Below are 72089 nucleotides of genomic sequence, written 5' to 3' on the forward strand. Positions count from 1 at the left end.
GATTCCAAAGACCGAACGTGAGGATAGGGGCTGGTGTAATTGTTTAATACAAACCATACATAAATGCACGGAAGTACGTTTTTTAAGACAAACCTACATTTTTTTAAATGGAACCACGTTAGTTTTGTTAGCACATCTGAACATATAAACAAATACGTAATCAGTGCCGTTCGTTGCATTATAAAATGTTAATTACATTCGGAGATATTGTAACCTAAAGTTTACGCTTGAAACCTCCGATGTTCAGTTGCGTGTTGTAACAAACAGCTGCAACATACATCGCGTTTATACAAAACGATCTGCCAACGTTGCTCGAAAATGTCCCACTCGAAACGCGTCGACGTATGTGGTATCAGCATGATGGCGCACCTGCACATTCCGCAATTAACTCTAGGCTGACCCTTGACAGGATGTTCAACGGGCGTTACATAGGACGTGGAAGACGCATAAATTGGTCAGCCCGTTCTCCTGATCTTACACCTCTGGACTTCTTTCTGTGGGGTACGTTAAAGTAGAATGTGTACCGTGATGTGCCTACAACACCAGAGGATATGAAACAACGTATTGTGGCAGCCTGCGGCGACATTACATCAGATGTACTGCGGCGCGTACGAGATTCATTACGCCAGAGATTGCAATTGTGTGCAGCAAATGATGGCCACAACATTGAACATCTATTGGCCTGACACGTCGGGACACACTCTATTCCACTCCGTAATTGAAAACGGAAACCACGTGTGTACGTTTACCTCACCCCTCATGGTAGTGTACATGTGCGTCAGTGAAAAAGACCAATTAAAAGGTGTTAGCATGTGGACGTAATGTGCTGTTCCAGTCTCTTCTGTGCCTAAGGTCCATCACCATTCCCTTTGGATCCCTACGTAATTCGGTGCTCTCCGATACACACGATCGAACAGCGGAGGAGTGGTACTCAAGCGTCAACTTTAGGTTACAGTATCTCCGGATGTAATTAACATTTTACAATGCAACAAACGGCACTGATTACGTATTTGTTTATATGTTCAGATGTGCTAACAAAACTAACAGGGTTCTATTTAAAAAAACGTAGGTTTGTATTAAAAAACATACTTCGGTGCATTTTTTTGGCTTTGTATTAACCAATTACACTAGCCCCTCTCCTCACGTTCGGTCTGTGGAATCGATTCGTCAGTATTTGATGATTTGATATATCCAGCGGTAATGTTAGGTGACTCACCCTGTATATGCATGAGTCCTACAATATGAACGTCAGCAACATAAAATACATGAAAAAACGACATCTTATGAGGAAATAGAAAAATGCATAGCAGTGGTGTTTGACATGCGAAATTACACACTATCAGCACTACCTCCATGAACAGAACAGTCAATTCCACACACAAACACACACACACACACACACAAAACGATCGAGTGACTGTGTATACATTGATTACAGTACATGGCAAACCCCTGTCACTAACTTGGAACCACTGCAGTTATGAAACTGACGACTCGATTTATGCACAGAGCACTTTGTCAATCGATCCATCCTGTGGTTGTCGTGGTTGAGTGTTGGACACCGCAAAGATCCTGGAAACACATTCGTAACTCAACAGGACCCTCGCGCCCTGCCTCACTACTTCAGGGAGGCTCAGTGGCGGCCTATGCATTAATGCATAAATGTCCATTTGTAACCTCTCCCTTTCTAATCGGCAAACTTCAATAAATATTACTGGCAGTGGTCGCATATGTCTAATGAAATTTTACAGTGTGTAAGGCTATCGTCTTCGAAGGAAAATAACGCTGGTTAGTTGTAGGAAAGTGTACAACAGACCCTTCTGAAGGAAGAATATATTCTAAACCTAATAAAGACACTGAAGATAGTTTTGAAATAGGTGGAATATACTAAAACTGCTGCGGGGAAAAGTGTACCATGTGGTATTTACTACAAAAACTGCTGATAATACAAAGAAAACACTGATTAGCTGAAAATGTGTTAATTCAATGGTCGACAGCCCGCTCAGGCAATGAATCTCCATAATCTTAAGGAAGGTAATTGCAAATAAATTTGAGAAAATAATCACTGGCGTGGCAACAGATGGTTGTCGTTCTTTTCCACAACAGAATAATTCGCGAGAAAATAAATGAATCAGAAATCATTGAGTTAGTAGTTAATTATTCTGAAATACTAAGTTTCGAAAGTAAAGATAAGTTAAATTACTGGTTAAATAAATGTAACAAAGACGTGATTATGTAAAAAAATTACTTTCAATGACACCAATGTATTGTTGTTTTTGTGGTCTTCAGTCCTGAAACTGGTTTGATGCAGCTCTCTATGCTACCCTATCCAGTGCAAGTTTCTTCATCTCCCAGTACTTACTGCAACCTACATCCTCCTGAATCTGCTGAGTGTATTCATCTCTTGGTCTCCCTCTACGATTTTTACCCTCCACGCTGCCCTCCAATGCTGAATTTGTGATCCCTTGATCCCTCAGAACATGTCCTACTAACTGGTCCCTTCTTCTTGTAAAGTTGTGCCACAAACTCCTCTTCTCCCCAATTCTGTTCAATACCTCCTCATTAGTTATGTGATCTACTCATCTAATCTTCAGCATTCTTCTGTAGCACCACATTTCGAAAGCTTCTATTCTCTTCTTGTCGAAACTATTTATCGTCCATGTTTCATTTCCATACATGGCTACACTCCACACAAATACTTTCAGAAACGACTTCCTGACACTTAAATCTACACTCGACCTTAAAAAATTTCTCTTCTTCAGGAACGCTTTCCTTGCCATTGCCAGTCTACATTTTATATCTTCTCTACTTCGACCATCATCAGTTATTTTGCTCCCCAAATAGCAAAACTCCTTTACTACTTTAAGTGTCTCATTTTCTAATCTAATTCCCGCAGCACCACCCGACTTAATTCGACTACATTCTATTACCCTCGTATTGCTTTTGTTGATGTTCATCTTATATCCTCCTTTCAAGACATTGTCCATTCCATTCAACTGCTCTTCCAAGTCCTTTGCTGTCTCTGAGAGAATTACAATGTCATCGGCGAACCTCAAAGTTTTTATTTCTTCTCCATGGATTTTAATACCTACTCCGAATTTTTCTTTTGATTCCTTTACTACTTGCTCAATATACAGATTGAATAACATCGGGGAGAGGCTACAACCGTGAATCACTCCCTTCGCAACCACTGCTTCCCTTCCAGTTAACATTGTCAAAAACTTTCTCTAAGTCTACAAATGCCAGAAACGTAGGTTTGCCTTTCCTTATTCGTTCTTCTAAGATGAGTCGTAAAGTCAGTATTGCCTCACGTGTTGCAGTATTACTACGGAATCCAAACTGATCTTCCCCGAGGTCGGTTTCTACCAGTTCTTCCATTCGTCTGTAAAGAATTCGCGTTAGTATTTTGCAGCTGCGACTTATTAAACTGATACTTCAGTAATTTTCACATCTGTCAACACCTGCTTTCTTTGGGATTGGAATTATTATATTATTCTTGAAGTCTGAGGGTATTTCGCCTCTCTCATACATCTTGCTCACCAGATGGTAGAGTTTTGTCAGGACTGGCTCTCCCAAGGCCGTCAGTAGTTCTAATGGAATGTTGTCTACTCCCGGGGCCTTGTTTGACTCAGGTCTTTCGGTCCTCTGTCAAACTCTTCACGCAGTATCATACCTCCCACTTCATCTTCATCTACATCCTCTTCCATTTCCATAATATTGTCCTCAAGTACATCGCCCTTGTATAGACCCTCTATTTACTCCTTCCACCTTTCTGCTTTCCCTTCTTTGCTCAGAACTGGGTTTCCATCTGAGCTCTTGATATTCATACAAGTGGTTCTCTTTTCTCCAAAGGTCTCTTTAATTTTCCTGTAGGCAGTATCTATCTTACCCCTAGTGAGATAAGCCTCAACATCCTTACATTTGTCCTCTATCCATCCCTGCTTAGCCATTTTGCACTTCCTGTTTATCTCATTTTTGAGACGTTTGTATTCTTTTTTGCCTGCTTCGTTTACTGCATTTTTATATTTTTCCTTTCATCAATTAAATTCAATATTTCTTCTGTTACCCAAGTATTTCTACTAGCCCTCGTCTTTTTACCTACTTGATCCTCTGCTGCCTTCACTACTTCATCCCTCAAAGCTACCCATTCTTCTTCTACTGTATTTCTTTCCCCCATTCTTGTCAATTGTTCCCTTATGCTCTCCCTGAAAGTCTGTACAACCTCTGGTTTGTTCAATTTATCCAGGTCCCATCTCCTTAAATTCCCACCTTTTAGCAGTTTCTTCAGTTTTTATCTACAGTTCATAACCAACTGATTGTGGTCGGAGTAAACATCTGCCTCTGGAAATGTCTTACAATTTAAAACCTGGTTCCTAAATCTCTGTCTTACCATTATATAATCTATCTGATACCTTTTAGTATCTCGGGGATTCTTCCATGTATACAACCATCTTTTATGATTCTTGAACCAAGTGTTAGCTATGATTTAGTTATGCTCTGCGCAAAATTCTACCAGGCGATTTCCTCTTTCATTTCTTATCCACAATCCATATTCACCTACAATGTTTCCTTCTCTCCCTTTTCCTACTCTTGAATTCCAGTCACCCATGACTATTAAATTTTCGTCTCCCTTCACTACCTGAATAATTTCTTTTATCTCATCATACATTTCTTCACTCTCTTCGTCATCTGCAGAGCTAGTTGGCATATAGACTTGTACTACTGTAGTAGGCGTGGGCTTCGTGTCTATCTTGGCCACAATAATGCGTTCACTATACTGTTTGTAGTAGCTTTCCCGCATTCCTTTTTTTTTATTCATTATTAAACCTACTCCTGCATTACCCCTATTTGATTTTGTATTTATAACCCTGTATTCACTTGACCAAAAGCCTTGTTCCTCCTGCCACCGAAGTTCACTAATTTCCACTATATCTAAATTCAATCTATCCATTTCCCTTTTTAAATTTTCTAACCTACCTGCCCGATTAAGGGATCTACTGTTCCATGCTCCGATCCATAAAACGCCAGTTTTCTTTCTCCTGATATCGACGCCCTCTTGAGTAGTCCCTGCCCGGAGATCCGAATGGGGGACTATTTTACCTCTGGAATATTTTACCCAGGAGGACGCCATCATCATTTAACCATACAGTAAAGCTGCATGCCCTCGGGAAAAATTACAGCTGTAGTTTCCCATTGCTTTCAGCCGTTTGCAGTAGCAGCCCAGCAAGGCCGTTTTGGTTATTGTTACAAGGCCAGATCAGTCAATCATCCAGACTGTTGCCCCTTCAGGAACCACACGTTTGTCTAGCCTCTCAACAGATACTCTTCTGTTGTGGTTGCACCTACGGTACGGCCATCTGTATCGCTGAGGCACGCAAGCCTCCCCACCAACGGCAAGATCCATGGTTCATAGGGGAAGGAACACCAATGTAACATAATTCAAAATTTAGAAAAAGGCTAGCAATTTACTTTCGATTATTTAAAGAAGGAATTAAATTTACTTTAAGCAAATGAGCAATTGATTTTACTTTTAAAATAACAACAATAAAATACATACAAAGCCAGCAGAAGTCATTAACTAAGCTAAATACAGTATAAAGGAAATTTCCCACTCTTGATTTGTGCTGTATCTTTAGTTATTAGCTTTCTCTGTGAAATTTTACCTTAATTTAGTGAATGATGTTACTAATCGAATTTGCAAATTCGTTAAGCTTTTTTTAAATACAAGAATGTATAGTTATTTAGGCAGTAAACTTAGACTGAAATTTGTCATTAGCAAACATACAAAACTGGCAATAAACAGTTAATCAATTTTCATATATTTATGACACTCAGTGACTGCATGGAAAGGAAAAGGGCCCTGATAGGTTATAATGTCTGTTGGCAATGACAACACAGGGGCTTACAAGCCTAACTATAGTAAGTTATTATTCAAGTTAGTCATACTTTGTGAAAAAAATGCAGCTGGGTAAAGCCTCTACAGTACCATATCTATCAGTTAAAAGTCTTACAAATATGTAGCTGTGGAGACGTCGAAGAATGTAGCCACCGAGAATGGTGAGCTGCCACTCTTACTATTGCTGCTGTTTGAGAACCCCGACCACATGGCCACAGATAATTACAGGACAGGCAATATTTAGAAGTGCAGCATCCTCTGCCTGTCTACTCAAAAATGTTCACATGTGTGTGAAATATTGTGGGACTTAACTGCTAAGGTTATCAGTCCTTAAGCTTACACACTACTTAACCCAAATTATCCTAAGGGCAAACACACACATCCATGCTCAAGGGAGAGCTCGAACCTCCACCAGGACCAGCCACATGGTCCATGACTGCAGCGCCCTAGACCGCTCAGCTAATCCCGTGTGGCGCCTGTCTACTCCTACAAGGCTCTCAATATTCAAGGGTTAATGAATGAGGTGTGTCTACACTGGCGTGAGCATAGCTGCAAACCACGACTGTGGAGCGCCCAATAAACGTTTCCACACTCTTTCATTAATCAAGCTGCTATGCTTCCTCTCTGCTCACAATACGACAGAGACTGTTCATATGCAAAGATAAACAATGGCACAGTTAATGCCATTTTGTCATGGCTATCGATACATTTAAATAGATTTCCATTGACTACTACCAAGCAATTTACAATATTATCATTAAAATTACTATCAATTATATTACCAAGCTATTTACAATATTTTCAATATAATTACTATCAATTATATACAGTAATAAATAAATACACTATCATGATGAATACATATTAAATATAGTTTCTGTAATAAAGCTTACAGATTCAGAATCAGATTTACAGTAAGAGCTATGAACTTACATTAAGTGGCGAAAATTTTGAATGGCACATAAAATATTTTATTTGCATTTTTGGTGTTACACATTCATTTCACTCATGCCCAAGACTGCTGGCTGCATTATGCAACACAACACCACAAGTCATGACTGAAGAGGCCATTCAGTTTTTCATATCTGTATCAACTCCTCATTCTCTCAATCGCCATATTTAATGTAAGTAAGGACGACTGTGCATCACTCCAAACTGATCATCATACAACTCCTCTCACACCACACTTCAAACAATTGTTCAGATCTCATACTATTATTACAATTTCAAAATCACGAAAGATGTCCGATGCTGCAATATCTGTCATGATCTCAATGGCCAAGTCTAGCTGTAAGTCCAAACAAAAACCTAATAAACTGCATTACGTTTCTTATTGGCCAACTGGCTGTATGACACACCAGTTCTCTTAATAATTATGTCCCATCAGTCTAGGAGGAAGTGTCTCACAGACTCAATGACAACAGTACCATCTTTAACGCCATAAACAGTTCCATGTTGTTTCATAAGCAGTTCGATACATTGATTCTTTTGTTTTTTGTTTTTTCTCTTTTTCTTTTTGCTGTGAGACATCCAAGCAGTGTATAAATACATCTTTTTACACCGCCACTGAAGTCCATGTCAGGTGCTAAACCGACATTAAAACTTTTCGTTCCATTGGCTCACACAGGAAGCTGGGGCATGGCATGGTCTAGGATTTGCTGCTCCTAAAACACATACAGGATGGTGGAAATAAAAGACAGAGGTGGTATTTCTTAGTGAGGAAAATGCGGAAGACACCGCAACATAAGGAAACTGGAAGAGTTTGAAGCATTGTGGAGTGTTTACAAACAGCTGTCCAAACGTGATGACCTCTACATTTCATCTCATTTTCCACAGTGATGTCACTGTGTTCCATTTTCGAAGAGACCAGATGAATTGAATCCTACATGATCACATTTCGATGTGCTAAGTTTTGGTCATCATGACCTGCAATTCTTTGCAGACTGTGTATGTCGAACAGGGTGTATTCCCCATAGATCGTGGATAGTATGCACCATCAACTGTCAATTGTACTGGTGGAGGAATGGAATCATTTTCATATATTCAGATTGGCATGTGAGTACCATCATCTTTGTCATATTATCCTCTCTTTTACATATTATCAATCAATTTGCGCTATTTTAAGGGGTTTTCCATAGTTTCAACGCATTTTAGCAAAATTTATAATGCCTAACTGCATGACTAAGAAGGGGGTAGTTTCGGACATAAACTCATGAGCACAGAGAGTATGCACCAGCAGCTGTCAGTCATACCAGTGAAGGAATGGAATGATTTTCATACATCCAGTTGGACATGTGAGCACCCTCATTCTAAGTATTATCCTCATCTTTACGTATTTTCCGTCAATTGTCGCTTTTTTTCAGGTTTCCCATAATTTCAACACACCTTTCCCAATCGCTCGAGTTCCAAATCCCTGATCTTGACTACTTGTCATATCAACAAAAAACATTTAAGTTTATCAGTCCTGTGATAGTTTCAGCCTCTGTTATTGTAGCATGGTTCTCAATTACTGTCTCACTGCTAAACCACCCCCCCCCCCATTTTTAATGTATGTGTGTATGACATTAACTGAAATAAAATCAGCACTATCCCTCCCGCAGGCTGATAAACATCATTATGTTGTGCATGTGTGTGGATCCCAAAAATGTGTGTGTATGGGACAATCAGACCTCACCCCAAACGTTCTTGTGCTTGCAAACCTCTAGTAACAACTTCATTGGCTTTCTTTGCAGAATCTGGCACTTAAATCTCACTCAGGATGACCAGAAATGCTAGTATCACTCATTATCGTAACCTCCAATCTTTGGTCACAGTCAACATTAGTACAACATACGACGTTTTTCAGGGTGCATTCATTTCTATAGCTTATAATGCAGAACCACATGTGGAGAGGCTCTTGGTATGACACTAATCATGGTCTAATGTTGGGCAGTATTGCTCATGCATTGGGTAATATTGCAGTTTCATCTCTATAATGCACCATCCTTTCAGTTTATCATCATCCAGGCTCCCTCTGGAACATGCAGTTGTATTGTTTCCAGCCAGCACTTCAACATGTGCCTGGTATCCATTAACATTTACTGTAAACGCTAATAGACCTCCACTTCCCCCACCATAACCAGATTTCCCCCATAAACGACATTTAAAGCCAAATGTAAACCCTGCTTCCACACCTGTACAGGCCTCTTCTTTTTCCAGTTACATTTGTCTTTGCCATATACAACAGTTATTGTTTCATGACTTCTATGTCATCTAGCTGCAGTTTTCTTTTCCATACACATAGCACATTAGCTATTCTTAGAGGAGTGGTTTCATCAATAGGGAATAGTTTATGCTTGTTTGATACATTGACTCCTCTCCATAATACTTGTGGGAAATCATTGTTTACGAGAACCAGCTCAAATTTGGTGATATTTATATTCAATGGCGGAAAAAATTATCCTGGATTGAGGAAAATACGTTTCACCTGCTTTAACATAGATCTTCTTTGTAATACTTATATCGTCTTTGGTGGCATCACTGTTACCAATCCCCGCATAGTTTACAGGTGGATACTTAAATCTAAATGCAGACAGGGCTAATTTATAAGATTTTCTCGGTCTTGAGGGTCTGAGAGGTTGACATTCCATCGAAACACTGACAGGCCACATCAAAATGTCTATCAAAATACATCCAATCTGCAATAAACTGTTTCCAAAACTACATCCATCATCACAACTCTCGACGTCTCTACCTCTACAAGAACCCCCCGTACCGACTTGGATACTGAACTGTAGAGGAGACCAAATTTAACATAAGTCATTGACACAGCTATAGAAGCAATTTGATCATAGACCCATACATGCTGCACAATTGGAAAGATCTCAAGCAGTTGTTCTGTGAACAGATGCATTTCCACTTCACTGTAAGCATAAATAAAGATATCCAGCAAAAACTTGATGTAACAGAATTTTACTGATTTGAGGTTTTCCCTTACTTTCGATATTTATTCATAAGCATATACACTTATTGCTTATGGAATATGGCTTCCTTTTTCTGTTTATACCATCCAATTCCAATACATAGATTCTAACCCAGTCATGATATACCAGAAACACACAAGCATCTAAATTACTGTGATGAGGTAGGGTGTTGACGTTTTCCTGATGTAAAAACACACACACACACACACACACACACACACACACACACATACATACATACATATATATATATATATATATATATATATATATATATATATATATATTGTAGGGCAATGGCTGCGATGGATCCATCTGTACTAAATATCTAGTGGATAACGTTTAGTATGGATTCAACTCACACATGATCTGAGGTATTGTCTGAAAAGTAGATCTTTACTTTAGATTCGATGTTGCAAGCAGTACTGCCACCAACGACAGCGATGATGATGATGACGCCTCAGGTGTCAGTGGAGTGAGGGATGGATGAGAGTGGGAGGTCTCAGCTATAAAAGCTACATAATACATGTATCACAAAGATTCTATGTTTTTGGTGTAGAAGGCAGCAGTTTTATCATTTTAAACTGTCTCACCATTGTGAGTGGGAGACAAAACTTGTTGGGTGAATATATGTCAGATGATGGAAGCACATTTCCTGCATTTGAATTCCACATGACTGGTATACTGGCAAACCACAAGGCTTTGACATTATAGCATGTTCAAGTGCAGAACTGTGCATCGTTAGGACTATGTTTCCATGTTCTAAAGTTATTTCTAACTTTCCACAAAACATTCTTGGTATGGGCTCCAAACACTACAACAATACTCTTTACTTGATAGCACAACTGATTTAGATAAAATGTTTCAAACTCCTTCCATCTGGACCTCCATTATGCACAAAACCAAACAATTCTACTTCTTCTTAATCTCATCTTATACCACCACAAACTGTCAAATATTTAACACTAATATCTATGATACAGCACTATGGGGTACTAACCTCCTCAGCACGCATGCATCTAGAGAGATCATATGTACTTGCATGAGTACCATGAGTAACACTGGTACAGAACAGATTTTGCAGAATGGTAGTTACATTATTGGAATGACAATACCAATCAATATCACTAGCTATATCACTGTCTGTCGTAGACTGACCTACCATTTCAGAAAAACACAAAAAGCTCCAGCATAGGCATCACTGAAAAGCATTCTCCTGAAACTCCGCCATTATCGCCTCCTTCCATTCCTTAGGTAGGAGGCTATTGATGCAGTCCTCAGCTGTATACTTTCGGGTAATACACACACTGAACTCCTCTTTGTCCAACTCTAACATCTCATCTATTGAACACATTCCACACAAGAATAAAGACAGTACCTTCCTCTCGAGACTTTCCCACACCAGTTCACAAGTCGGAGGAGCCCTCCATCTCTTAAAATGATTAGTTAAGGAATACACATCATGAATACTCATATTAAAATAAACATAACACCATACACTGATCAACCAGAACAGTATAATCACAGACCTACTATCGATATAAGCCCATCCAGGCGATAGCAGCTTCATCTGATGAGGAACGACCGTTAGTCAGAACATAGGTTTATACTGACATCAAAACAAAGAGGTTTCTTGCATGTTTCTCAGAAGTATCATCATCATCATCATCATCATACTAGCATGTCAACTTAACGAAAGAGTGTGTATTCTTTTATATCGACGATAACAAAATTTTCATCTCTCTTTAAAAAATTGAGCAATTTACAGGAGAAGTGGGCGATTATTGTTTGGAAACCATACGTGCATGCTCCAGATGTTTCTTGATAATTTTACATAAAAATTTTATCTTCAAACTTCTCATGGATTTACCCATTTTCGCAACTTTTAGAAACGTTACACTCCTCACACAACACACAACAGTTCTGTTGTCAGATGTCAGCCAACAGAACTAGTCCCACGAGAATTCTAACTCTGAATAAATCTAATGTTATAGAATTATGGCTGCCACTCCCTCACGTTTCTGCAAAGGATATAATAAGTAAAGTCGTACTAGCAATCCAACGAATTCAGACACTCTGAAAGCGTGAGAATTAATTGTGTAAGCTGATCGACCAGAACATCGTGAGCACCGATCTACTATCGTTATAAACCCATCCAGGCGATAGCAACATCATCTGGCAAGAAATGACTCTTAGTGAGACACCTGCATGGATCCTGTAGTATCAGTAAGCATGCTGTCCATGTGTAGAATGGGGAACAACCGTGGTCTATCTCAGTTTGAATGAGAGCTGATTGTAATGGCCCAGAGGTCTGGCATGAGCATTTTAGAAACTGCACAACTTGTTGGGTGTTCAAGGAGTGCTGTGGTGAGTCTTCAGCTTGTACCAAAATCTGAGCGAGATCACGTCAAGACGTTGTGGGGCTGATCAGCCACCATCCATTACATACACTTAAGGTTGTGTCAAACCCACCGTCTCTGGATAACATATATTGGTTAGTAATCAAACTGTTTTGGTCCCAGGTTTAAAGCCTCTCAGAGATTTAACTCTGAATACTTGTTGGCATTGGCAGCAGACTCCTTCCAGCATAAGAAGACACCCTCCATCTGTGATCAGCCTTGTCAAAGAATGGCTGAGCATTAGAAAAAGATTCAGGCACACTCTTGCCCTTAGGGTGGAAACTTGCCCCTATTGGCAGAAGGATCAGCAATGATCAACGCCATGACTATGAAGAAGGCAAAGAAAAAACTGTATTGATGTCATATAATGTGTATCGACAGGAGATGTGGCCTACAATTGAAAAAGTGTCATGATGATCTTCCCATTGCGAAGAGATTCCAGATTAATCCCCCATTCGAATCTCCTGGAGAGGTCTGCCAACAGAGTGGTGACTATGAGAAGAAGAAGAAATAATCAACGATAGGACAACGTTCTATCAGTTGGAGAATGGAATGTAATAAACTTGAACGTGGCAGACAAGCAAGGAAATAGGGAAAGGGAAATCCAAAGGTTAAATTTAGATACAGTGGGGGTCAGTAAAGTGAAATGGAAAGAAGCAGGAATTTGTGGATGGAGGAGTATAGGGTAAAATCAACAGCAGCCAGAAATGGTATACCAGGAGTAGGATTCTTTGTGCATAGGAAAGTAGGGCAGAAAATGTGTTATGTGAACAGTTCTGTGATGGGGTTGTTCCCATCGTAACTGACAGCAAACCACAACCTACAGCCATGCTTCTGGTACACATGCAACATAGCAAGCTGAAGATGAAGAGACAGTGAAAGTGTATCAGGATATATAATGTAATGCAGTACTTCAGGGGGGATGAAAATTTAATAGTCTTGGGGGCTTGAATGAGATTATAGGGCAAGGAGTAGAAGAAAAGGTTATGAGAGAATAGCGCGCTTGGTACTAGGAACGAGAGAGGAGAAAATCTAATTGAGTTCCATAATAAATTTCTGCTAATAATTGTGAATACCATGTTCAGGAATCACAAGAGGAGGATGAAAACTTGGAAATGGCCTGGACATAAGGAAACACTTCAGTTGGATTACATCACAGTCAGACACAGATTCCAAAATCAGATACTGGATGTCAAGGCACACAGGAGCAGATGTACACTCAGATCACAATGCAGTAATGATGAAGAGTAGGCTGAAGTTAAAGAGATTAGAATGAAACAGTACACACATAAGTGGGATGTGGAAGAACTAAGGAACAAAGATTTACACTTGAAGTTCTCTAAGCTATAGACACTACAATAAGGAATAGATAAATAGTTAACACAGTTGAAAAGGAATGGACATATCTAGAACGGGCAATCACAGAAGCTGGGAGAAAAACTTTAGTACAAAGAAGGTAATTGTGAAGACACCATAGGTAACAGAAGAAATACTCAAACTGATCGATGAAAGTAGTGTATGTTTGAGAGTTCCAGTGTAAAGAACGTATTTTTCAAAAATTAACTGATACAAACCAGAATTTAAGTTTTGCTGTACCCCCATTCAAAAACATATATAGACACACAAAAGATAATTCCACTCCATATTAAAAAAATTTAATAACTTTTGCTTTATAAATAAATTTTTCAAGATCATATTTATCTATATATCCAAACGAAAGTCTCAGTTTATTTAAAAATACTAAAAATCGAATAAAAATGTTTTTTTTAAGTAAGTTTTGCTAAATCTTATCTATCCAAAAGAATGACTGAAATTTCGTTTAAAACCTGAAAGGTACATTTCTATTTTGAAAAATGAGATATTTAACACAATTTTTCCAAACTTAATACAGAAAATTAATCGATCTGATTCCAAACAATGTTGACAATAATAATAATAATGATAATGAACTGAGTGAAATTCTATACAAGAACTTTGATCAATTTTTAAAATGAGAAATTCAGGAAAGTGTTCTAAACTAAATTAACAACAATTTATTGATGTGAATTCTGAGGGTAATATTGACAACTACAATTATTTTCAAAAGTTTTAGTACATAAATATCACGAAATTAATCAAAACCCCTATCAGACAAATTCTTCTGGTCACGATATTCTAGATGATGACGAATTTTTGAAAACTCCGAAGTGGATAAAGACAAAAAGTTGCAACTCTTAAATCTAGTATAATAACTTATGAAACTATTAATGTTAGTAATATTCTTGAAACACAAAAATATTTTAATCAAATTACAGAAGATATAATGACTACATCTAAGAATATTTCAGTACAAAGAAGAGCAAATGAAGCTAATTTGAAATTTTATTGTAATTTTAAGACACCATAAAGTCCAGGAACTTAATTTTAAAGCAAGTAATGACATTTTATTAAGAGCTACTGATTTAGAAGGTAACAGTCAAAAATCAACAAACAAAATATTAACTGAAGAAGAAGATAATTTTTATAAATAATTAATTAAGTGTTTATAGACAAAAACCAATTTCTAGTTCTTCTTATATCGATTCACCAAAAGATATTAATGACGAAAATCTGAATCCAATGTTAAAAATGAAGATCAAAAACGTTTTGTTTATTCAATAAAAGCAGCATTATATCCCCCTTACCTTGATGTGGGGAAAGAGTTAGTAAATACAAAAATATTGCTTTAGAATGACACACAATATTTGAGAAACATAAAATCAGTTTTTCTATTTAGTTAACTTACATCTCAAAATTTGAAAACAAATCAAATATTTTCATTACTATTTAGCTTTATGATGAAAAATTTATTGTATGTCGTCTTTACCATACAGAAAATAACAAGGAATACATGTTAATCTTCTATAAATTCGAAAAGAATATAATGCTCATTATAGTTAAATAAAAAAAATTATCTAGTTTAATTAGTTCACAAAAAAGTGAACACAATGGAAAATTTATCTGTAAAGATGTTTAAGATACTTTCATTCACAAGGAAAATCAGATAATAGTAAAAAAGTTTGGAAAAAACATGAAGAAATAAAATTAGATAGGCCTGTAGGGATGGAAAAAATTACATTACAAAATTATAAGGATTCAATAAGGGGTCCTTTTGTAGTTTATACAGATCTTTGAAAGATATTAATGCTTGTTAACCAATATAAGAATATACAGCCTACAGTTGCAGGTTAACTTTATCATCTACCTAGGTCTCAACATTAGTAATAACGTCTTCTTCAGAACCTGCAACAATTTAATATTATAATGCGCTAGTAAATTATATTAGATACAGTCATCCTAAAGGATGCAACGTGTAGTACTTACATAAAATATTGTTTAAATGTTTGCCTAAAACAGGCCATGTCCTAAGTCAACTTTATAAAATTTGATGCATAACCATAAGGTTTTGTCACTTCTATTAAACAAGCTGTAGCAAATTCACTTTAAGCCCATTGTATGGGTCTCATCGTGTGACTAGAGACTGCAGACCGCGAGGGCTTCGAGGTCTGCCTTACAGAGGGCGGTGCGCATGTGCGAGACGTATAGAATCAAACTCTAACAACGCACGCATCAGATAACCTTTTTGCTATGAATTAATTTTATATTTTCTATTGTAAGTTAAGTACAGTATCCAGCATGACTACGTTTTACATTCTGCTACAGAGCCTTATAAACTGACCAACAAATCTTCATTCTAAGAAGTAATATTAGCTAATCAATTTCTCTTAAATACAAACACTCCCCATAACTAGGCTACATGACTGTGAATATAATTCCTTATTGAATGAAAAATAATTGTATTTAAGAGTCGTTCTAAGAAGTAACATTAACTCATCAATTTCTGTTAAACACAATTATTTTTCATTCAATAAAAAATTATATTCACAGCCATGTGGCATAGCTATGGGGAGTCCATTTGCATGTATCATGTCTGAAATTTTTATAAATTCTCTGGAACTGTTTTTTTTTCAGAATTACCCAGAATTAGTGTATAACATCATCTTTTATGTGAGATACGTGGATGACATTCTTAATAATTCTACAGAAGGAATAGAGCAAATTTTCACAGCGTTTAACAGTCTACACGAAAATATAAAATTCACACAAGAATTGGAATCAGTTCATAGATCACTAAATTATTCTGATATAACATTGACTATTAAAATTGCTAAAATAGAGTTCAACATATTCTGGAAGGCAACATATTCAGACAACATAATCCCGTCCTATTCAACCCACCCCCAAGCGCATAAAATGGCGTTTTTGTATTCTAACATCCATCAGGCGATTTCTATTCTGTTGTCAGATGTCAACCTCGAAAAACAATGACAAATTCTACAGAGCATTGCACATAATAATGGCTATGATCCAAAGACAGTGAGGCAGTTATATCATAAGAAAACGCGAAAAAGGACAACAACTTTAGTAAACACAAATACTCAAACCCAAGATCAGACCAAGAAATCGTTGTCGGTTACTTATATAGGTAAAGTCTCCTACAAGATAGGGGGCCTGTTGAAAAATTCAGGTTTTAAAATTTCCTACTCAATGAGTAATAGTTTAAAGCAAAATTTGGTTCATTCCCTTGGAAAAGACGGTGACAAGTCAACGAAATTAGGCGTTTATAAAATTAGTGTGATGATTGCCATGTTATTACATAGGTCAAACAGGTAGAGCTATAGCAGTAAGATTTAAAGAACATCTTCCACAAAGGACGTAAGAACACGGGGGTCAGCCTTTGCAGAGAATCTGGTGCAAATGGCTCATACACCTAAACCTTTATGTGGCATAGAGTTACTACATCATGAAGTTAAGGGATATAGACTCGAGACCCTTGAGGAACTACAAATTTATGCACACGCAATTACAGATAGAGGCAATTTACTGAATGATCAACTCTATCTAAAAAATCGGGCAAGCTTCAAAGGCTTCCAGTCTATATTAGGTTTACTATAATTCATAATGCATGTGACCAATACAGTTTCTGTATTAATAGAACCTTTCCTACAGATGTTCATACGAGATTTGTTGGTCAGTTTGTAAGGGTCTGTAGCAGAATGTAAAACGTCGTCATGCTGGATATTGTACTTGGCTTACAATAGTAAAATAAAAAATTAATTCATAGCAAAAAGGTTATCTGACGTGTTGATAATAAGAATTTGATTCTATACATCTTGCACATGTGTGCTGCCCTCTGTGAGGCAGACCGCAAAGCCCTTGTGGTCCGCAGTCTCTAGTGACATGACGAGGCACAAACAATGGGCTTAAAGTGAATTTGCTACAGCTTGTTTAATAGAAGTGACAGAACCTTATGGTTATGCATCAAATTTTATAAAGTTGACTTAGGACATGGCCTGTTTTAGGTAAACATTCAAATAATATTTTATGTAAGTACTACACATTGCATCCTGTAGGATGACCATATCTAATATAATTTACTAGTGCATTATAATATTAACTTCTTGCAGGTTCTGTAGAAGACGTTATTACTAACGTTGAAACCTAGGTAAACGATAAAGTTAACCTGCAACTGTAGGCTGCATATTCTAATATAAACAATATCAGTTGCTGTCGCTGCATAAAAATGTTAAAAAAAACCTTGTCAACCAAATGCAGAGAAAGCTAATGTTAACAAATATCAAAAATAAATACTGTTTTAATTTAGACATTAAGTCATATATTCAAATGCTGATTATAAAAAAATTGTAATTGATAATGGCAAACAGGAAGCCAAAAATTCGTTAAAAAGTTAGAAGAAGAATCTAGAGAAATTGGTGAAATGCACGACGAAAAGTTCCAATAATAACGACAAAAAGAAATAAAATGAACTTGAAAAATTTAAATCTTGATTTATTTGTGAGACATAATTCTCTAAAGAAAGAAAAAAGAGAGAGATAATTGTTATTTTCAACAATATTGAGGAGCTGCACATGAAAATTGTAATCTTACCTACCAAAATGCCAAGATCATTCCAGTTTATATAAATAATTTAACAAAGTACAATGTTCATTTGTTTCTCAAATAATTGGCAATAGATAATCAAGATATTATTATCATTCAAAATAATGAACAAAAAATTGTTTCATTCAGTAAAAATGTTGAATATGGACTAACATTAAAATCTTTGGATACATTTAAACTGAAGGCCTTAATTAATGATAAATTGTCTTCTAATCTAGCCATAGAACAATTTAGACAAACAGCAAAATATTTAAAAATGAACAATTAGATTTAATGTTAGAAAGGCATTTATCCCTGCTATTGTATGGATCCTGAGAAAAATTACAAGAAACACAATTACTGAAAAGAATGTTTTAATTGAGCCTTAATAAATCCAGTATTTATGATAAAGATTATAACTGTGGAAAACTAGTTTGAAAGAAATTTCATATTAAACATTTAAATGAATGTACAAGATAATATAAAAAATCTGACAAATTTGAAGTTTTAATATTAGCAAATAATTTGGAAAATTTTATAAACTAGATTCAGATTGATACTTTACTAAACCAGGACTATCATGGGAATCTACATCATAAATGACAAAAATTAGATTTATTAGACAATTATGATGTGATTTTATTTCTTAAAAAGGAATTTGATATGGAATTTCCCAGAGAATAAACAGGCAGGCTAAATCAAATATTAAATATATGAAAAATTTTTGAGCTCGAAAAACAGTAACAATATGTTTCATATTTAGATGCAAATAGTTTATACAGTTAGCAATGTCTCAATACTTCTGAAAAATTTCATATACTTAGATCGTAAATATTTTCAGAATGAGAATTTCACTCTGCAATGTAGTGTGCGATGATATGAAACTTCGTGGCAGATTAAAACTGTGTGCCTGAACTGAGACTCGATCTAGGGACTGTTTCCTTTCATGTGCAAGTGTTCTACCATCAGAGTTATCGAATGTGTTTTTGTAGCTCTGGCCAGCACACAGTTTTTATCTTCCACGAAGCTCGAAAATATTTTTTAATTCTGAAAAATAGTTAAAACACCAGATGATAAAAAAGGTTGTTGTTTAGAATTCGATTTAGCATATCCAAAAAAATTACATGATTTACAGAAATATTTACCATTTGCCCTAGAAGGAGGTAAAAAATTATTAACAAGATGTTATAGAAATCTAACATAATATTTACATCTTGGATACAAAATAACATAAATTCATACAATCTTCTCATTTGAACAAACACATTGGTTGAAGACATATTTTGATTTTAAAATAGAATGAGAAATTTAATGCGGAATTCTGGATTTAATATAGAAATCAGAAAAAATACAGCTAACGAATTTGAAATAAATGTTTATAAATCAATTGATAACTGCGGTTTTGCTAAAATGAAAGAAAATAACTGAAACAGTGTGAATATTAAAATAATAAGAAATGCAGATCAGTATGTGACATTCAATTTACAAATAAAACTTATAAAAACTAATTTTTATTAGCCCTGAAATTAGATTAATTGTTATGTGATTCTTGAGTTTCTCCTGGCGTATTTGATAATCAAAATATCCACGGGTGTACTGCCGGTCTACAGTGTCCAACGGCCACAATATTTCGGCGATCATACATATCGCCATCATCAGGTGAACTGACGGACTGAGCTCCTGTGAACGTGCGGGCACGAAGATCCGTACACTATGGCTGCTCAGGGGGAACTGTGTTCGGTAGCTGCGGCGGCCGATTTAAATACCCTCCGCCCGTGACGCGCTCCCTCCGCTGCCCACGCCCCGCGCCACGGTCGCGCGGTGGAACAGATTGCGACGCCGTCTGAGATGACGTCGGTGTGATAGCTCTGTCCACCGTGGTCGTCACAACTATATGTCTGCTCGATTTACTCTTGATTAACCCAATCGCTGGTTCCCAAGACTTGCTAAGATTATAGACACAGTCACGTTTTATGAGGTCGTCACTGGTGCGAATCCTAACCATTGAAAATAGATTCTATTACCTTTCTTTTTCAAAGCTTTTTCAACAACGTCAACATTTGCAAATTAGTTTTCAGTAACTTTTGTTTATAAAATTATGCTTTTATTTCTTCACTATTGAAATCTTTTAATTGATATGTGATTGGATTACAATGAACAACATCTTCGATTTCAAAAATTTCTTTTGTCCAGTTTGCTGTTTCTCCTTTTCTGAAAATGTTTCGTAGTTTATTTATTCTTAGTTTATCTCGTATTTTATATTTAGCATTAGTAGCTAACAAATTTTGTCATAAACAGGTTTAAGGAATAAATATTTTCAATTTCTTTCCTTACATAATATGGTTGCCTTTTTATTGCTGAATTTTTGTATTATATATATTTATTGTAACAATATTTTATAAGAATATTTTATTATAACAATGTTTTTAACTACATCATCCTATTATAATATCTAGGACGTCAAATTTCTTTCATGACTTTTCTTTCACTGTACAATTAAATCAAGTGCTATTAATGCTGGAAATGATGAATAATGATTCATGTATCTCTTCATCACGTTTTGAAATTTGTGATAAAATTGTTTAACATAATCTGTTTGTAAATTTCTTGATGTACACAATGCAATTATTTTTCTAGAAGCATCAGTTACATTCTTACCTGTTTCATCTTTAACTGGAATAAACCATGCAAGCTTTGAGAAAACGTCAACAAAACAAGTATTGTAAGTAGGCTGTTTAGGTTTTTTATGTTGGTAACGTCACTGGCTGTGCTGTGTGCAGTCTGTGGCTGGTTGGCATTGTTGGAATATTCGCTACAGTAGTGTTGGGCAGTTGGATGTGAACAGTGTGTAGCATTGTGCAGTTGGAGGTGTGCCGCCAGCAGTGGTGGACGTGGGGAGAGAGATGGTGGAGTTTTGAGAGCGGACAATCTGGATGTGTGTCCATCAGAAATATATATATATATATATATATATATATATATATATATATATATATATATATATAATGACTTTTGAACACTATTAAGGTAAATACATTGTTCGTTTTCTACCAAAATCTTCCATTTGCTAAGTATGCCTATCAGTAGTTAGTGCATTCAGTAGTTAGAATCTTTTATTTAACTGGCAGTATTGGAGCTCACTGTATTGCAGTAGTTCGAGTAATTAAGAGTTTTGTGAGGTAAGTGATTCATGAAAGGTATAGGTTATTGTTAGTCAGGGCCATTCTTTTGTAGAGATTATTGAAAGTCAGATTGTGTTGTGCTAAAAATATTGTGTGTCAGTTTAGTTTTGATCAGAATAAGTAAAGAGCATAATGTCTGAGTACATTCAGTTCTGCTCAGCTGTTTGAAAATCAAATAATGTAAGAGGTTTATCATCACAGTAATACATAAATTTTTCTAATGGAACGTTTCAATATTTATATCGTATGATTTTTAAATTTTTTTCAAATTACCTGAATCCATATCTACTAAAACAGCAGGCCACAAATAATTTATCCTGAAACATATAATGTTTCCTCTTCTAAAATTTTTTCTCTTTGGTATATGTAATTCATTAATAGTTTCATCATGAATATTAAGTTGTTGTTGTTGCTGTCTGAGACTGGTTTGGTGCAGCTCCCGATGCTACTCTATCCTGTGCAAGCTTCTTCATCTCCCAGTACCTACTGCAACCTACAAACTTCTGTATCTGTTTGGTGTTTCATCTCTTGGTCTCCCTCTACGATTTTTACCCTCCACGCTGCCCTCCAATACCAAATTGGTGTTCCCTTGATGCCTCAGAACATGTCCTACCAACTGATCCCTTCTTCTAGTCAAGTTGTGCCACAAACGTCCCTTCTCCCCAATTCTATTCAGCACTTCCTCATCATTTATTTGATCTACCCATGTAATCTTCAGCATTCTTCTGTAGCACCACATTTCAAAAGCTTCTATTCTCTTCTTGTCCAAACTATTCATTGTCCATGTTTCACTTCCATACATGGCTACACTCCATACAAATACTTTCAGAAACGACTTCCTGGAACTTAAATCTATACTCGATGTTAACAAATTTCTCTTCTTCAGAAATGCTTTCCTTGCCATTGCCAGTCTACATTTTATATCCTCTCTACTTCGACCATCGTCAGTTATTTTGCTCCCCAAATAGCAAAACTCCTTTACTACTTTAAGTGTCTCATTTCCTAATCTAATTCCGTCAGCATCACCTGACTTAATTCGACTACATTCCATTATCCTTGTTTTGCTTTTGTTGATGTTCATCTTATACCCTCCTTTCAAGACACTGTCCATTCCGTTCAGCTGCTCTTCCAAGTCCTTTGCTGTCTCTGACCGAATTACAATGTCATCGGCGAACCTCAAAGTTTTTATTTCTTCTCCATGGATTCTAATACCTACTCCGAATTTTTTTTTATTTCTTCACTGCTTGCTCAATATACAGACTGAATAACATCAGGGAGAGGCTACAACCCTGTCTCACTCCCTAACCACTGCTTCCCTTTCATGTCCCTCGACTCTTATAACTGCCATCTGGTTTCTGTACAAATTGTAAAGAGCTTTTCGCTCCCTGTATTTTACCTCTGCCACCTTCAGAATTTGAAAGAGAGTATTCCAGTCAACATTGCCATAAGCTTTCTCTAAGTCTACAAATGCTAGAAATGTAGGTTTGCCGTTCCTTATTTAGCTTCTAAGATAAGTCCTAGGGTCAGTATTGCCTCACGTGTTCCGATATTTCTCCGGAATTGAAACTGATCTTTCCTGAGGTTGGCTTCTACTAGATTTTCCATTCGTCTGTAAATAATTCGCATTATTAAACTGATAGTTCGGTAATTTTCACATCTGTCAACACCTGCTTTCTTTGGGAATTGAATTATTATACTCTTGTTGAAGTGTGGGGGTATTTCGCCTCTCTCATACATCTTGCTGACCAGATGGTAGAGTTTTGTCGGGACTGGCTCTCCCAAGGCTGTTAGTAGTTCTAATGAAATGTTGTCTACTCCTGGGGCCTTGTTTCGACTCTGGTCTTTCAGTGCTCTGTCAAACTCTTCATGCAGTATCGTATCTCCCATTTCGTCTTCATCTACATCCTCTTCCATTTCCATAATATTGACATCAAGTACATCGCCCTTGTATATACCCTCCATATACGCCTTCCACCTTTCTGCTTTCCCTTCTTTGCTTAGAACTGGGTTTCCATCTGAGCTCTTGATATTCATACAAGTGGTTCTCTTTTCTCCAAAGGTCTTTTTAATTTTCCTTTAGGCTGTATCTATCTTACCCCTAGTGAGATAAACCTCAACATCCTTACATTTGTCCTCTAGCCATCCCTGCTTACCGATTTTGCACTTCCTGTCGATCTCATTTTTGAGACGTTTGTATTCCTTTTCGCCTGCTTCATTTACTGCATTTTTAATTTTCTCCTTTCATCAATTCAATATTTCTTCTGTTACCCAAGGATTTCTACTAGCCCTCGTCTTTTTACCTACTTGATCCTCTGCTGCCTTCACTACTTCATCCCTCAAAGCTACCCATTCTTCTTCTACTGTATTTCTTTCCCCCATTCTTGTCAATTGTTCCCTTATGCTCTCCCTGAAACTCTGTACAACCTCTGGTTTGTTCAATTTATCCAGGTCCCATCTCCTTAAATTCCCACCTTTTAGCAGTTTCTTCAGTTTTTATCTACAGTTCATAATCAACTGATTGTGGTCGGAGTAAACATCTGCCTCTGGAAATGTCTTACAATTTAAAACCTGGTTCCTAAATCTCTGTATTACCATTATATAATCTATCTGAAACCTATCAGTATCTTCAGGCTTCTTCCATGTATACAACCTTCTTTCATGATACTTGAACCAAGTGTTAGCTATGATTAAGTTATGCTCTGTGCAAAATTCTACCAAGCGGCTTCCTCTTTCATTTCTTAGCCGCAATCCATATTCACCTACTGCGTTTCCTTCTAACCCTTTTCAAAAATGGTACAAATGCTTCTGAGAACTATGGGACTCAACATCTTAGGTCATAAGTCCCCTAGAACTTGGAACTACTTAAACGTAACTAAGGACATCACACACATCCATGCTCGAGGCAGGAGTCGAACCTGCGACCGTAGCAGTCCTGCAGTTCCGGACTGCAGCACCAGAACCGCTAGATCACCGCGGCCGGCTAATCCTTTTCCTACTGACGAATTCCAATCACCCATTACTATCACATTTTCGTCTCCCTTCACTATCTGAATAATTTCATTCATTTCATCATACATTTTCTTCAATTTCTTCGTCATCTGCAGAGCTAGTCGGCACATAAACTTGTACTACTGTCTTAGGCGTGGGCTTCATATCTATCTTGGCCACAATAATGCGTTCACTATGCGGCGTGTAGTAGCCTACCCACACTCCTATTTTCCTATTCATTACTAAACCAACTCCTGCATTACCCCTATTTGATTTTGTATTTATAACCCTGTAGTCACCTGACCAAAAGTCTTGTTCCTCCTGCCACCGAACTTCACTAATTCCCACTATATCTAACATTAACTTATCCATTTCCCTTTTTAAATTTTCTAACCTACCTGCCCGATTAAGGGATCTGACATTCCACGCTCCGATTCGTAGAACGCCAGTTTTCTTTTTCCTGATAATGACATCCTCTTGAGTAGTTCCTGCCCGGAGATCGGAATGGTGGACTATTTTACCTCTGGAATATTATACCCAAGAGGACGCCATCATCATCTAACCACACAGTAAAGCTGCATGCCCTCAGGGAAAATTACGGCTGTAGTTTCCCGTTGCTTTCAGCTGTTCGCAGTACCAGCACAGCAAGGCCGTTTTGGTTAGTGTTGCAATGCCAGATCAGTCAATCATCCAGACTGTTGCCCCTGAAACTACTGAAAAGGCTGCTGCCCCTCTTCAGGAACCACATGTTTGTTTGGCCTCTCAACAGATAACCCTCCGTTGTGGTTGCACCTATGGTATGGCTATCTGTATCGCTGAGACACGCAAGCCTCCCCACCAATGGCAAGGTCCATTGTTCATGGGTGGGAAGGATTGTTAGGTGGTATATCATTATCTAAAAAAATTATAACGACTTTACTCATTTTAGTTTTACAAAATGAACAAAGCCCTTCAGTGATTTGTCTTCCATCTGTAGTTGTTTCTTTGTGAGGATTATGTGTTTCAATAAATTTTTTACACTTCAAACAGTGGATGTGATTGTGGTTATCGATTTATATAGAATAAATTAATTTAATTTTAAGTTATTTCGCCGAATATAATGTACTTTGCATCACCTGAAACAGTTTAATAGAATCTTTTAACCTTAGAGTTACAAAATTTGATTTGTGCACTATTTTTATTGATTGGATAGGATTAGTTATGTTGTCATGTTTCTCAAGAGCACTCATCGAAAAATCAGAATTATTAATTGATGGATCTCTGTTTACATTGTTACCAACAATGAACTTGTGCATCTTTTGTTCACTTCCTGTCATAAATGTGAATGCAATAATTTGTTTATCATACACATCATTATTATGATTAACACTTCTGTGTATGGAGTTCAGTAGCTTCTGCTACTTCCTTTCTTGTATAGCAATTTAATTGATTGGTTTTATTAAGCTGATTAAACTTTTCATTAAAATCTGCCTTATTAACATAATTATTCACCTGCATTAAAAGACCTGTATATTCAGCTTTAGTAACAATATTATTTCCTTTTCTAATTTTGTTTGGCACTACATTATCTATTGCATCACTTACATTTACTGTTCTTTTACATTTAAAATCAATATATATTTTAGTATATAAGAGAATGCTAGCTGATTCTGTTTGAAATTGCTAGATCAGATCATTTTTTGTGGTTTTAATGATGATTGAAATGTCTAGCGATTTTTATTATTTTACTATAGTTCTAATGATACTTTTAATTTTTTATATGTTGATGAGAGAATGATTTTAATTCTTGGTTCTAATGATTGAATATCTTTGATCATTGATTCAAATATATTTATTGCATTATTAATGTTACCTGTTTGTTGACTTAAGTCTGCTTTAGCTGAAGCTAATTCTTCCTTAGTTTTCAGATGTATAATTGTTTGAAAATCTTTGCTTTACTAAACTTTCCACTGTCTCTGGGTTAAAGCTTATTTCCAAAAACGTCCATTTATTAAATATCTCGAAGCTTGTAAGTGCCTGTTAACAGTTTCATACAAATATACAAAAATGACCAGATTTATCTCCCTCAAATTGTGTATTCTTTCAATGTTTTAGTGTAAATTTTCCCCAAATAGTTCATTAGTTGTTTTGGTTTATTTCCTCCAAATTAATCAAAAAATGTACATCTTTATTCTTATAATAACAAGTCAAATGATACCAACATGATCAGATACATCTAAATTTACTATTCCACATTTTTAATCTCTACGATGACCTGGTAAGTCATCAGTCATAAAAACATCACGAAAATATTTAATTTTCAATTTTTAACTAATTCTTCTGTGGTAAAATTACATAAACCATTACTGATTTTTTATTATTTCTTTGAATATTTTACTTTTTTCAAACCTTTTCCTTTAATTTCCATTACCAGATATTGTCTTTTATGTCCTTCCAATTCTTTATTATTTTGTTTGGTTTGTCATGAACTGATTTTGCAATTGCTGCTGCACAACCAGCTAATGACAGAATTGCACATAATGCAGTAAGTAAAATTCGTAAACATCTACCTTCATGTTTTGCTTATCTGGCGCCATGTTTCTTTTTTGTTAGACAACTCTTTTTATAACTGGAATACCTAATGTAATAAGTAAATTTCTACCATTCTTTGTCATTTTATCTCTCTTTCTTTTTTGAACATCAGTTAAAATGGTTCAGTACTATTTCATTGTTCATTATTGAGTTTATTTTTTGTTTTGCCATGGGGTAGTAAAGTATAATCAATACTAAAGTTATTCATTTATATAGATAAAACATTAATAAAGAATTTTTTGTAAAGCCCAACCATTTTCATCAACATTTAATCCCAAACCTTATTTTCGTTTTCTATATGTTATTTCTCTAATTGGAGATGCAGCTATTTTCTCCTAATGATGTATCAGATCATGTAATCTTTCTTTTGCAATTAATTGAATTTCTTTGTCTGCTTCATTTTTTCTAAGTCTTTATTATGACTACAAGCAATAGCACATTTTTAACTCATCTCATTGATCTCCTTAGATAATTTTTCTTTTAATTTTGTTCTAGGATCACAGTAATTACAACCAGTAAGATGCATTTCAAATGGTAATTTGTTAATCATTGTATTTACTAATTATTTACCAAATTTTCCACTTTTCCAAAATGTGTGTGGTAAATTATTCAAAAACCTAATATAATATGGAATTCCCTACAGATTATTAATCATATAATCACTAAATTTCTTTGTTAACATCTGCACCTGTGTTATTCCCACTTTTTAATTTTGATAGTTTTTATTTCCATATAATTGCATTACTGTTAATCTGTTGATTAAATCACAAACCTCATTTATCCAAGCATGTGGAGCTCATTTTTCTGTATTCTGTAATTAATTTTAATTACACCTTCACCAACTTTTAAAATTAAACATCAAGATTTTTTTCTGTAAAACTAAGAAAGTAACCTTCAACAATTGTTTTTATTTATTTCCTTTACTTGATTTTATTTTATTTGGATTACTTTCCTAATATACAGCATTTTAGTAAATTAAAATACTAGCATTGTTTGTAAATCAATAGAATTAAATTTGACACCTGATCATCCATAGTAATTAATTTTTTAGTTAACAGATTAATTAAGCATTTAGTATCTTCATATTTTGGCTTCATAAACGTCCCAGCATAATAATTGGTTGTAGTGATATTGGGTCTCCAGCCAGAACATATTGTCATCTAGACACAATATTTTGGCTGTCCACCTGTCTGCCATCTTCAGGTGAGTAGGCTGTCGTATTATCTCGCCAGAACTGAGATCAAACACGCTACAGCAATTCCTTTATACACAGACTGTGGATTCAACATGCGTGCACTAACATAACTGCCCTCTAGCGACAGGCACAACAGCGCACTGTACTCAATAGACTGTTTATTCAGAAGATGATGTAATTCTTCTTCACTTTCACTGAGTACAGCAGTGTCATCAGCGAACTGTATCATTGATATCCTTTCACCTTCAATTTTAATTCCACTCCTGAATCTTTCTTTTATTTTCGTCATTGCTTCTTCGATGTATAGATGAAATAACAGGGGCAAAAGATTATATCCCATTTTAGCACCCTCGTTAATCCAAGCACTTCGTTCTGGCTCTTCCACTCTTATTAATAGCTCTCACCTCTTGTATATGCTGTATATTACCCGTCTCTCCCTATAGTTTACCCCTAATTTCCTCAGAATTTTTAATATCATACACCATTCGACATTGTCAAACGCTTTCTCCAGGTCGAAAAGTCTTGTGAACGTGTCTAGGCTTTTGTTTATTCTTGCTTCCACTATCAGCCGCAAAGTCATAATTGCCTTTCTGGTGCCTTTACTTTTCCGATTGATCATCATCTGACACATCCTCAGTTTTCTTCTCCATTTTTCGGTATATCATATTTGTGAGTAACTTGAACGCATGACCTGTTAAGCTGACTGTGAGATAATTCTCGCACGTGTCGGCTCTTGCAGATTTCGGAATAGTGTGGATGACATTTTTCCGAAAGTCAGATGGTATACATTCTACACACCAACGTGAATAGTCGTTTTGTTGTCACTTCCCCAAATGATTTTTGAAAGTCTGATGCAATTTTATCTAGCGCTTCTGCCTTACTTCATCAGAAGACATCCAAAGCTCTTAACATCTTTTTCTAATAATGTATCCCTTTTATTTGGGGCGGGTTGGAGATAATCAGTCTTCTATATTGGGGTCAGGACTGTTTTGTTGTGCTGTGTATTTGAGGGTTCTTTCTGTACATTTGTTTGTTGTGATGGTAGGTCTTTATTTTTTTGTCTTCTGTCTCGTACGTCCTCAATTATTTGTTGGATGTATTCCAATCTCTGTCTTTCTCTACAGTTTTTGCCCTCTGCAGCCCCCCTGTAGAACCATGGAACTCATTCCCTGATGTCTTAACAGATGTGCTATTATCAGGTCCCTTCTCCTTGTCAGTGTATTCCTCATATTTCTTTCCGGTTCTAGTCCATTGGGATGATTTTCCGGATTCATTGAATTTTTTGCATATCTGTGTACCTTTTCACACAGACGTGTTTTGAAAACTGGTGTTTATCCAATGCCTATATTAAATGAAGTGGGTCTGATACATACATCGCAAACATTATTGAGTAATCTCCGTAGACTGATATTTTGCATTATTAACTGATTCATTGCTGAAATTCTAGAACAATAAACCATTTTCTATATCTCTCGATCACTATATACACATTTCGAAAGTAATAATAATAATAATGATGTAGTAGCTGTCCGCTGTGGCCGAGCGGTTCTAGGCGCTTCAGTCCAGAACCGTGCTGCTGCTATGGTCGCAGGTTCGAATCCTGCCTCGGGCATGGATGTGTGTAATGTCCTTACGTTAGTTAGGTTTAGGTAGTTCTCAGTCTAGTGGACTGATGACCTCTGATGTTAAATCCCATAGTGCTTAGAGCCATTTGAACCATTTAATAACGTAGTATCTCTTTCTTGAAGAGACTATAAAGTCAGAATACATATGGACAAATTTTAGTGAACAATAAGGCGCACACAGGAATTACAATGCTAACATCTCTTTCACGGTTTGGAGACGAACATACAAATCGCGATAAAAGATGGAATAAATACATGTTGAGAAGATGATCAATTGAAGTTGTACATTTCTAAAACTTTTTTGTTGTATCGAAGGAAGTAGTTGTGTCACGAGCTATTAATGTATCTTGTGGCAAGGACGGAAGAAGGGAAAGTAGCTGTAAGCAGAAGACGGCAGCTCTGTGGGTATGTGTTGGACGCCAGGTACGGAGGCAGGCTCCAGTTACCTGTAATTACCCGCGCAGGGCCACGGTAGGGCAGGCGCAACCTCTCTGCAGGCCCCCCTCCCCTCTTCATCCCCTTTTTATCCAGCGCTGCTGAAGTGCGGCCGTCTCTTTGCCGGAAAATTTTAATTACCGATGGGAGATTCAGGCACCAGGTACAGATCACGTGGTGGACCCGCAGGTCAATGACACTGCACTTGCAGTATCCTACCGCAATCTGCTAGGTGAGAAGGTGTTCTCGTTCGCCCTCTCCCACCCACGCTGCGTCACAATGGCGTGTGCGCTCTGCATCCACATCTTTCACGTATGTGTATTTACTATTTGAAATACAATGCAAGAGTTTTTTAATTGCATTGATCGTTGAGTTTACTTCAGATGCTTTCAAGAACATAAAACGTCATCCTGAACCACAAAATGAATGCCAATGGGTTTTGAGCACTTACTCATCGGTGTACAGGTTTTTCAAAAATTCAGTGCCCAAACTAACAGGGATGATGCAGGAGACAAAAACAAATAGATTTCGTAAAGCAACCACGTGTCTGAAACCCATACTGCGTAACCACTGAGCTTGTGTAGGTAACACACTGGCGAAGCAGATATAACTCGTTTTGTCTAACTGTGCTACATCAAATGTTAGAAATACGTAGTATGTTGAGACGTCATGCTCTTCGACACTGAGTCAGTAAATAGCTGGTGGTACTAGCGCCTACATTCATTTGAATGCGGAGGACTTTGTTTACAATGCCGCTGAAGGGAGAAGGCAGAAGAAGGATGTGGTTTCAGCATCATGAGGCTCCGGGGCACATTGCAGAACCTGTCCCAGCAGTAACAACCAGTACTTTTGGCAATCGGTGGATCGGTCGGGTAGGACCTGCTCATTGGCATTTAAGATTCTGAAACCTCAGCCCATTAGACTTATTTCTCTGAGGTTTATTCAACCATAGTTGACACGGAGGCGAAATTGGTTCCTAGAATTCATGCAGCAGCCAAAAAAATGCAGAACACACCACGCATTTTCCAGTGAACACTGGATTCCCCGCTAGTAGTCGATGCCGGCTCGATATGAGGTAGGTAGTGCTCATTTTGAATTTTTATTGAAACTTAACTGTGAGCAGAGTAATGAAGCAATGAAAACAAATAATCATCGTTTTAGTCGCAATCGCACACAGTGGCCTCCTGCGTATTCAGTACACCAACAATATGCATTTGCGACACATGGTTGGTTCACAAAATATATTTTTTTTGTCTCTGTTATTATCCCTGTTAGTTTTGGGACTGAATTTCGAACTCTCGGTGAACGAAGGGATTTCAAAATAGTAACTTACTGACTATAATGGTACGCAATCAATTATTGCTGAATGTTGCACCACACTTAAAAGTGACATAGATACATGACACTAGAAGCAACGTTCAAACAATCGCTCAATTCCTCGAACCATAGAAATTCGAGAGCCGCTTGTGACTCTCCTCGTCACTTAAAATTTATCACAGCCAAGATGGTCTTTCAGCATGTCACTAAGATAAAAATCGTATGATGCAAGGTTTGGAACTACTGATCGTCATCACCCACGTCTGTACGGTCTTGCTGAAACTGTTGACACAGTTCCACAACGGCTGGATGCGATATCGATTTGTGTCCATATACCACCAGAATTTCAGGGGAACCTGTGTGACGTTTTCATTTGCATGCCATACTGTGGTGCACCTGTTGTGCGTTCTGTAGCAGAACTGTTCCTGTAGGAAATACAGAACATGTACTCCCTTGTTACAAAGCACCACCTTTGTTGCGCAATGGTCTTAGCATGGGACTATCTGTGTAGTTCCCTTTCTACGTGAAACTTCCTTCCAGATTAAAATGTATGGCGGACCGGAACTCGAACTCGGGATCTTTGCCTTCCGCAGGCAAGTGCTCTAGCGAATGAGCTACACAAGCGCTACTTACGACCTTGCTTACAGCTGTACTTCCGCCAGTACCTCGTCTCCCACTTTCCAAACTTCACAAAAGTTCTCCTGTGAAGCAGGAGCTCAGGTAGTTAATAGCAGAGTCAGTTCACGAGTCCAAGTCAATGGACGTTTAGCAGGCCCGGTTCGCATACGACATTCAATTTGGAAAGGGTTCCCCTCTCTGTACGCCATTGCCCTAGAGTCCCTAATTGGGGACCTAAAGACCGAGATCTCTGGCATCACCCTTCGTCAACACACTTTTCGCTATCGGGCATATGCTGATGACCTCCTCCCCCTCATCCGCTCCGGCTCTGAGAATCGAACAGTCTTCGAATTGATTACACGTTATGTGGTCCTTCACCTGTTATACGTCATCCGTAACGACATTCGCCAGAACCTCTTGCGCCGCCAGTACACACTGCAACGCGTAGAGTTTCTTAATCGTTATGTCGCTTCAAATTTGGTCCACGTCGAGCAGGTTCTCCCTCTGCCGACGGATAAAAATGGCTCTGAGCACTATGGGACTTAACAGCCACGCTCATCAAAAAATGGTTCAAATGGCTCTGAGCACTATGGGACTCAACTGCTGAGGTCATTAGTCCCCTAGAACTTTGAACTAGTTAAACCTAACTAACCTAAGGACATCACAAACATCCATGCCCGAGGCAGGATTCGAACCTGCGACCGTAGCGGTCTTGCGGTTCCAGACTGCAGCGCCTTTAAGCGCACGGCCCCACGGTCATCAGTCCCCTAGAACTTAGAACTACTTAAACCTAACTAACCTAAGGACAGCACACAACACCCAGTCATCACGAGGCAGAGAAAATCCCTGACCCCGCCGGGAATCGAACCCGGGAACCCGGGCGTGGGAAGCGAGAATGCTACTGCACGACCACGAGCTGCTGCCGTCGGCGATTGGGTGCAACTTTCAGTGGGCCCTTGGCTGTTGTATTTCGGCTGGTTCCATGTTTAAAGTCCGTTATAAGCCACTTACCCTGCCCCCACGGGATAGTGGTTTCGGACTCATCAATGTCCGTCTGCAAGCTGTGACCTTTTATACGAGAACCATGAGAAGACAGTGGACCGGACAGGCCACATCTCTAACACACAGCTTGCTTGAGGTCCACCTGCCTACGTCCACCTTACCACCGGTGTCTGTGAACCACATAGTATCTGCTTTGTCTCACATTTCGACCTTTTTCGTATACTACAGTTACACACAGATACGTGTCCGCCAAAAACCAAGGATTTTTATAGCCCACTATTTCGCCGTGTTCCTCGTAATGTTATGGAGACCAAATATCCCTCCATCCAGTGCCCCATAGTGCGGAATACTGTCCTCCAGCCCTTCCTCCCTACAGATGTCCGGGCAATGTGGTATCACATAGCCAACAGGAAATTTGCCACAAAACAGCGACTTCACAACATTGGTTTGTCGGATTCTCCTCTTGTCTCCTTTTCCAGCAACTCGACATTGATGATCACCGTCTGACTTACACCTCATCGCACGACGTCTGGCAGTTCATGCAGCAGATCATTGCCTGCTATCTCCGAGTGCCACCAAACACAATCTGAGCACGAATGTTTCTCTTCCCGGAGGACAAACATTTTCCCGCTGACAAATATCAAACCGTTATGTGGATCAAGGGGTGCGCGGTCGGTTACCTGTTCCCTGAGGCCCCTAACTCCCGCCTCGACTTCTGAACCTATTTACGAACAGCTCATGCACCGCTCGAACACACGCCAAGCTAACGAACATTATTTGTCGAGTATCTTCGAGGGGTCTTTGTTAGACTTCCACTAAGTTGGGCGGTGCGTGGAGTTGGGGGCACCTACCCCTTACCTGGCAATGTCTGAATTTCAGCCGCCTATGATCGATTCTACTTCCGACCTCCTCAGATGGCAGAGCGCGCCCTTAAATGCGCGGATTTTGTTTTATTTTCTTATTTTTCTTTTTCTTTTCCTTTAATCAGTCTTAATTTTTTCTATGTGAATGACATACGTTCCATATAATTTCATAAAAATAGCGAAAATTACAACAAAAGAATGAAAGTAAATAAACAACATCAAGCCCTACACTTCCCTGCTTCCTGTGTCTCCCACTTTCCTGTGCTCCACAGGTTCGGTGGCTGTGAGCGGGACACTGTGGTCTCGTGTTTTGACCCCTGCCCACTCTGCCCCCTGAACCCCCACCGGTCCACTCCTAGTAAAAATAAAGAAAAAAGAACATAAAAAAGTCGGTAGAGCAATTGCCCTCGAAAGGCAGAGGCACCGAGTTTGTGTCTTGGCCCGCCATAAATTGTTAATCTGGAAGGAAGTTCCATACCAGCGCACACCCCCTACAGAGTGACAGTTCCGCTCTGGCACTTTCTAAGTAGTTAGGATTTCACCCACATGTATAGAGCATGAGTTGCTAGGAATCAACTCTCTTGTTTCCGGTTCTAATTTTGGCGCGCAACAAAAAATTTTCTGTACTGTGAATGACCGCACTAAGTGAATACTTACTTAGATAGGAGGCGTGGCATACTCACCTGACAGAAGCACAACGACTACCCAGCGAATGCCGAACTCTATACAAAATCCAACCTGCCTCGCCTCACTGCAAAGACACCAAAAAATAACATTAATATGAGCACCTGTCAAAAGTCTGAATAAGCTCGTTTTGCAGCTCGGACGGCTGCGAGACGTGCAGGCAGGGAGTCAGCGAGAATAGAGAAGGTAGCGACTACTGTGCCTGGGCTAGATTTATCGACTACGTATCCTTGGCGCGAACAGCCAGATCAGGCTGGTCTCATAGATTCTCGACTGGGTTTAAATCCGGGGAGTTTGGTGGTCTGAGTAGTACAGTAAACTCACTTTGGAGCTCTTAGAACCACGTACATACAAGGTGAGCTGCGTGACACGTTGCATTGTCCTGCTGGTAGAGTCTATCGTGAGGAGGAAAAACAAACAGCTTGTAGGGATGGACATGGTCCCAAACGGTAAATACATACTTGCGTTGAACCATTGTGCATTCCAGAATTACGAGATCACTCAGGGAAGGCCACGAAAACGTTCCCCAAAAGCATAACACTCCCTCCTGCGGCCAGCACCTCTCCGAACGTGTTCCACGTTGTTTACCATCTGCACGTCCTGCTTCAAAGTTAATGCAGCATTGCCGCGCTTCGCTGTCATGCATGACACCTACTTTATGTGAGCTGCATTAAATATAGCGGAACTCTCAGCATGACGAAATCGAATGAGAGCACGCACTTCACAATTGGCGGGAGACACTTCTGCTCATCTGTACGCACTAACTATGGCCTAAGAACTGAAAAGTGCAACATAACACGATCGACGGCAAAGCAAAGACACTGCGCAACACACCTGCGCAAAGATCAACACATTTTAGCTCTGGTTTTAATTTCGCCACACCTGTAAAATGCTTCTGCTGACCGAAGTCTTAGTCGACAAGAGTCGATATACGCTACCACGGTTTCGGTGTCATCGACCCCTCACGAGTATACACTACTGGCCATTAAAATTGCTACACCACGAAGATGAGGTGCTACAGACGCGAAATTTAAGAGAGGAAGAAGATGCTGTGATATGCAAATGATTAGCTTTTCAGAGCATTCACACAAGGTTTGCGCCGGTGGCGACACCTTCAACGTGCTGACATGAGGAAAGTTTCCAACCGATTTCTCATACAGAAACAGCAGTTGACCGGCGTTACCTGGTGAAATGTTGTTGTGGTGCCTCGTGTAAGGAGAAGAAATGCATACCATCACGTTTCCGACTTTCATAAAGGTCGGATTGTAGGCTATCGCGATTGCAGTTTATCGTATCGCGACATTGCTGCTCGCGTTGGTCGAGATCCAATGACTGTTAACAGAATATGGAATCGGTGGGTTCAGGAGGGTAATACGGAACACCGTGCTGGATCCCAACGGCCTCGTATCACTAGCGGTCGAGATGACAGGCATCTTATTCGCATGGCTGTAACGGATCGTGCAGCCACGTCTCGATCCCTGAGTCAACAGATGGGCGCGTTTGCAAGACAACAACCATCTGCACGAACAGTTCGACGACGTTTGCAGCAGCATGGACTATCAGCTCGGAGACCATTGTTGCGGTTACCCTTGACGCTGCATCACAGACAGGAGCGCCTGCGATGGTGTACTCAACGACGAACCTGGTTGCACGAATGGCAAAACGTCATTTTTTCGGATGAATCAGTTTCTGTTACAGCATCATGATGGCCGCATCGGTGTTGGCGACATCGCGGTGAACGCACATTGGAAGCGTGTATTCGTCATCGCCATACTGGCGTATCACCCGACGTGATGGTATGGGGTGCCATTGGTTACACGTCTCGGTCACTTCTTGGTCGCACTGACGGCATGTTGAACAGCGGACATTACATTTCAGATGTGGCTCTACCCTTCATTCGATCCCTGCGAAACCCTACATTTCAGTAGGATAATGCACGACCGCATGTTGTAGGTCCTGTACGAGTCTTTGTGGATACAGAAAATGTTCGACTGCTGCCTTGGCCAGCACATTCTCCAGATCTCTCTCCAATTAAAACGTCTGGTCAATGGTGGCCAAGCAACTGGCTCGTCACAACACGCCATTCACTACTCTTGATGAACTGTGGTATCGTGCTTAAGCTGCAAGGGGAGCTGTACCTGTGCACGCCATCCAAGCTCTGTTTGACTCAATGCCTAGGCGTATCAAGGCCGTTATTACGGCCAGAGGTGATTGCTCTGGGTACTGATTTCTCAGGATCTATGTACCCAAATTGCGTGAAAATGTAATCACATGTCAGTTCTAGTATAATATATTTGTCCGATGAATACCCGTTTATCATCTGCATTTGTTGTTGGAGTAGCAATTTTAATGGCCAGTAGTTGTAATCAACTCTTCTAAACGATTAAAAATTTTAAAAATTTAAATTTAGAAACCAAAAACGATATTTCCCACGAATACAACCTGCAGCGTTATCGCTCAGTCCTCTTACTGGAGTCCCATGGCTCACACAGGGACGCTGTGTCTGCACTGGGTGAGTGTTGGCCTCGAATGTTGCCACCGTTTCCTCGTGGTTCGCCATGTCAGCTTTACAGCTGATCCACGTTTTACAATACAGAGTCATTAATTAGTTTAACTTTGGTCTAGCGTGTGACTTCCACTTAATGTCCACTGGCGGTGACAATTTTGGGACAAGTGTCATTTTCCCAACCGCGCTTCAACGTTGGGGTCCTTGCAGCCACAGTTTGGGATGCTATTATGGCAATTCGCATACGGTAGGTGCTTGCCTTCTAGTTGTTTGGGCATGGACATGACGTCCTGCTACTGCTAAGTCAGCTATTTTCTATTCCATCTGATTCTGTGATTTTTTTTAATCGTTTAATGGGGTGGGTTCATTTCACTTGAGATTTCAGATGCAAAACGGTGGTAGTGTATAACGACGTCTGTTGTGTTAGGCTGCGGTCAATAAAAGCATTTTACAACTGTGGAGTATTTATTTAGCATGAATGAGTTGCAATGCAGATGTCGATGGCCCACAATTAAATGTTTACGTTAAAAAAAATTGCCCACTTAAATACTTTTCGCAGTACTACCTTGCATTTTAGAATTTGAAAGATTTTGTTCAACCGGAACTTATTCATGGTTCACTTTACTTTTGTGAAACGAGTCCAAGCTCAGCTGAACTGATGAACTTCAAAAGGAAATTGCACTCTCGCGTGTTCTGCAGCAGAGACTTACCAGAGCCAAAAAGACCCGGCAGTCCGCTTGGGTGTGCGTCCTCGGGCAGAAAGCATTCCGCCATTACCCAGGGGGCAGCGGCGCTGGAGGGGACAAGTAGCAGCAGCGGCAGCGGCAGAGAAAGAGAACGCGGAGAGCTTCAGCCGGGCCCGAAAGCCGGCGGAGTCGGCATTCAGCGGCGATGAAAGCGCGGAGCGGCTGGGCGGCTGGCAGCCAGGGCGGCGGGGCGGCTCGCCAGCGCCGTAAAGCGCCTCTTTCAGCGGGCCGGGGTCGCGATCCCGCGTCCTCAAGGCGAGCGCTCTGCGGCCCTGATTGCCGGGACGCCGCCTTTGAGTCGCCCCACGGCGCGGCCGGAGCGGACTGCGTGCCAGGCTCCAGGGCCGAGTGGCGCCATTGTATGTTAAACGTGGCGCATTATCCGCGCCAGTATTCACCGAAAAGCTCACCAGCTCTCTACAACCAAATTTACACCGGTCTGCAAAGCTTAAGGACGAAACTAACCTTCATGTGATTTTTTTTTTGTTTGTTTTGGTTTTAGGGCGCAAAACTGCTATGATCATTAGCGCCCGGTCCGTGACTTAGGAAACAGTAAAAAACCGAAAATGGAAACCAGCAGCAATGCGAACGAAACTCAAAATATTGGAGAAACTAAAAGCAGAAGGAAGGCTTAAAAATCCACTACAGACAGGGGTTGGTTGTCCCCAAAAAAAGCTTCAAGTGACTGTCGTCATTTCACTGGCACTAATAAACTCGAGAACGCGATCGGCCGAGCGCGTGTCATCTGCTAAAATTGACGATATATCAGGCGACAGCTGTAGACGGGCGCGTAACGGAGTAAAATATGGGCACTCAATTAAAAGGTGTCTTACCGTCCACAGCTGAGAGCAGTGGGGACAGAGTGGGGGAGGATCGCCGCTTAAAAGATGTCGATGGCTAAAAAGACAGTGCCCTATCCGGAGTCTAGTTAAAATTACCTGCTCCCGACGACGCGTTCGGGAGGAAGAGGTCCAAGCATAAGGAAGACCACCTTCGCGTGATGTGTCACTGCCCCCGGTAGGTGGGTGGTCAGCGCGACAGACTGTCAATCCTAAAGTCCCAGTTTCTATTCCCGGCTGGGCCGGAGATTTTCTACGTCCAGGGACTGCGTGTTGTGTTGTCCTAATCATCATCATTTGATCCCCATCGACGCGCAAGTCGCCGAAGTGGCCTCAAATGGGAAGACTTGCACCAGGCGAGCGGTCTGTCCGACGGGAGGCCCTCGACACACGCCATTTCAAATGGCTCAAATGGCTCTGAGCACTATGGGCCTAACATCTGGGGTCATCAGTCCCCTAGAACTTAGAACTACTTAAACCTAACTAGCGTAAGGACATCACACACATCCATGCCCGAGGCAGGATTCGAACCTGCGACCGTAGCGATACGGGTTCATCTAGTAATTAATGACTCAAGTAAACTGAAACTTTGTACTTTCTTTTATTATGTCTGGAAACTTCGCAAAAAATTTCATAACACTGCGCTTTGGGCCGATGAATAATCTAAGAACATTCCAATGAATTACGGCGTGACCTTCAGTGTGTTTTTGTTTAATCCTGAATGAGAAAACTTTGATTCTTGTATACCTGCAGACGTGACTTATGTAATTCTGATAGGCTGTTAATGGTGAAGGGGAGGGATGTTAGAAGTTTTTTATTGGCATTTTTATCATTTCTTGTCACTGGTGAAAACACGACATTTTGATTAGTGTTTGCATAATTGCTTATGATGGATGGAAATCGGCGAATGGGAAACATTTTCCTGCTCTCATGCGCCGGCTGAGGCAAGTACCGTCGCTGTGGTCTCCGGCGCGCCTGTGTGTATTGCTTCACGTGAGATGTCCCGTAGCGCTGTTATTGCTGGGACTGAGAAGCTGTTTCGCCAGTACGCCGCACTCATCCTGGTATTCTACCGCCGCTCACTTGATGTGTTGTCTTGAAACTCCCCTCAGAAAAATTATAAATGACTGTGCTGATAAACCGCTTACGTTATTTGATTTTCAAACACCTGAGCAAAACTGAACGTACTCTGACATTTCTCTCTTTACTTATTCTGATCATCACTAAACTGACATACAATAACATTTTTTTTAGTGCAACGCAGTCTGACTTTTAATAATTCCTACAATAGAATGGCTCTGACTAACAATAACCTATACCTTGAAAGTGTAGTTAATAAAAATTCTCTATTTAAACTAGACTGAACTGCATGTGACTGCTTAAGTCTTTAATAAAACTTGCATCTGACTGCGTATTTAACTGAACTGAACTTTATCTGACTGCATGAAAATATTGTTGGAAAATTAATACTCAAAGTACACATCTGACAGCATAAAAGTTTAGTGGTAAAAATAAATGAACGTCACCAACCTGCATCTGACTGCGTCTGTGGACTTAGCTTGTGCACTCCTTCCCGCTTAGCTGATAATAAAACATATATTCAACTCAGCCGTAGTGCAATGGCATAAAATTGTTATTCTAGAAAACTTTACTCATTTTGGCCCTGTTTGTTACTTAGTAAAAATTCTGTCCTGATCTGAATAATTTGCCAACTGTGCAATGGCATATAGATTATTTTACTCTGATAAATGAAATTATTAGCTTTACTGATGGGAACTTTACTTTAACGTACCTTTTGGTTCAATGCAAGCACAGGATGCAGAGAAAGACATAAAGTGTGAGATGAAACTCTAATTTTATGTAAAAAATATTTATTGTTCAAATATTTAAGTCACATGTGAAAAACTAAAAATACTTCTATAGCATTGATTTACGAGAAAGTTTCACAAAACGCTTATTGCACCAACAATGGGATTTCTATCTAGCTTTTAGACATTATTTAACCAAAGAAAACCGAGTTTCGCTCAATATATAGCTTATTATGTGTGTACCGCCAATTCTTACTTTGATGCTGTCACGACCCGGCTGCCTCCTGCAGGCATCTAGCTTCAACTCGAAACACGTCAGCTGTCTGTGCGCATCTCCTCACCACTACTCAAACTTTTACCACGTGCACCAAGCTCTGTTAGCTGTCAAAGATCTTACAACTCAAAGATGTACTACTTGTCCAACCTTGCGGTTGGGAACTATTGACATTTTTCACTGGCTCTATCCTGATCGAATCTCAGCACATACCTTTCACAGCCCTCTGGTCTGATGGACCAGAATTTTGTGGGGGAATCTGTGCAGTTAGCAATGGAAGATACAATACAAAATATACATAGTATTCTCATGAAAAGAGTATTACAGAGCAATGAAATTGATCAATAAACCTAGGATGTTAAGTAAAATGTATAATACCATGAGATTTGCTATTCACAGTGAAACAAAGAACATCAAAATGTACAAAACCAAAACATCTCTATACAGGACAAAACATCAGACATATAGGGTATTAAGTGAGGTGTATCAAATCAAACTTTACCAACAGTCCAGGTTTGCAAGTGACAGTGACTCAAAGAACATCGAAATGTACAAAACTGAAATACCTGTTACATAATACTAAATGTTACCAAATACAAGCAGAGAAATATGAGGGAACATGCCCTTCATAACATGAAACTCTACCTAACAGTTATGTAGAATGTGAGAAAAAACATGTAAAATAGCAAAATACAGGTGAATCATTAATGTCACACAATACTAAGTGTTACAAAATGGAAACATAGAAATATAAGGAAAAATACCTTGAAAAATATCAAAGTTTACCTAATAGTTACATCATATAAACTTGAATGTTACCACATAGAAGTATAGAAATATGAGGGAAAATACCTCAAATCATATCCAAATTTACCTGATAGTTATATAGAATATGAGGAAAAAAATACATAAAATATGCAGTAAGATACTTTAATTAATAGTAGGCTTAACTATTACGTCTTTGTCACGTTATGTGACAGCATAAACTGACTTTCAGTTACCATCATTATCTTGGATTAAACCTCAGATACATGTCGACTGTCTTTGATAATAGTGAATAAACGGCCTCGGGAGATCAGACACCCTGAGCCCTAAATTAGGTCAATTGTACAGGACAGGTCACATCAGGTGGGAGACCACACTGACTTATTATTGAGCTGTAGTGCAAGAAAATAGAAATATGTGGCCTCAGGCGATGGGACACACTGAGCAACCGATTAGATCCATGTCACAGCATGTCACGTCAGGTGCTGTAACACACTGACCCCAATAGTGAGCTGTACCACAAGAAATGAGAAGAATTCAGGTGATGGGACACACTGAACCACTACTAATGTACATTGTACTGTCTTGTCATGTCAGATGATAGAACACACTGACCCCAATAGTGATCTGTAGTACCAGAAATGTGAAGAATAGTGGGCATCAGGCGATGGGACACACTGAGCCGCCAATGATGTCCATGTACACAGCATGTCATGTCAGGTGATGGAACACACTGACCCCAACAGTGAGCTGTAGTACAAGAAATGTGAAGAATAAAAGGCATCAGGTGATGGGACCCACTGAGCAACCGACTGCCTGTTAAATCAGGGGATAACTCACCCTGTAACAGAGGTCTCAGGTGATTACAAACCCTGAGCCATGGTAGTATCGAGTGTGAAATATATGTCAAGTCAGATGACAACACCTACTGACATTCAGTTACAATTATCAGTCATAGAAGGCATGTTATGTCAGGTGGCAGTCCACACTGACGTACTCTTAACATTGTTAACTTCAGTTACTTATAGTAGACATTTGACATGAAGAGGTAGCCCACACTGGCTTTTCTCACATTCTCTTAAACTTACTTCTAGTAGTCTTTCAGGTGACAATTCAGTCTCTGTTATAATATTAAAAGCAATATACAATAGGCAGCGGACATTTACTGCAAAATGTGTTATCTACATTTAAGTTAACAAGAAATTAATGTTTTAAGTAATATACAAGAACTGTATGCATTGGACATTTGCTGCATAAGGAATGTGTTATATATCTTTAAGGTAACAAGAAATTAAAATGTAAAGTAATTTACAATAATTGTCTGCAGTGCATTTACTGCATAAAAATGTGTTACATTTCTATAAGATAACACTAATGTTACCAACTTTCTAGCAAGAATAGTCTTCAGTTGAATAAAATCTATGTACAAAAAAATTCCTTTAAAAGTTAGTAAAACATGCTTGCATACTATTTTTTGATAAAGTGCAATAAAGCGATCCTGCACAAATATAGTGGGAATAAATTGTACCTAATCTTCTTACATACAATGTCAATTGAAGTGCAAGAAAGTCATGCTGCTTAATTGCAGCAATGATTAACAAATTTCATACAATCTCCTTACATACCAGTTATGTCAAATTCAGAAAAGTCATGCTGCTCAATTGCAGCAGTAATCAATGTTCATGAAGAAATTCCTTACAAGATTCAACAGTACAAGTTTAGGTAAAGTCCTACTCAGTAATTTGACTTCATAGTCACATAGATAAATTAAATTTTCCATTTACATCATACAATATAAGCCTCTTGTTATGAAACAGTAATATCAATTCCATCCCAAAAATTTATATTCAAAAGCATCCTTTCTTTTCACCATAAATGTACATTATTAAACAGTCTTCACATAGGTATTTCAATGAAATATTCACAGTACAAACACTCCCAAACGTCTCACATTAGGAAAGATCAATTCGATCCTACAAATTAGTATTGAAAAGCTTCCTCTCCTTTTTAACATAAACATAACTCTCGAAGCCTTGCTTATTAAATCCTTATACCATGAAATGGGGTGTTACAATCAGTTCCTTTTTTTTTGTTCATATAGTTGGTCCTCTAAATCGTGCATTTTAAATCCTAAGTACAATGAAATAGGGCATTACAAATAGTGATTTTACTTAACAGAGAACTGGTACACAGATATCTGACAAAAACAACATAAAAAATATTTAGAACAGAAAGAAGAGTAGACTGAGAACTCAGAAAGGAAGAATGAGTTCTATAATGCCACATGGTGTGTCAGTTAAAGAACAACCGACCCTCTACCCCATTTAGTCCTGTTGTGTAGAACAAATGGGTAATGTGTTATCACGTGTTAATGTTAAAATCATGTCAATCATGGAAATCATGTGTGAGAAAAAAAAGCGAAGTTAGTTATATAAATAACACACAGAGACAATAAAGAGCTTACTAATTACTGTAGCAGAAAATAATGGTAGTTATGGTGCACCAAAAGACATGAGTATCATGGAAATAAAAACACAGTAATCTTATATTGATATAGCATGAAAATAACACACTTAGGGAACAGGCATTAGGAGTGGACAACACAATGAGCTCAGTCAAGGAGAGGTACTGTCATGTGTCAGCAAGTAGCAGTGTGACAAAACAGAAGTGTGCCTAAATAGAAGCATATATGCATAGTATGTGGCCACATAATCAACAACACAAAGTACAAAGGCAAAAGCATTGATTAAAAGATCCACAAGCAGTGTAGCACAAATATGAATAATAATATGAAAATAGCTGTAAAGAAATGCAAGAAGTTAACGTCAGATAATAAAGCAAATTGGCATGCCAACACAGAACAAAATTTTAGCTGAAAGCATATTGCAGATAATAAAGCAAAAATATCAGGCCAACACAGAACAAAATTTCAGCAGAAAGCATATTGCGGATAATAAAGCAAAAATATCAGGCCAACACAGAACAAAGTTTCAGCAGAAAGCATATTGCAGATAATAAAGCAAAACTATCAGGCCAACGCAGAACAAAATTGCAGCAGAAAGCATAAGGCAAAATTAGCAGGCCAACACAACAAAATTTCAGTAGAAAGCATAAGACATAACATTACTCTGAACCTGAAATAGGTAATCCTACAAAAAAAATAAAAGTGCAGAAACACAGAAAGTCACACATAACACACATGATAAGCAATGAGATAGAAATAGCTGTTTATATCCTGGTGTGAAAAACACATGATAAGAGAAGAACCAACATATAAGGTAGTACAGAGACATCGTAAAATGCAATAAGTGTAATACTTTTGGTGTTGTAGGTATGAAAAAAACGGATTAATAAAAAAATGCTGTAGCGTGGCATGACTTAAGTCCCCAGTAGATCCTCAATAACGAGTCCAAAAACAATTCCAATTGGCCTCTAGTAACCCCAAGTTATCACATTATTGCATTAATGGCATCTGAAAAATAGTTGAGCATTAATAAGCAGTTTAAAATTGGAGACACAAAATGTTAAGTTTTCAGAAACGCGAATGGTCTTATTCTCAATGACAAGGGTTAAAATAAAAGTTATTGGCGTAAACAGAAACTGGATAATAGCGTAAACCATGTGTGAACATATTACTCGTGTTGTACTCATCATGAAAATACCTGAATATTCGATTGCCCATGGCAACGAGAACACTGACAGAGGTAAATTCTGGTAAACTTGGTACATCATAAAATCGTTGATACTTGTTCATAAAAGCTGTGAAAAGAAATTAACTGTTAAATAGTATGAAAGTGAAACCTGAAACTCGTCATATAACCATTTTTGACATTCCTAGTAAATGCAAAACCACATCGCTCACACTTCATATTTCTGTCGTCGTAACTTCAGCACACAGTATTTGCTAATCATTAATTGTAGCGTCCAAGATCCCAAAGTCTAAAAAAAAATGCTACTTCAATCTAACAGTACCTCATTCTCCACATAATCTTCCAATATCATCTTAAAAACTCTTATAAAACCCTCATTTTCTTCAAATACATAAAATTCATCGAGAACATTAGTCTCATCTTCATATACTCATAGTCAATACTCATATTCAACACACTTAATACAACCTTAAGCACTAAGACCCTATGTAAACTTCAGGAAGATTGTTACCACTAGCTCAGCATCAACATACAAAGTAGCCTTCGTTACGACAAAATCTTCATACAAGCAGTGTCATTATGTAATAATTCCATGTAATCATCGCAAAGTAACAGTGGTGAGCGACCAAAAAAAAAATAAGAAGAGCAAAATTATCAAGCAGTAAGTATCAACATCAAGTTGATGAATGATGACCAAAATACTCCACCGTAACGTCAACTTCGAACGCCAGCATGAAATGAGTCCCACAGAAAACAATAACGTAGTTTATTAGTAATGTACAGAAAAAATCTCAGTTTATTACAATACGTAAGAAATCTGTAAATCTCAGGGAAGAAAACAGGTAACATTAAAAAAGGTGTCTCCAGAAAAAGATGTCTCCGAACTCTTGTCTTTATCATATTGCCAGAACAAAACAGAGGTGGTGTTATTTGAAGTTTGTATACGGTCAGAATGTTCGCGCTCTGTAAAAGAAAAGCGCACGACGCAGGCCGATGGACGTGAGAAAGAAAAAAGTTCTACCCTCCTGAGGTAGTTGACTGGGGCTCGAGAGAAAAACTAAGTGGCCGGCCACCTGTCGCTAATGTGGCTCCCAGGCAACGGTTGCAGCGACGCGCTACGCGCTCGCTAACTGTACTCGGGCCAGGGAGAAATAATGTGAACACACTAGCAGGACGTATATAACTGGGATTTCAGTAGTAAATGTAAGAAATAAGATTTAGAAAGTTCCCAAAGAAACCAGTATTGTCTATTCAATAAAATGTTTGCAGTTTGTGATGTGATGTACACCACGTGATTTCTTTGTACGTAGGGTTTGTGCTTCAATTGCATTAGGATGTGCTATACGGACGACACGGTTGGACCCTTATACAACAGAAAGAATTTCTGACTGAGATTGCGGGCTTTATTGGATAGCCTGTTGGAGCGGACCAGAGCTTTATCTCCTACTTGAAAAGAAACATTTCTCTTTGTTGACTTCAATTGGCGCAGCCGTTGGCCGGCAGGTCGTTTAATATTCTGCAATGCAATCTGAATAATCTCGTGATGCCGTAGGCAGCGAGACTGTGGGAAACGTATGAGTTCTGTAATCTTGTCAGGTGGATGTTGGTTCTTTAAAACCAGATGTGGAGACAATTGTGTGGAAGAATTTGGTAACGAATGTATTACATCCTGAAACATGTGGAGGTATTTATCCCAGTCATTGTGTTTTGCATGACAAAAGATCTTAAATAATTTCACCAACTCCTTCATTAACCTTTCTGCTGGGTTGGAAGATGCGTGGTACCTGGATATGAAAATGGGGGAAATTTTGTGATTCTGAAGAGTACGTCGCCAAGTGCGCGAACGGAACTGCGGCCCATTGTCGGATATTACGGATGTTACATGACCCACTTCTTTCAGGAAATGTTTAGTGAAGGCACGTGAAACAGTGCAGGCCGTAGCTTTACGTAATGGGGTGAAAGTGACGAATTTAGAAGTTAATTCCACACAGACAAAAACATAGGCGTAACCTCTATTTGTTGTAGGAATCGGGCCAAATAAATCAGCAGCCGCCAGCTGACGAAGACGTAAAGGTATGATGGGGAATGTCTGAGCAGCAAAGAATACTGTAGGTGGTTTAGCTTTTTCACAAAGTCTGCGCTTTGCAAGGACTTGGCGAATACATTTTTCCATATTGAAAAAGTAAGATGTTCGTTTAAGCAGCTGATAACATTTGCGCGGTCCATAATGCGCATAGGTAAGGTGAACATAGCAAATCAGTTTGTTAATTAAGTCTTCAGTGATACAAACTAGCCACGTTGTCGTATCTGGTTTGATACGGCGGAACAGAATATTATTGTGTAATACTGTCATAGAGAGGTATTATTAACATCGCGCCATTGTTTTTTCACGTCTTTCCGGATGGAATCTTTATCTTGTTCTGACGCAATATTGTGTAATGCATCGGAAACAAAATTCTCAAATTCGACCTGGCGCATATACAGTAAACTGAGATTGTTATGGCAGTAGGTGTTGGCTGGATCGTTGTTGTCGGTTTCTAAAGTGTGTGACAAAGCGTCAGCAATGACGTTTTTAGGTCATGGTACATACACAATTGAAAAGGAGAATTCTTGTAGCAAGAGAGCCCATCTCGCTAAACGACCATGGGATAGTTTAGCTGACATCAAAAATTCTACTGCCCTATGATCTGTATATACTTGGTGTGTCTACCGAAAAGAAAAGGTCTGAACCTGGAAAATGCTCGTACAACAGCCAAAGCTTCTAATTCTGTGATGGAATAGTTTCTTTCGGAAGAAGTTAATACTCGACTAGCAAAGGCGATGTTTCTTTGTACTTTAGTTACACCTTCCTTAGACTCTTGGAAGAGATGAACTCCAAGGGCTGTGTTTGAAGAATCTGTTGAAATGCAAAAGTCAGTTGTAAGATCAGGGTGAGATAACAGGGGTGCATCTATAAGCGACTGTTTTAATGTGTCAAATTCCTTCAGAGCAGAATTATCCCAAAGCCATATAGAATTTTTTCCAGTTAATTTGCGCAAGGTAGGCGTATCTAACGCTTTGCTGTTAATGAACCTGCGAAAAAAGTTTATCATTCCAAGAAAGCTGCGAAGTTGTTTCTTCGTACGGGGAACCTGTATGTCACGAATTGCTTTCGGCTTATCAGGGTCCGGTTGAATTCCGGATGATGAAATGAGATGGCCTAAAAATTTGATTTGAGCTTGATCAAAGTGAGATTTTTCCAAATTTACTGTAACACCAAAGCTGGAGAACGAGTGAAGAAGTTGTGATAATATTTCATTATGCTCTTGACAGGAAGAAACGGCAATAAGAATATCATCCACGTAGGTGGTAATCCTGTCTTTCAAAGGAGCTGGCAACACAGTATTTAATCCACAGATAAAGGCTGCAGATGAGATTGTTAACCCGAAGGGCATGTACCGAAGCAAAGAAAAGCTGTGTATTTACGACAATTGGGGTGTAGTTCGATTTGCCAAAAACTATTTCGGAGGTCCAGCGAGGAAAAAATAGATACACCATGAAACTTGTAAGATTTCATCCAATGTTAACGGCCTATCCGTTTCTGGTATGATGATCGTATTGATTTGCCTTGAATCCAAAACAAGACGAATTGTACCATCCCGTTTAGGCACAACATGTATTGGAGAATTGTATGGACTGGTAGCAGGTTCAATAATATTGTGAGCTAACATAGGTTGGATTACCTGTTTGACCTTGTCACGGTGAACTAACGGTATCGGATAAGGTGGAACAGAAAAAGTGGTGTGGGGTTTTACTCTAAATTCATATACAAAATCTTTGATTGTGCCTGGAGCTGTGGCGAAAACATGGGAAAATTCAGTTAAGATGGCATGTAAACCTTCCTTTTCCTGAACTGAGGCTGAGTTGACGACCTTGATTTTATCCTCAAAATTGTCGCTAATCTCTGGAGTCGTATCATTATTGTCCATATGTGGGTAAGGAACAGAGAATGACGTCAGAGTTACGTCCGACGGGAGCTGAGACTGAATGAAGTTGATTTTGTTGATATCTTCTTCTGCTTTCGGCAACTGTTTGTGAAAGTCCATAAAGAAGCAACCTCCATCATCACAGAGGCGAATGAAATTATCTTCAAAATCTAAAATGGCTTTATATTTGTTAAAAAAATCGATACCCAAAATGACGTCTGTAGTGAAGAGCGGAACTATTAAAAATGTTGCATAAAGAAGGTGTGTGTCAACTTGAATTTCCAGATAACATTGTTGTCTGATATCTATACTCTTGCCAGGAACAGCACCACTGATCTTGGTATGTGTAAGCGGAAGTGTTGGAATGGTAGAAATAGCAGCGCATTTTTGAAAGGCGGCTTCACTGATAACAGAACCGGGAGAACCAGAATCAAGTACAGTAGAGAATTTTTGTGTGCCAATCGAAATATGAATGACCGGATGATGAACAATAGGTCGCAATTCGGTTTTCTCCAGCAGAAGATCCTCTCGTATATTATCACAAGGGAGAACGTGTGACGTAAAATTTTCTGAAGAATCATGGGACCGCCCACTCTGCGGAGAGCATTAGGTAGGCGGAGCAGTTAATTGCTACTGTTGGTATTCTGTCTCACGCTGCGTATGTGCATTATTACGTGGGTTTGGTGGACGAACCTCGACTAACTGTACTGTTCGATCTGATGCATTGTTGATATCTGGTCTGGGGTGGAACCGGGAATTTGGTTGATGAAATGGTACACGTCCGTCATTGCCGTAATTCTGTCAGCTGTCACCGGTTTGTCTCCGGTCCTGATTTGCATAATTATAATTACGATTTGGGAAATTCTGTTGACTGTGCTGATGCGTGAGTTGATGGTTAAGGGTTTGTCGTCGTTGGTAGTCATTATTGTTTCCGTACGGTTGGTGGCGTTTCTGGTGCCACATTTGGTTTCTTTGTACGAAAGCGGGGTTGGAATTATTCCGCTGATTATCCCAGGCTCTCTGACTATTACCGTACCGCCGATTATCTTGTGGGGTATCATTGCGGAATGACATTGAGGGAGAAGTGTGATAATTTTGATTCCTTGATTAATAGGGATTCACATCATTCTGCTGATACTGGGATTGTGGAAGAAACTGTCATGCATTTCCATATTGGGGTCTGTTATTCGGAAACTGCCTACCGTTATTACGGAAACGATTGTCTCTTTTCTGTTGAGTTTCCGCGAAAGAGTGTTGACTAGATCGTGAATTATGAGTTTCGTCTAGTTCAAGAAGCTGTAAGACGTCATAGAAAGTGTTCAAGTTTTCCGTGCGACTCCCTGTCAGCAACGGAACTCGCAATGATCTTGGTAATTTGGAGATAGAGCTGAATGAGACCAGACGGACTGTAAGGTTCTGTGAGATGTTGGTTTTGTTGGATCATGTAATCAAAATATTGCGTCAAGGTGCGGAATTGTGAGTTATGGAAAGGTGGCATATTTAACAACTGATCTTTTACAGCACGCTGTGAAGTGGGATTCCAGTAAGCATCCAAAAATTGTTGTTGGAATGATTGGAAAGACAAGCATTGTCGTGCAACGTGTCGCATTCTCGTTGCAGGTTCACCCTCCAAGAAACTACAAACAAGTTCTAACTGATATGCGACTGGCCAGTTCGGAGGAAACGCAAAAGTAAATTGCTGAATCCTATTAAGCGGATGTAAATCATTCGGGTTATTCTTAATTGAAAGGAAGTGTTTATAATCGACATTGTCCTGGCGGGGAAAGGAAGAAACATCATGGGGTAGGGAGAAACTGCCTGGGAAGGTACTACCTTGTTGAGGGTAATCCTGTGAAAATGGAGCCTGTAAAGATACGCAGGGGGGCTGTTGTAGATAAGCACCATTATTTCCCTGGTGTTCTGGGACAAAATTACGAGGCGCACTGTCGTCCTGCAATTGTTACTGAATATCAGAAAGTGTACTCCGAATTGAGTTGAGTTCCCTTTTTTGCTGTTCGTTAATAGTGACTTGTTGGCTCTTAAATTTGGCCAGGGCTTGGTATTCAGTTGTTTCTGAAAAATGAACTGGGGTTGTATGGTCTGATTCACTGTCTGCGTGCGTTTCCAAAGCAACTACTCTTTCGGTTATGTTTTTTAACTGTGACTGGAATTGTTCACCCTGTTCACTGACCTTAGTTTCAAGTTGAGTGACGTCAGCTGTCAGGGATTCTGTACATTATGGTAGGACCTGTATTTGCTCTGAATGAGTAGCAGAAGTTTTTTGCAACTTGTCAATAACCTCTGTTGGAGGTACTGCATTGATTCTGTTCGTAAGGTCAGTAATGTCACGGTTATGTGTTTCAATGATATCCTGTAATTTCCTGTCATTTGCTTCCTTGTATGTTTCAATAGTGTGTGTCAATTCCTGAGCACGCTTAGCATTGTCAGCACACAAGGCGTCTAATCGTCCCGTTAATGTTTTGTTATGTTCCGCAATATCTGCACGGAATTGCGCAAATTGTTTGTCACGCTTTGCGTTCTGTTCTTCACTCTTAGCGTCACGTTTCTGTAGTAGTGGAAAATAACGGTCAAATTTATCTTCATTTGTTACTGGGGGCGTCACCTCAGGATTTGAGTGTGGCAACCGATATTGCTGGCTAGGGTTACTAAGGACTGTTTGAAAACTCTCAGATGAAACAATTTCTCTATCTGTAGAAGGATTTTGCAACAGAAATTGATTATTGGAGCCAACTACATTGCTTTGTGCAGGTTGATTAAGCAAAAACGAATCATGGGAAACTGTTTCTACGTGGCTTACTGTGTTCTGAGAATCCGAACGCAGAAGAGGAACCGATTCGGGAATTTGTGATTCTGTTGCATCATTACTAGCTGCAGTTTTATTCACAACTTCCTGATCAGTTTGTGACGTAGGAAGATTAAGGGGCAAAACTGGGTCATTGTCCGGTTGTTGAAGCTTACGTGATTTTGAGGAACTGCGTAGTTTTACTTTATCGCCCTGTCCATTTGTTTCAGACATCTTGACGAAGACAATATGGCTAACAACAATTTTAAAGTGGACGTAAGTCACAAGAAGGTATTTTACAGACAAAAAGAAGAGAAATTATTTAGGATGGACACACAAAATCTGCAAAAATGCAGAAAGCAAGCTGAAACGAATGTTCACAAGCGTAGCAGCAAACACAATATTACGCAGCTAGCAATTGCAGCACACAAGCATAGCCGCCAAAGCAATATTACGCAATTAGCAAGGCCGCGCACATCTGAAACAATGGTGGCAAAAAAGAATGCTCGAAAACAAAGTCCACAGTTACGGAGAGGGAAAATATGTCCAGGAACGTCACCACAGAGGATGTCGCCAAGTGAAAGTGTAGTTAATAAAAATTCCCTATTTAAACTAGACAACTGCATGTGACTGCTTAAGTCTTTAATAAAACTTGCATCTGACTGCGTATTTAACTGAACTGAACTTTATCTGACTGCATGAAAATATTGTTGGAAAATTAATACTCAAAATACACATCTGACAGCATAAAAGTTTAGTGGTAAAAAATAAATGAAAGTTACCAACCTGCATCTGACTGCGTCTGTGGACTTAGCTTGTGCACTCCTTCCCGCTTAGCTGATAATAAAACATATATTCAACTCAGCCGTAGTGCAATGGCATAAAATTGTCATTCTAGATAACTTTAGTCATTTTGGCCCTGTTTGTTGCTTAATAAAAATTCTGTCCTGATCTAAATAATTTGCCAACTGTGCAATGGGATATAGATTATATTACTCTGATAAATGAAATTATTAGCTTTACTCATGGGAACTTTAATGTACCTTTTGGTTCAATGCAAGCACAGGATGCGGAGAACGACATAAGGTGTGAGATGAAACTCTAATTTTATGTAAAAAATATTTATTGTTCAAACTTTTAAGGCACATGTGAAAAACTAAAAATACCTCTATAGCATGGATTTACGAGAAAGTTTCACAAAACGCTTATTGCACCAACAATGGGTTTTCTATCTAGCTTTTAGACATTATTTAACCAAATAAAACCTATTTTATTAATTATTCTTTCCAGTTTCCCCAGGTATGTGCCGAGTTTCGCTCAATATATAGCTTATTATGTGCGTAGCGCCAATTCTTACTTTGATGCTGTCACGACCTAGCTGCCTCCTGCAGGCATCTAGCTCCGACTCCAAACACGTCAGCTGTCTGTGCGCATCTCCTCACCACTACTCAAACTCTTATCGCGTGCACCTAGTTCTGTTAGCTGTCAAAGATTTTACTACTCGAAGATGTACTACTTGTCCAACGTTGCGGTTGGGAACTATCGACAATTTTCACTGGCTCTATCCTGATCGAATCTCAGCACATACCTTTCAACCTTTCATTAATCACTCACCTCGCAAAAATCTTCGTTATTCGAACAACTGCAATACAGCGAGCGCCAATACTGCCAGCTAAATAAAAGATTCTAAGTACTGAAGGCACTAGCTACTGATAAGCATAGTTGGCAAATGAAAGATTTTGATAGAGAACAAACAATGTATTTACCTTAATAGTGTTCAAAAGTCATATCAGTTCATGACTTCCAGTCTTACAAATTTCCTTTTTCTGACGGACACACGTCCAGATCGCCCGCTCTCAAAACTCTGCCATCTCTCTCCTCACATCCACCACTGCTGGCGGCTCACCTCCAACTGCGCAACGCTACGCGTTGTTCACATCCAACTGCCCAACAGCACACAAGCGAATGTTCCAACAATGAGTCTAACCAGCCACAGTACAGTCAGTGATTTTCATACCACGTGGCGTTACCAACATAATAATCTAAACAGCTTACTTACAGTCTTAGTCGGATATATCCTTCGTGTTCAGATATCCCTGTTCTCGTGGGTCGGCCCGTCTCGCCCACATACACCAATCCACATTCGCACCTGATTTCGCAAACTCCAGCACCACGTAGTTCGTCCACGGCATCTTTCCTTGCTGCTTCGGAAAATCGGCTTAATGCCTGCTCGGCGGAGAATTTTGCCCAGCCGTTCAGTGACACCTTGAACGTGTAATAGAGCGATGTTTTGTGCTTCCTTCTGTTACCCTCTATTGCCTTCATTCTTTCTACCCATAGTTTTATCTGTTAGTTTCATCCCACACCCATTGGCACAAAAAATGGACTTGAGCTTTTATAATTCACCCTTGTGATATTCCTTATCGCTGACCCTGTGAGCCCTCTTGGTTAAATTGTCCAGGTCGGATTTGTTTTGCATAGGACATGTAGGTGCCTGTCAGTGCTGATTGGCTTCCTATATACTCTACAGCCCAGTTTACCATCAGTCTTTCTGTAAATTTCAACATCGAGAAAAAGCAGCAACCATTCTTTTCTACCTATATAGTGAATTGGATTCTGCTGTGTTGCTGGTTGAGGTGTTGGTGGAAATTTTATTGACTGTGACAATGGCCGTGGAATCCTACGTTTATATAAAAAAACTGGGTGAATGCGAGTAGGGTTCGCGCTCTGAGATCTCCGTACGAACTTTATATATGATATATACTAAGATGGTATCTGTTCTTTCGGACATGTCCGCAAGAGCAGATACCATCGGTGACCATGCAGTTCGTTAGAATGAAATTCCAATGAAATGAACACCCTTAGCTGCTTACAGGCGTTGACATACGTCAACGGGGACAAATAAAAATGTGTGCCCCAAAGGGACACGAACCCGGGATCTCCTGCTTACATGGCAGACGCTCTATCCATCTCAGACACCGAGGACACAGAGGATTGAGTGACTGCAGGGATTTATCCCTGGCACGCCTCCCGCGAAACCCACATTCTCAACGTATTGTCCCGCACTACATTCGTCGTTAGAACGTCGAAGGGCACGTACTTTTTTGTTCGGTTAATGCTCTTAGAACTGGTATCAACGGAGCTATTGAAACAAGTGCGCTTTTTTTAAATGGAGCCATATGCTTTTTTTAAAACTGCATTCGATAGCTCTTGAGAAGACAATTACAGTAATGTAGCGTTTGCTCATGTTGACTTTCATACCTGCGTTAAAAAAAATCGAGAAATGTCTTAGAATTTTAGAGAATGGTGGTCGGAATCGGCATCAGGGGTGCAAACACCGCCAAGCTGAGCTCTCGTACTAGGCTCTATCAGAATGCCAACACATTTGCATATGTATTTGTCTGTACTGCTGGCCACTCATTTCTCCTTCAACATTCGTTGCGTGCAGACACGTACACCAATGAGGAGACGTTGAATATACTACTTTTATATACTTAATGCAAAAGAAATGCCGTAAAAGCGTTACAGCGGTATAGGGCTATCTATCCGGATAACTGATGTACAACGAGCCAGGTAATTGCATGAATTATTAAGATGCTAGCCCAGACAAGTTGTCTTAACGTCAGGAAAAGGACAAGAAAGAAGACTGCAACTGACAGAGAACACTAAGAAGCTGTTCTGACTATGACGCTAATGAACCCGAACAGTTGTACGAGACATACACTCCTGGAAATGGAAAAAAGAACACATTGACACCGGTGTGTCAGACCCACTATACTTGCTCCGGACACTGCGAGAGGGCTGTACAAGCAATGATCACACGCACGGCACAGCGGACACACCAGGAACCGTGGTGTTGGCTGTCGAATGGCGCTAGCTGCGCAGCATTTGTGCACCGCCGCCGTCAGTGTCAGCCAGTTTGCCGTGGCATACGGAGCTCCATCGCAGTCTTTAACACTGGTAGCATGCCGCGACAGCGTGGACGTGAACCGTATGTGCAGTTGACGGACTTTGAGCGAGGGCGTATAGTGGGCATGCGGGAGGTCGGGTGGACGTACCGCCGAATTGCTCAACACGTGGGGCGTGAGGTCTCCACAGTACATCGATGTTGTCGCCAGTGGTCGGCGGAAGGTGCACGTGCCCGTCGACCTGGGACCGGACCGCAGCGACGTACGGATGCACGCCAAGACCGTAGGATCCTACGCAGTGCCGTAGGGGACCGCACCGCCACTTCCCAGCAAATTAGGGACACTGTTGCTCCTGGGGTATCGGCGAGGACCATTCGCCACCGTCTCCATGAGGCTGGGCTACGGTCCCGCACACCGTTAGGCCGTCTTCCGCTCATGCCCCAACATCGTGCAGCCCACCTCCAGTGGTGTCGCGACAGGCGTGAATGGAGGGACGAAATGATGGTCGTATGCGTGTTTGGCGCCGTGCAGGTGAGCGCCACAATCAGGACTGCATACGACCGAGGCACACAGGGCCAACACCCGGCATCATGGTGTGGGCAGCGATCTCCTACACTGGCCGTACACCACTGGTGATCGTCGAGGGGACACTGAATAGTGCACGGTACATCCAAACCGTCATCGAACCCATCGTTCTACCATTCCTAGACCGGCAAGGGAACTTGCTGTTCCAACAGGACAATGCACGTCCGCATGTATCCCGTGCCACCCAACGTGCTCTAGAAGGTGTAAGTCAACTACCCTGGCCAGCAAGATCTCCGGATCTGTCCCCCATTGAGCATGTTTGGGACTGGATGAAGCGTCGTCTCACGCGGTCTGCACGTCCAGCACGAACGCCGGTCCAACTGAGGCGCCAGGTGGAAATGGCATGTCAAGCCGTTCCACAGGACTACATCCAGCATCTCTACGATCGTCTCCATGGGAGAATAGCAGCCTGCATTGCTGCGAAAGGTGGATATACACTGTACTAGTGCCGACATTGTGCACGCTCTGTTGCCTGTGTCTATGTGCCTGTGGTTCTGTCAGTGTGATCATGTGATGTATCTGACCCCAGGAATGTGTCAATAAAGTTTCCCCTTCCTGGGACAATGAATTCACGGTGTTCTTATTTCAATTACCAGGAGTGTATTACCAATTAATGTAGTATCAGCTAGGCAAGTGTCATACGCATTCTGCATCGACAGAATTTCCGTCCCTTTCATCTGTCACTACATCAGGCAATCGACGACGTGACTTCGAATGTAGAACAGAATTTTATCGGTTTGCCCATCAAGAACCGAAAGACGACCCTGCGTTTTCCATCGTGTGCTCTTTACCGACGAAGCAACGTTTACTAACCACGCGAATGTAAATTTGCATAAATGCTCAGCTGGGCAACCGAAAATTCACACTGGCTTCGACAGGTGCAGCTTCAACGGCCGTACAGCGTAAAAGTAGGGTGCGGCGTCAGAGAGAACTACGTCGTGGGACCTTACTTTATCTCAGCCGTTCTAAATGGACATTCGTACGCACACTTTCTGACGAAGATTCTGTCGGTTGTTCAAGAAGAGATATCCCTGGATATTCCACAGCGAATGTGGCTGCAATGCAACGGTTGTCCAGATCACTCGTCCCGTGTTGCAACGCAATACCGAACGATAACTTACCTGGACATTGAATAGGACGAAATTCCGTTGTCAAATGGCTTGCGAGGTCCCCGGTTTGACTCCTCTTGATTTCTTTCTATGGACAGTACTCAGAGATGCATTCTTTGACGAAACCCCAACTATGCCAGGCGATATGTGTCGTTCAGTCGCCAGTTTATGCTTTGTATTTTCATCGTTCTGTCGAAGGCCTTTGCAAATGTCCCTTTAAATCCATGGTCAGCAATTTGAACACATGCTTAAATAAAGGATAAAGTTATTTTTTTGGAAGACAAAGTTTATGTTATGTGAATTGGGTGGTTACCAAATCATTGCCAGTAAATTATTTATTTCATTTACGTTTGTACGAAACTGCACTGCACCGTCAATAAGTCGACAACATGTATTGTACGAAGCTGGTAACACTGTCATTATGCGCTTACGTTCAGCATGAAACAACATTCCGTGAAGAAGAATACTTATTTTGCGGTGTACAGGTTGTAAGTAAGCTGTTTAGGTTTTCTTATTGGTAACGCCACGTAGCGCTCTGTATGAAAATCACTGGCTGTGCTGTGTTAACTCTGTGGCTAGTTTGCATTGTTGTCTGCCATTGTAGTGTTGGGCAGCGGCAGCTGGATGTGAACAGCGCGTAGCGTTGGGCAGTTGGAGGTGAGCCGCCAGCAGTGGTGGATGTGGGGAGAGAGATGGCGGATTTTTGAAATTTGTAAAATTGGATGTCATGAACTGATATGTATATTATGAGTTTTCAACATTATTAAGGTAAATACATTGTTTGTTCTCTATCAAAATCTTTCATTTTGCTAACTATGCCTATCAGTAGTTAGTGCCTTCAGTAGTTTGAATCTTTTATTTAGCTGGCAGTAGTGGCGCTCGCTGTATTGCAGTAGTTCGAGTAACGAAGATTTTTGTGAGGTAAGTGATTTAGTGATTTGTGAAAGGTATAGTTTAATGTTAGTCAGGGCCATTCTTTTGTAGGGAATTCTGAAAGTCAGATTGCGTTGCGCTAAAAAATATTGTGTGTCAGTATAAGCACAGTCATTTGTAATTTTTCTAAGGGAACGTTTCGTTGAAAGGGGACGTTTCAAGGTAATCACCAAAGTATTTTTAATAAAATGTTTAGTTTAACGAATGTGTCCCATGTAATATCATTTAGAGCAATGTAAGAAGAACCAGTTGTCTGACAGTATGTATTTCACCTATAAGAAGCACGCAGTCACGTACAGCAAAAGATAGGCCAAGTCTTCCTTCTAACATTTTAATAAAGTAGTTGCTTTTTGCAGAGTATAAGACCTCTTTATTTTTCAAGAATGAACGGTCGATTTCTCTGATTTTAGCCTATGTCGTATTCCACATACAACATTCGTAGCTGAACCTGCATCTAGGTCGTCAGTTGGTTCAAGGGGAAGTAAAGCTTTATTCTCGTAGCCCAGGCCTGCCTTACGATATAAAACTACGCAGCCCGGTCCGAGACGCCTACCTGGCAGTGTTTGCACTGCAAATGCAGTTTATGGCCACTGTACTCTCACAATACGGGACATTTCTCGAGTTTTTTTACGACAGGTTTCAATGTCAACATTATCAACCACTGCATCACTTTAATTGTCTTCTCAAGACCTATAGAATGCAGTTATAAAAAGTATATGGTTCCATTTTAAAAAATGTACTTGCTTCAGTATCTCAGTTGATACCAGCGCTAAAAGCATTAACCAAACAAAAAAAATACGTGCCCCTCGACCCTCTAACATTTGCCGAAAACCGCGTTTCAATATGTGTAACAGTTCACGAATTAAAAATGGTGTTACGTCGATATTTGCATGATGTTGGTCCTAGGAATTCCAAAACAGTATCAATATCTCTATAGTAGTTCCTCAGACTAAGTCCAGACTTCAGGAATTGTGAAAAGAGCCCTGTCGTCCAGGACTGTGTGCTACAAAGAGCGCAGATTCGCCTCGAGATGGGGAAATTCACAACCGTCTATTGTGTTGAATGAGGCCTAAGCGATGTAGTGTGCGAGTGAGACAGACGAGCACCTATGTCATAGAAAAACCCTGTAGAAGCTGTTTGAGACCAGCAACACGTTGCAGTGTTAAAAAATGGCGGACCTAAGATCTGCCATAAAGAGAATCATTTATAAAAAATATTTAATTCTGTAGAATTCAGGGAATGAAGCCTTAATCTCTCATACGTCATAAATTTTTATGATTATCCCAATAAAACTTGAACATCTATAACAGTTTAGAATTTACTGTTGAAGTGAAATTAACAAGTTTTGTAACAAAGACCTGAATGCTAAAATATGGACGCTTTGGCCGATCTTAACTACCGATATTTCATATAGAAGCGCTTCATTAAAATAACATATGTTATAAATTTCAGCTCTGTAACTTTATTTATTTAAAACATATAGTAAATTTAAATAATCAGTATTTTCAGTTAAGCATCAGATAATCAGTACCCCAACACGAAACACATTGAATGTTGACAGCATGACACCTTATTGAATCAATAGGTAATAGAATATTTGTTCTAAAGTTTAGTGCATAGTAGTTATATTTGTTCTTTATTCATTTATCAGAAAACACATTGGTGCACGGCTACTGGCCGTGACTTTTTTCGCTCTCCTTATTATTGCTTGCGTAACAACTAATATATTGATAAATGAATGAGATAAAATATGTTGCTAGGAAAAGAGCCCTGATACATTTTAAGGAATGATGTGCTGTGACTTTCTATGGATCATTAATTTTCAACAAAACAAAATATATTATGTTCTTATTATTGTGGATCTCGGTTTCTATAAAAGGAACATTGTTTCGTTATTACAACTCGCTACAAAGTTCAACATATCTTTCTTACTTTACAGTTATTGAAAAGGTTACTGAAAATGGTTTCGTTATCAATACTGATGTTACAGTATGCAATGGTTGTTCAACATCCAAATTTTGCAGTGGATTTTTGTCAACATTAAAACACCAATAAGTACCACGACTAACACGAGAACATGACACTATTATCAGAGAAAAAATGTTTTTACTTCGATGTTTGCCAGACCAGAACTATGCACAGCAAGATTTCTATTATGTCATGAAGGTAAATTATCTTTTTTCACTTTTAATAATATAACATCATCAGCAGCCCGTGTCCACCTGTAAAACACATCATAAAATCTGCTGCTCTGCCCTGCAATCGCGAGAGCTGAACGAAATAATTTTAGATCACTATTACCTGTCCGCTTCTTTGCAGTATGATTGGTTTCATTTAATGCAGTTTGAAGGCGCCGCGGCAGGGGGTCGTTCGTTCGCAGCGCAGGTTTGCACCACGAATAATATTTAAGTAGCTGAAAATGTCTTAAAGGGATGGGATAAAATACTAGGCAAAAATCATAATGCAAGTTTTCACTAAGTAACTCTATTCAAAACATTTAGACAGATAAAATTCTTACACACCTTTACAAATCAGTGCTTAATGGCGTCCTTCTCTCAGTCTTGACAAAAGAATGCTACACAAGTATAGAATACAGCGTCACAGGCTCTTCCTGCTCACGTAACTCCAAAAAGACTACAGAGAAATTAATGTTCGGTCACTACTATTTATACTCGATTTAATACATTTACATCTTTGTTTGATAGTTAATAAGTATCGTCTGTGGCGGTTCCAGTACTCGCCGACATAGATATTATCTTTAAAAAATCGATACATAATTCTATACAAGTATAAGACATGACACACAATGGTTTCTCTTTATTACATAAAGTTCACACAATCATTGCCCACGCAGAAATAAAATTACAGTCATCCAGTTCAATTATTTTTTTTTTCCTTTTTTTACCACATATAATATGTGTTTTTCCAGGAGACGTTACAATGCCCCCTGGCAGCAATTGACTAACGTTAAGAATGTTCGGCAACGTGCTGCAACTAACGGCTGTTTCGTCATTGTTTCTCACCTTATTTGAGATATTCTCTATTCACTTTGTTTGCTCTTTTGCACTATAGTTTTATTTACACTGTTTGTGGTTTTCTCACACTTTTCGAGGTGACCGTAATCCTAGTCACAGGGTTATTACAGTTTTCTGCCTCCCCCATTATGGCTATGTGCGGTCAGGAAACCTGGGGAAACTGCGCCGGAGCCATGATGATCTCGCCTAGTTTTTTGATGAAACGCCGTCTGATTGTTCATCAAATAAGGTTGTGATTTATCAAATGTTGCAGTTGTTCCCGCGACCTGCTGGTTGACGGCACGGCACCCATCTCTGCCTCTCCGCATGGCTCCCAGTCAAAACGCATGAAACAAATATTCCACAACGGTGTACGTCTTTAAAGGGTACAGGTTATTAGCTGTGGAAGAAACTGCAACTTGGTTAAAAGCGTTTATTGTTCAGTAATCCGTCGTTTCGCTGGTCTGCACTGAATGTTTTGGCGTGATAACGGATTTCTTGTGGCTTTACAACTGAATTGCACTGTGACACTGGTATTTGGGGTTCGTCACACGCACGTTGTACTACACACTTTCATTTGTTCTCACAGTCGATGCGCTGCCATAGCGTCTCTCAACATGCGAAAGTGTTTCGTATCGCACACACTAAATGTTTCCGTCGAGCAATGTTTGTTTTAACCGACTCCGAACGGATCACTACCATTTTTATACACAGTAAATTTATTGTTCGTTGAGCACTGCACTATGACCGTTAGTCACTCAACATCTGACTTATCCCGACGTATATATTGGTGCAGATCCAACAGTCATTTTCTGTCCCTGCTACACATAATATTCCGTCCTTTCCTAGATTGTTTATGCACACAGTTTATTTTTAATGCATATCTACTGTTCTTTGCATAATCACTCTCATCTATATCGAGTCCATTGTGTTTACCATGTTCATTACACACTTTTAGTATTGTTACTAGGCATATATGACTTTTTTGCAATTATTTAAACGTGTGTGATTTTTTGTACATAGTTTTCTTCTCCTTTTTCGGTGTAGCTTGCCAGGTTATCACCCATCTAGCAAACAGATTTTAGCATGTGCGTGACAGCTGGACTTGGACATATTGCTCAATAAATACTTCATTTAGTTTCACAATTTTTTTAAATGATCTGTCCTACAGGACTACAGTGTGGTTTCCGCGTAGACTGACCTGATTCTTGTACAACGTAATTAATATTCAAGGACGGGTACCAAGTACACGGGCTACAATTGAAGTATCGTTACATAAAAAGTGTAGGTTACACGAAACGGGTTTGTCTTTGATTGAATTCTGCTCCAGTGTCGTTCTCAGATCACTATTAGCAGTAACATTACTCCACATAATTGTTTTGTACTACAAATTCACTTTTTGTCAAGTAGAGACTCTATCGTGGTTCCTTAATTCTAACACAATTACACCTATTACATTACTATATGGAATCTCATCGTGATTTGTACATACTTACTACAAATGAAAAACGATTCAAGAAATTATTCATTACTATGTCTACAAAAAAATTGTTCGTTGCTTGATGAGCATATAGTATTTTACTGACACTTCCAAGCCGGCCGGATTGGGCGAATGGTTCTAGGCGCCGCAGTCTAGAATAGCGCGACCGCTACAGTCGCAGGTTCGAATCCTGCCTCGGGCATGGATGTGTGTGACGTCCTTAGCTTAGTTAGGTTTAAGTAGTTCTAAGTTCTAGGGGACTGTGACCTCAGCAGTTAAGTCCCATAGTGCCCAGAGCAATTTTTTTTTTTTTTTGACACTTCCAAATCCATTTAGCCACTACTTCCCTCCTCGACCAAGGGATGGAGTAAGATGCACGGCTGTACGCTTTGTGGGTCATCACCTCTATGTGATAATGGTACCCCTTGATTATTCCTGGTCGGTCGGTAAATACCATGGTATATTCCGATAGCAGCTGCGTTAACTGTTGTTTCTGTACATTGCTTAAACTTTCAGATTCCTGTACTTCGGTTTGAAATGCATCTTCCATACTAGGATAACAAAGATCTTTCACATGTAAATAATCATCTAAGTGCAGTACTAAGGAGTTCCTACATTTGATATTGATTCGGTTCCAACATGGCACATGTACCTCCTTCGATTTCATCATAGACAACTCAGTCCTCCTACCTTTATTAACTATGCTTAGTTTCCCAGAGGAGAGGTCGCTCACTGTGTCCTTCTCACGGAGAAAATCTACTCCCAGAATGCAGGCCACCTTTAACCCTTTAACAATGTGGAACGAGTTCACTATGGCTTCGCTCTCCTTACAAATCTCTACCTGCACTTGGTGCTTAATTAATTGGCTCTGTGCACTTATAGCTCCAGACACCTTGCAATTATTAACGGGGAAAGTCGGTATGCTATGTCCCTTCTCTAGAGCTTTAAACAATTCTGTACTCATTACACTCACTGAGGCACCTGTGTCGATGATTATATTCACTGCAACATCATTGATTTTCGCTTCTATTATGGCTTGCACATTTTCGTTGCTATCTTTATTACATTCATGGGGTTCTGTCAGTAGATCTTGCTCCATACTGATACCGTCGTTTTATCGCAGTATATGTATTCCAGGCATATTATTATCATTCGTGTTATTCTCACTCCACCCCTGGGCCAGCGACACAGAGCATATCGTGGCCGATCCTAGTTTGCTGGATGGCTTGCTAGCGAGGTACTTGGACGGCTATTGTCCGCGACCTCTACTATGTGTACGTTTTGATTTGTAGGCCGCCATGACCGCGCAGTAGGCACGTTTTGCAGCGGTGCTCTGTTGTTATCGTACCGGTCATTACCTTGCCTTTCTGGGCTTGGTCGGTGATTCTGATTCCAATTGCGATTGCTGTCGCTGTAATTGCTATGCCACTGACCTCGCTCATTTTTCCAGCGGTTGGTCCCGGGCGGTCCGGAATCGTACCGGTCATCAAATCTACGCTTTTTGTTATGGGACGGCTGCCCATAGCCGTTCTGACTTCTATCATTGTTACCATTTTGCGAATGCTCTTGCCGTTTGTTACCGCCCCCACTATTTCCATGGTTGTCGTTTGGTGCACTATTATTCCTATCATTTTTACACCCTGATCCATTGTTCCGTGAGTGATCGCAGGCTGCTTTTGTGTCTTCCTGGATAAAGTCTATTGAATCTAGAACAGACAGGAAATGTTCCATGTCGTTCTCTGGTACGTGTATTAATTTGTCTTTGATATGAATGGGTAAATGTGATTTTAGGAGTCTTATTATATCTCTTGGTGAGATAGGCAAATCCCAGTAGCGCGTCTTGTTTGTATAATTCTCGAAATACCGCCTCAGATTCCCAAGATGGCCTTAGTAGGGTTCGGGATTGTGTACCTCTTTTCTTAGCCGCTCTTGTATACAAGGCGACCAGTACTTCGACAAAAACGCCTTTTCGAACTGTTCATATGTCATGCAGCTGTCTGATACTTCCGTAGCCCACAACGTTGCATCACCCTGAATGTATGACATTACGTATTGAATATTCTGTGCTTCGTTTCACACACTAGGCCAGATATTTTTAATGCTTTTTATGAATACTACTGGATGTACTGACTTCCGTGCAGTAGTAATCTTTTGAAACTGCCTATTTTTGATCAAACTTTCTTCAACCAGTGTTTTTGGAATACACTGGTTTGCTCCTGGGACATAGGCAGTGTGCTCCGAACCGAAGTTACAGCTCTTCGAATTATCGCCTAAAGATTCCCCATTGTTGCGTTACTCATAAGTTTGTGCATTGCCAAAAACATTGGCTGTTAGCGACATAGTTTCATGTTCAAGATGTGTGCTGCTCTGTGCTAAACCCTTTTCCAAGTCGGATATCCGTTTGGTGATATTCACTTGCCACTACGGAATATCCTCATTGATTATTTGTTTGATGGTTTGCACGTCATTCTGTACTTGACCATTTATTGCGGTACTGATCGATTCGGAATCTCTACCTGCCAAGGCTGCTTGTACCTTAGAATCAATATTTTTTCGATCTCGCTCTCTCGCTTCTAGCCATGAGTTGAATTCGGTTTCAATTTTAGTTGCTTGTTCGTTCAACTTCTGCTCTACAAGCTGTGTGGAATCTATTTCTAGCTTTTCTAATCGGTTGACCAAAACACCCATCTCGTCTACAATGTTAGTGTTTGCTACTTGCAGGTTGTTGACCTGTACAGTCAATTCCTGCACGGCCTTAGATATCGACTCATAATTCTGTTTCATACAGGCAATCTCTCGTTTCAAAATTTCTAACGATTGCACTAACTGCTGGTCACGCTTAGGTTGCTGGCGATCCCGCTCAGCCTGTTGGGCAAGAAACTTTTCCTCTTGCTGGCGATCTCGCTCAGCTTGCTGACAATCTCGCTCAGCTTTCTGTGCGGGAAAGCTCTCAATTCTTTCGTCCTTTTCAGCTTGCTGTTGCGCAAAGTTTGACTGGTAATCCAGCACGCTCTCTAATATTGCCGGAAGTGAATATCCACCAGACAGATTACAACTCTCTGGTCCCTGCTTTTTTGCGGGTGGTACAATTTCTTTATCTATATCTCCTTGAACTCTGGTGAGCTTACTGTGCCCCCGCCCCCACATTATCACATGGTATATCCTCAAAGACAGTACTTGCACTGCTTAATGCACCCGTTTCTACATTTCCTGCACTAACTAATGGTTGTCCTTCAGTATTCATATTGCTCGGATGTTGACTGCGCAATTTAACCATATTCATAAATTACCTTCTCGAACACAGGATCTATCAGTTTTGCCACTTGCACACAAAATATGATACTTTCAACAATACACTTCATACTAAAAATTACTATCTATACTCAATTTTGCCCTGTCATAGATACTAACTTCAAACAACGCACACCACTTCACTGTAGTTAAGTTACTACGAACAGGAAAACTACACACTAGTCTTACCTTTAATTTATCTGATTTCGGGATTCGGCTGCCCCAAGATTATGTAGCAGTAACACTTTCTCAGTAGTATCAGGATTTTTCCATCTGACTCGCTTGAAGTGATGCGTTTTTTCATGAAAGAATTTTTTATATTCATTAATACATGGCATTAATCATGAGACACATACATACATTATAATAGACAGTGAAAGAAAACACTTAAAGCAGTTATTATTTTCATGGCCACTGCACATTCTGCCCCACGCTTTTGGGCGTCAGTTTCGCTCTCCTTATTACTGCTCGCATTACAACTAATATACTGATAAACAGATGAGATAAAAAATGTTGTTACTATGGATGCTGTGCTCTGACTTTCTTTGGATCATTAATTTTCAACAATACAAAATATATTATGTTCTTATTATTCTGGATCTCGCTTTCTATAAAAGGAACATTGTTTCGTTATTACAACTCGCTAAAAAGTTCAACATATCTTTCTTACCTTACAGTTACTTGAAAGGTTACTAAAAATTATTTCGTTATCAACACTGATGTTACAGGACGAAATGTTTGTTCAACATCAAAATTTTGCAGTGGCTTTTAGTTAACATTAAAACACCAATAAGTATCACGACTAACACGAGAACATGAGACTATCATAAAAAAAAAAATGCTCTTACTTTCATGTGTGCCAGACCAGAACTACGCACAGCAGGATTTCTTTGTTGTCATGAAAGTAAATTATCTTTTTTCACTTTTAATAATATAACGTCATCCACAGTCCGCGTCCACCTGTAAAACACATCATAAAATCTGCTGCTCTGCCCTGAAATCCCGAAAGCTGAAAGAAATAATTTTAGTTCACCTGTCCGCTTCTTTGCGGCATGATTGGTTTCATTTAATGCAGTCTGAATGCGCCGCGGCAGCGGTTCGTTCGTTCGTAGCCCAGCTTGTGACTACGAATAATATTTAAATAGCTGAAAATGTCTTAAAGCGATGGGATAAAATGCCAGGCAAGCTTATTACAAATCATAATGCAAGTTTTCACTAAATAACTCTGTTCAAAACATTTAGACAGATTAAATACTTACACACCTTTAAAAATCAATGCCTAATGGCATCGTTCTCTCAATATTGACAAAAGAATGCTACACAAGTACACAGTATAGCGTCACAGGCTCTTTCTGTCCAAAAAGACGACAGAGAAATTAATGCTCGGTCACTACTATTTATACTCCGTTTAATACATTTACATCTTTGTTTGATATTTAGTAAGTATCGTCTGTGGCGGTTCCAGGATAAGCCGACCCAGATATTATCTTTAAAAAGTCGTTGCATAATTCTATGCAAGTATAAAACATGACACACAATGGTTTCTCTTTATTACATAAAGTTCACACAATCAGTGTCCGTGCAGAAATAAAATTACAATCATCCAGTTCAATTACTTTTCCTTTTTTTTAACCACATATGTGTTTTGCCAGGAGACGTTGCACATTCGAAATTAAGAAGGAAATTGTATTGGTTTTATGTCTTTTATGTCACAGAATTTATCGTTCATTATGTAAGGGACATTATTGTTACTCTATTTAGAACGTGAAAGTGGTCAGGCTTTGATTATTTAAATTGTTAAAATGTAAAATAGTGTGGAATATGTTGTAGCCAGTCAGATGGATGGCTTCAGGAAAGGAAACTGCTCTAAGATGAGTGAAGATGTTCGGCGCACGGGAAACGCGGCCGGGGACGGGCAGAGGGAGAGTGCTGGTGGGGATGCGAAAGTGGACAGTCTGTCTTTAGGTAGCTAGGAAGTGAAACGACTTAGAAAATTTCGCATTGTGTGGTATCGCAGGACTTAGTCTCTGAGCGGTGAGCAGCCGCGATCCTGGTGTGAAGTCAAACTTTTCAAGTGGTTAACAAGGTGGAGTATTGGGCTTGTAATTTGTGATGAAATTGTGAATGATGGAACTGTGTCAAATGGATATGCGCTCAAGTGTAATAGTAATTCTAAATACGACCACTTTCTCTATTTGTTTGCTTCCTGAATAAATATTATTCTGACCAATTCCCAACTGTGTGGCTTACATCACTTGTGGGCCGTTAATTTAGCTCCTGGTATTGTTATTAGTGTTGTTATGTGTTATATTAACGTTGTATGTTTCATACAATTCCGTTAACTTGGCATCAGCGAGACAATTTAACCAAAGGGTCGTAAGTGTCTAATTTAGGGTGTGTAATGCAACACGTGTGGTTCAACCCCTAGACGAGTTTGAACCAAGATATTTCGACGAAGAGGAACTGCATGTGAGCCCGAACATCTTGGGGATGTTAGCTCACAGTCGCAAATTCTTTTTGATTTTCAATGAAGCTTACAGGATCCTACGAATACCGCATTTTAATTGCGTTGAAGTTGAAGCTCTGTGTACTAAGAAAAGTAAAGGATTACATCACATTTCTCATGTAAAACCGTTTATTGAGAAATAATTTGCTTTTTGACTTAGTCATTAGAATAAAATTTTTTCTTCGAGTTACTATTACACTTAGTCACATTTAGCATGCAGCGATGTTTAGAAGTTAACTATCTAATCAAAAAACTATGGAACATATTAAGACAGTAATTTTACGAGTTCACTTTTATAGGGAACAGACGACACAGTCTTATTGTGTGTACATTTTTTCTTGTTTGTTGCGCGATTACATCACGACTATAAGGCTCACATTCTTGGAACATATACTGTTAATGAGGTGTTATTGTATCACGGTGTAAGTTAATTGAAAGTCTCATGCTAGCCCACAAAATTTCGGCCACCCTAACCAAAATCATAAAATATCGTTATAAAAATAAAAATATATAATTATCCCTTGATAAAGTGCCTACACCATAACACACACACATATACATATACATAAACTGGAGAGACTCTTATCTGCCGTTAGGCGGCCAAACTTGAAACATATTGAACTCATTCAGTATTCTAAATATTAATAAACGGAATCTATTTTTCCTCTCTTAACTATGAGACTATTGTAAGATCAAGGTAGAGAAACCTCTCACATTTACATTTAATATTATGACTTGAAATTTTAATTATATAATATAGTCAGCGTAATGGGCGACTAAATCCTGCTAGGTGAAATGAGCTCCCTGGACTACGAAGTTCTGTAAAAATTTTGTTAATTATAATTAATGGTTTCGATCATGAGAGGTGACAACTAAGTCAATAATACACACTTTCTAATAACAATTATATTTTACTAAATTACAACCAAACCTACATTAAACTTTATCCAGCGTTATAATGGCGGCCTACCTCTATACGGAACAAAAAACAGGAGAGATGGTTCCATCAAAGCATTGTCTCTGATCTTCATGGCCTATGTTACACAGAGATTATACAAAAAAAACTGTGTTCTGTTAATTACATCGATATTTGTGTTTTGATAATAATAACCTACGTTCTTTACTATTTGTTGTACATCGTCCAGACGTACTTAGCCTTTAGATAATTTATGTTTCACACGTCTCATAGCAAAAACTTCTTTTCCCTTTCTCCAAATTTCCATTTATGTCAAGTGCCGTCACAACTGCTACATTGTCCGCAGCTCGTGGTTGTGCGGTAGCGTTCTCGCTTCCCATGCCCGGGTTCGATTCCCGGTGGGGTCAGGGATTTTCTCTGCCTCGTGATGACTGGGTGTTGTGGGCTGTCCTTAAGTTAGTTACGTCAAGTAGTTCTAAGTTCTAGGGGACTGATGACCATAGATGTTAAGTCCCATAGTGCTCAGAGCCATTTGAACTGCTACATTTTGGTTAACTTGAAAAAACGTTTTCTATTTAAAGTACTTTCTGAGAGGTCACAGATAGCACAGTATTTGGTTGGTTTTACAGATACACGATTATATTATGATGCTACTTATGAGAGACACAATTCTCTTTATTGCTGTTATTCTGTATCTGTTTTATGCCTCCATAGTTTCACATGTATATGTCACTGTACAGTACTTTCAAGGTCACAGCAATGAATGTAATAACTGCGACATTTATATACATAGCAATTTACTTTCGTATAAGGCAAGGTAAGTAAACTGAGTTTTGGAGAACTTTGCTTATGAGCGACATTAAGTACGATGCTTATCACATTTTTCCCATTGAGCAATGACAGAAATTTTCTTACAGCAATAAGAATGGTTTAGCGCTACATGACATGCATATGAGTGATTACTTTTTGTAATTGATACATTATTAGAACATTTTTGAACTACAATGATACAGAGAAGGATTTCAGTAATACATTTCATTCCGCAGTTTTAATCTGTAAGAGGTGCAATTACATTATCCCTCATAGGGGTTCGCCTTCTTTGTGTACCACGCATGTGACAAACGCAAGGAGCCCTAGCTAATATGGTATTCGCTTATAGAGTTTTATACATCAGTACCATATTTCTCTAACAGAGAATAACACAGCGGTCTGGTCATTTAAAAGAGAGAAAGAAACATTTTTACCATGTTTGTGACACATGACTAGGTAATCACATGCTTTGATTACTTCGCCTTTAGGAAATTGTACTTTGTCTGCATTTGGTGAACTGTTCACATATTCCTTTGGAACCACTGTGATATTGTCGGAGCTCTGAGCGATGTATATTGTACGTGGCCTTGACATAATGCTCTGCTCAGATGTGCTGCGCAATAGCCTCCTTGGCTTGTACCTATTGTTATGTTACCTCTCAACTTTACTGGTGCTACTTTATCCGCTTGTAAGCTCGCCGCTCTCCTGCAAGCGCTTGTATAGCTGTAGAAAAGAGAGGCCGTTGACCTCGCTATTGATATTTCTTTGCAGAAACACAACAAACACGACATACACTATTTCTTGTAAACATAACCCCTAGTACTTTATGCTACTTACCGAAAAGCTTATGAATTGATGAGAAATATTCTCACATTTACACACCTCATTATCACACGTGTCTCTCTACGAGGGTTGAGACAATTTCAACCGACTTATGAAATGCCAAATGCCTATTGAATGACATTCTTATGTTTTGCTTTGTGCATATTTGCTTATTTTATTTTAGATCTGGTTTCTAGCTGCGCTGTACCATTGGTTTTATAAAATAAAATTCGATAATATGCTAATGCGAACACTCTCTTTCAACAAACCCATTAAATAATAATTTTATGATCCACATTCTTAAACAAGAGCACTTGGAAAGGAATGAACAATAAGAAGGAGAACGGACTATTAACAGGAACTGCATACATAATTTCCTTTTCTAGGACTTGGTAAATTTTTGGTAGAATAAGTTGTTGTGGTGCACATTGAATCATTGCATTTCATATGGGAGACAGTGTAGATCTTGTTCCTTGTGCTGCCGCTTTGCATAGTTTGCATGATCACAGATGCACACATGCTACTGTAAGTTTACACATATATTTCCCTTATCTGCATTGCTGGCTTTACTGCAATATTTTTTCTGCTTGAGCTTTGTCATTTTTAGGTATAAATTATGGCATTTGCTGCTTCTATTTGTCAGGCAATGTCCTTCTCAATTTTA

The sequence above is a fragment of the Schistocerca piceifrons genome, chromosome 2 (genome assembly GCF_021461385.2).
Source record: "Schistocerca piceifrons isolate TAMUIC-IGC-003096 chromosome 2, iqSchPice1.1, whole genome shotgun sequence".
NCBI classification, from domain to species: domain Eukaryota; kingdom Metazoa; phylum Arthropoda; class Insecta; order Orthoptera; family Acrididae; genus Schistocerca; species Schistocerca piceifrons.